This window comes from Malania oleifera, chromosome 2 (assembly GCF_029873635.1).
Source record: "Malania oleifera isolate guangnan ecotype guangnan chromosome 2, ASM2987363v1, whole genome shotgun sequence".
In the NCBI taxonomy this organism is placed as follows: domain Eukaryota; kingdom Viridiplantae; phylum Streptophyta; class Magnoliopsida; order Santalales; family Ximeniaceae; genus Malania; species Malania oleifera.
Genome location: NC_080418.1, coordinates 3,109,481 through 3,181,569, shown reverse-complemented (window position 1 = coordinate 3,181,569; position 72,089 = coordinate 3,109,481). Strand labels below are relative to the sequence as shown.

The 72,089-nt window shown below is 37.6% G+C and overlaps 2 protein-coding genes across 2 annotated transcripts; both read left to right on the top strand.

Annotated features, from left to right (window-relative positions):
- The first annotated feature begins 32,363 nt into the window (after positions 1-32,363).
- LOC131149239 (sorting nexin 2A-like) lies at positions 32,364-59,243 on the top strand. Its single transcript, XM_058099510.1, has 5 exons — positions 32,364-33,812; positions 33,918-34,127; positions 34,367-34,627; positions 39,658-39,744; positions 58,912-59,243. The coding sequence occupies exons 1-5, from the start codon at positions 32,772-32,774 to the stop codon at positions 58,990-58,992; spliced, it is 1,680 nt and encodes a 559-aa protein (XP_057955493.1). The 5' UTR covers positions 32,364-32,771; the 3' UTR covers positions 58,993-59,243.
- Positions 59,244-60,090: 847 nt separating this feature from the next.
- LOC131147803 (exocyst complex component EXO70B1-like) lies at positions 60,091-62,681 on the top strand. The gene has a single exon (XM_058097382.1). The coding sequence runs from the start codon at positions 60,489-60,491 to the stop codon at positions 62,388-62,390; it is 1,902 nt and encodes a 633-aa protein (XP_057953365.1). The 5' UTR covers positions 60,091-60,488; the 3' UTR covers positions 62,391-62,681.
- Positions 62,682-72,089: the final 9,408 nt, after the last annotated feature.

Genomic DNA, 72,089 nt, shown 5'->3' with positions numbered 1-72,089 from the left:
TTACTATACGTTGCGCCATGTACCGGTGTGAAAACCATGGGCGAGAGTGTCTGACTCTATATCCAAGGATGTGAAATATCACTACGTATCCCGACTAGTTACCGAGGGGTGTGAGCTACACGGTATTGGCAATGTAATCACTGTGAAGTTCGGGTTTCATGGAGTAGATGCGTGTTGGTAATGTAATCACTGTGAAACTTTGAATTCATAGAGTAGTTGTGTATAGGTGTGAGCTACATCGTATTGGCAATGTAATTGCTGTGAAGTTTCGGGTTTCATAGCGTATTTGCGTATTAGTGTGACAACACTGACCGTATGTTTTGGGTATAATCTGTATTGGAATGCATTTGTGAAAATACTGGAACTGTATGAAAATGTTTTCGAATTGTATCATATTGTATAGTGTTATGTTTTGCGTAAAATAACACTGGTATGCCACACACTGATATAACCTGCTTTCTTTCTTACTAAGAGGTGTCTCATCCCAAATGTACGTACAATGTTTTCAGGTCCATTAGGTAGCCGCATTTAGCATCCTAGCAATCGGAAGCGGGGGGTATCATAAGTTGCCGTTAGTACCTGATTAGGTATGAGATTTGGTAATCGGGTTGTCGTGATGGTTTTTGTAGACACCTGAAGTATGTACGGTATTTACGGGATTTTATACCTTAGTATTGTATGGGTTCGTGTATCCTAGCTTTGTACAAACTTTGGTATGGTATGTTATATAAATAGACGAAGCATTTCCCGCTGCTTAACTGATGAGTATGGATGTATATGTGCTTGTGTTTAGGGCATCCGTGTACCCCACGGGGTCGGAACCCCTTATTGCTTTGTATCATGTATGTTTGAATTGATACAAAGACAGGTTAGGTTACTATATTCACACGTGGGACCCATCTGCGGGTTCGGGGCGTGACACTACTGATACCATAGAACACCTACCCTTCTAGTAAGGGCAACATAAGCAGTCCTCTATTCGCGAGCCTAATTCGCTCGCCTAACTGGATCTCCTGAAAAATAGTAAGTCACTGGGATGAGACAACGCTCAGTAAGAGGAAATATGCTATTACTAGTGTGTAGCGGCTGAGTTACACATTCAATATGCAGATATAATACTGATACTATAAAATAAATATGCTAGTATGCTATACAAAACTCTCGCAATATAATTTAAAATACAATTGTGTATCTGAGTTTTCTATTCATACATACTTGTAATATTATAACATAACTGCTGCTGTGTGATATATTTGTACATAAGAACTTCTAAGATAATATCCTGGGATTTGTATGTCATGATTTAATCCCTCATAACAGGGTTATGCAGCCCGTAGGCGAGACTTACTTTGGTCTACCTACCAGGTATGTTAATTTGAATCTCTATCAACCGACAATCTAGCCCACTATAATCTCTCTGGGCAATCTCTAAATCTATCTCGTGGAACCGACCACCTCAACCCAGCTTGCTGGGGAGACTGCAATCTCTCCTAACGCGATTAGACGAAATCCACATACTATCTGAGTTATGTGGTTGCACTCTATCTAAAATAGCAACGGTACCGTGCTCTGCTGTCTGAATCTGTCTAAAATTTCCTTAGGGATTTGATACTGTGTAATAATTATCTTGTTGTTTTAACATGATTTCAAAATAACCATAGCACTATAAATCTAAACTGTAATATCTGAAATATCTGACTCGATTATCCATAATATCTGTCTAAATATATATATATATATATATATATATATAATATCTTTTTGAAATATCCGTAAAGTTATTTAATCATCATACTAGTCTGTAGTAAACTCATGTCACACATTTGAGTAATCAAGGTCTCATGCTTAATTTCTGTAATTCTACTGTAATACTAATGACAATAATATTATGAAAAACTGATCAATAAGCTGATATATATACATAAACATAATCTTCTGACATACATTCTGAAATCCCTAGCATAACATATTTCCCTTACCTGACTGCTAGAAGGCCCTAATATAACTGGTCCTACACCCGCAGGGTTCCCCGCTCAACACCCTGAAAACAACATCCCCTAGAACAAAACTTCAATATTTCTTTGTGTACTACATTTCTTATAACTATGGTAAAACCAAATATTGAATAAAAGGTCTTACCTTGAATTTGGGATGAAATCCAAGGCAGCCCCACCAACGATCCACTCTAGCAGACTTGAAGAGAACTTCCCCAGGAGTGTCGTGGTATCCTTGGATCGTCGAACCGACAAGAATCCGGCCTGAAAACTTAAAGAGAAGGTGGGAGAGATGAACAGGAGAGACAAAGAGAGAGAGAGAGAGAGAGACAGAGAGAGGGAATTTTTTGCGTGATTTTCAGCTGGAAAAATAAGATTTAGGCTATTTATACACTGACCTTCATCGACGAGCCACCTCACTTCGTCGATGAGGTCAAGAAGGAAATTCATCAATGAATGCTTATCCTCGTCGACGAAATTCAGAACTGGAATATATCGTTTCGGTATCTTCTCGTCAACGAGACACGTCCCCATCGACGAGCCCCTCATGTGTGCTCGTCAACGAATCCCCTGTGTTCGTCGACGAGACCTTGTTTAATTTTTCAATTTTTAATTCCTTCTCTCCTTCTCTTATTATTAAATTATGAAAATTATCCGAGTCTCTACATCCTTTGCGATGAAAAGTGGCTGCAATGGCCCCTTCGGCCTCTGGTGGTCAGCCTTAACCTGCTGGCATGTCAAACACTGAGCTACATATTCGACAATCTCCTTCTTCATACCACTCCACCAGTAAGACTCCCGTAGATCTCTGTACATTTTCGTGCTACCAGGATGAACTGTGTATTAAGATCTGTAAGCCTCCTCTAGAATGGTCCTCCTAATATCAACATCAGTAGGAACGCATAATCTAGAATGGAACTGCAAAGCTCCGTCATCTGAAATACTAAACTCCTCTCCCTAACCATCTTGTACTCTGACTATTACTTCTACTAATTTTGGGTCCTCTTCCTGAGCAACTTTTATCCTTCCCTATAATGTAGGCTGCACCACTAGGTTGGCAATAAGTGCCTGAGGATCACTCTCTATCAATTCTATACCAAGCTTCTCTAGATCCATCAGGATCGGGTGCGGAACCTCTATAACTGCCAGTGCTGGTCTCACAGATTTCCTACTCAGTGCATTAGCTACCACGTTTGCTTTCCCTGGGTGGTAACTGATAGTACAATCAAATCTTGAATGCGTGTAATACTGCAACCAATTCCAGATCGTGGGTAGGGTAGTTCTTTTCATATTCTTTCAACTGCCTGGAAGCATAAGTTACAACCCTACCATGCTGCATCAATACACAACCGAGCCCTTTCAAGGATGCATCACTGTAAATAACATAACCCTCACCCCCTAATGGAATAATCAACACTGGTGCCATGACAAGCCTTTGCTTCAGTTTCTGGAAGCTCTGCTCATAGCTATCGTCCTATTCAAACTTGACATTCTTCCTAGTCAGTCGTGTTAAAGGCCTTAATAACGCTGAGAATCCCTCAACGAAACGACAGTAATAACTAGCCAGCCCCAAGAAACTTTATGATTTCCTGGACGTTCCTCTGTCTAGCCTAATTTACCACTGCATCAATCTTGCTAGGATCCACAAAAATTCCATCCGCTAAGATAATGCGCCCCAAAAATGCAATATTCTCGAGCCAGAATTCACATTTGCTAAACTTGGCGTACAACTTCTTCTCCCTGAGCGTCTGAAGAACCTATCTCAAATATGCCCCATACTCCTCATAACTCCTCAAATAGACCAGTATATCATCAATGGAAACTACAATACACTGGTTTAAATATTGGTGGAAAATTCTATTCATCAAAACCATGAATATTGCAGGAGCATTCGTAAAACCAAAAGGCATAACAAGAAATTCATAATGCCCATACCTGGTTTGAAAGGCTATCTTCGAGACGTCTCCTACCCTTACCTTTACTTGATAATAACCTGATCTAAGATCAATTTTGGAGTAAACCCGTGTACCCTAGAGCTAGTCAAATAAATCATCTATATGGGGTAGAGGATACTTGTTCTTGATTATTACCTTATTAATTTCCCTGTAATCTACACACATCCTTATGGTTCGGTCTTTCTTCTTTATAAATAATATTGGAGCTCCCCACTGAGATACACTAGGTTGTATAAATCCCTTATCTAGCAAATCTTGTAACTGATCTTTAGGCTATCCCAATTAGGAGGTAAACAGGGTAGCTCGTCTGGAAAGAAATCTAAAACTCCTTCACCACTGGCGTATTAGCAATCTTCAATTCATTCCCTAACATCTCCTTAATAAAGGCCATGAACCCCTAACAACCGCTCAGAAGCAGTCTCCTTGCCTAGATGGCTGATATAAACTAAGGCGATGATTGCACTTGCGACCTTATGAACCTGAATTCTGGTCTTCCCGGAGGTATGAAAATCACTTCTTTCAACCGGCAATCTATACTGGAAAAGTTAGCTGCCAGCTAATCCATGTTGAATATTACATCAAACCAGTGCATGTCCAGCACTATCAAATCAGCAGATAAAACTTTCCCCTGGATATCAACTGGAGAGTCTTGGAGCACCCTACTACACCTCACTCCTGACCCGGTCATTGTACTTACTAACAATTCAGTGTCTAATAACTGTGTTTCTGCCCCACATAATTTAATACACCTCATAGACACGAATGAGTGTGTGGCCCCTGAATCAAACAATACAATAACTTTAGATGAAAGCATACTAATCATACTTGTCACCACGTCGTCGATTGTCTCAGCTTCACTCGGTGTCAAGGCATAAACTCTTGCTAGAGTCGTATTCCTTTGCTGACCTCCATGAGGCGCCTGATAACATCCCCGAGCAGGTATAGGAGTGAAGCAGCTCCAATCTAAACCTGACAATCTCTTATCATGTGCCCTGGCTCCCCACATCGATAGCAAATACCTCGCCCAACACGACACTCCCCTGGGTGCCTCTTCCCACAAGTCTGACAAGCTAGGAATGACTGCATACCCTGAAACCCACGACTCCCCGACTCCTACCTCAAATCCTTATAGTAGCCACCTCTCTTCCACGAACCCCGACTAGACCCCTACTGGGAATCAGAAGGCGTGGATCTCTTTCTCTGTTTCTGCTCTTCAGCCTCCAACCGCTCTCCAGCTTTTACCATAGCTGCCCTGTCTACCAGCTCGGCAAAATCTTGCAATTTCAGTATTGATACCATTCTTATATAATTTTCACCTCAAACCTCTTTCAAACTATCTTACTTTCTTCATCTCGTCCGAAAGAATGTATAGGGCAAAGCGAGATAATTCAATAAACCTCGCCGTGTACTGCTGCATTGTCTGTTGTCCTTGTTTCAGATTCAGGAATTCCCCTATCTTGGCTTCTCTAGACGAGGCTGAAAAGTATCGGTCGAAAATTTTTTCCTTAAACCGATCCCATGTCATCTCTATAGGTACTACCCTCTGTTCCTCTAGAAGTTTCACTGTAATAACCTGGAAAAAAAATTTAAAAAAAAAATTAATTAAAATTATTAATTAATTAAGTGGTTAAACACTATTAAATTAATGTATTAAATAAACAAATGAAAATAAATAGTATGAAAAAGAAAACAATGAAAAAAAAAAAATTAAGACTAATTATTAATTAATTAATGATTATTGAGTAAACCTTATTAAATTAAATAAACAAATAAAAATAAATAGTAAAAAAAAATTGAAATAAAGATATATATATATATATAATATTAAAATAATATATATTAAATGTAATAAGATGGATTGGATTTCAATTTGAAATCCAATTCCATCTCATCTTCTTCAGCTGTCTGCAACTTTCACTGTTCTCTCTCTGTCTCCATTTCACTCTTCCATCCTCCTCCTTTCTCTCCTCAATTTCGTCGACCTAACGATCACCGATCGGGAAACGGAAGGTGCCGTTGGGTTCCTAGCTCCACCACCGACATTTCTACTGGAGCAGATTTGTCGTGGGAACGGCTTAGGCACTAATCTTGGGAAAAGGTATATTTTCCCCAATTTCTCAATTTCTGGTAAAATCTGTTGTTGAATCGACGATCAGGCACCACCACGGGGTCCTAATCGTCGTTGTCGTCATTTTGACGTAGGTAATTTTTCAATTGGGGTTTTCTAGGCCCTACTCCAAAGCGATTTGGAAAATTTGGCAATTTGGCTAAATTTAAGGGTATATTTATTTATTTAGGAATTATAGCCCTAGGAAATATTTAAATAATATTTTATTCATGAATAATTTATTGGAGTTAGGAATTTTTGATTCAGGGTCCGGGTGAGCGCCGCAGGTATTTTTCAGAGTCCCTGTTGGTGTAGTTCAAGAAAGCAGGTAAGGGGAAAAATATATATTAAATCAGAATTTTTATGAATTTAATGGAAAAATAAATTGTGTTATATGTACGTGTATATGTTTCAGTATGGGTAAAATGCCAACTGTTTAAATTATATTTTCTCCGAGTTTAGGACTGTTTATTAGATATGTATATGCGAAAATAAACTAATGAAAGTGGAAAAATATTTTCAGGATAATTAAGTAAGAAATGAAAGGTATTTTCAGTATATAAATACTAAATGTTGGTTGGCTTATTTTACAGGCAGTGTATGAATTTTATTGCTAAATTGTGTGGCATGAGAATCTGTGCAAATTATATGTTAAATGTATGAGATGCAGGCTAAGTAAGTAAAACAATGAGAATAAAATATGATATGGACAATGTTGCATGTGTATGTTAAATGCAACCATGTAAATGTAAAGCAGCTGAAAGTGAGCCATGTTAGCAGATCTAGCACACTTTTGTGTAGACTAACTGATGACAGTTAAAAGGAGCTGTGTTAGCAAATTTAGCACGTTTCTACGTAGACTAACTGATGATGGCTAAAGACCAGCTGTAGTACGAAGTAATGAAATGAAATGTTATGCAATGAAATGACGATAAAATGACAATGAAATGAAATGACAAATGTAAATGATGTAAATGGGAAAGAGCCACTTAAAGTGAAACGAAATGCAAAGTTAAGTTATGAACAGGAATGAATGTGCATGAATGTATAATGACAGAAAAGAATGATGTATTATGATAATAGAAGTATGTATGTACGTAGAACATGTTACGATTGGGCAAGGCGTACCTTTCGCCTGAGGGCTTGCTGAGTAAGGCGAGTGCACTAGTAGCTTTAGATGCGGCAGTAGCTATATAACGCACTAGGGCAGAGGGAACCTACTTGTATGGGCGGGTAGAATTCCCAATCCTTAGGGCCTTTGTCGGTAAACTATTGTTGAATGCGTGAGTACGAGATCAATCTAACACTTGAGGGCTTATTGAGTAAGGTGAGTGCTCTGGTATGCTTAAATTATGACCTTCGGGTTGCTAAATGTATCAGAGCAGAAGGGTGCTACTTGTATGGGCGGGTAATCACCCCTATCTTCGAGTAATCTCATGGGTTAAACATTTGCATGTGTTTGTTTAGGACCAGAAAATGACTTTCAGTATTACGCTAATGATTTGCAAATATTATAAAATGATATGTATAATCTCATGATGGCCACATGCTGAGTTTAATATATTGTTTCTTCCCTTACTGAGATATGTCTCACCCGAATATGAATTCATTTTTTTTCAGGATTTCTCAGGATCGAGCTTGAGGGCTCGAGATTTTATAACATTTTTGGAAGATATAAGAAAAATGGTATATCTTTATGTTAATTTTAATATGTATATTTTATGTTTTATAATTTATGTTTTGAGTCATTTATGAAAGGATAGTTGTGAAACATACTGGTATTAGTAAATAATGGTTTGGAGACATGCATATATTTGAATACTGGTGGATGATTAATTTATTATGGTTGGTAATTAGAATTAGTAAACTCTGGTATTATGTTATATGGAGATTATGATCATGTTTTTCGCTGCGTATGTTATGGAATATGATTTATGAGGATATGATCAGGTATAACGCACCAGACCGGGGTTTAAGGGTTCGGGGCATTACATTCACTGCCATCCACCATCTCTCGGCCTCTCTTGTTAGTTTATACGTAGCAAGTAACACCCTCTGCTCTTCCGTACATTGGAGTACTGTCAGCACCTTTTCAATTTCTAGCACCCAGTTCTCGGCGACCGTAGGATTAGTTCCTCCTGAGAAAGCGAGAGGATTCATCTTGATAAACTTCTCAATCGAACTATTGTGGCCTGTAGACATACCTCCCTGCTCCCTGGAGTTCCTGGCAGTTTCAGCCATGGCTTGTTCGGCCACACTGCATAGTATTGCGTATGAGTAGCCACCAACTGCACCTAAGGGCCCAGTACCCTCATTACCACAACCATGGGCGCTACCACTTCCAGGGTCCATCCTGAAAAGACAATAAACTTAGCTTAGGACCCTATTACCATAACATACCCCTCTCAAATCATTTAACTACTATATCATATCCTTAATTAATTTATCATCCCTGATATTAATTCAAGGTTCAATCCTGCAACCTAGATACCTAACCCGACATTAGTTTACCATGGCTTTCCTGAAATCGTCACCCCAAGAAAGACACATAAACTATCACGAAAGTCATGCATCTAGACTACAAAACAAAACCTCAAATTCCTTCATCCTATACTCTAGTATTGTTTCCACTGCATTCTAAAGTCTACAGAACCTAAGCTCTGATACCAAACTATAACGACCTGCTTAATTTACTACATAACCAATCATATTAAATACTCTGATACCAATAACTAATGATATTGCGAAGTCGACCCGAGCCCGTGGGTAACAGGGACACACCTGTCATACACAGTGGACACCTAAGCAATAGTAAACATAAATTCCATACAAAATATACAATACTAGAGTTTATAAAAACCTTACTATGTCTGTAATGTACATATACAATCCCTATAACCTCAAATGACAAAACTAGAATCATACACCAAAAACCAGCTGATCCTAGCTAAAAAACTCACCCTCCTAGTGGGGTAGTAAAAACTACCTCTAATGGTGCGGAGCTTGGTTCGCCTGTCAATCTGGGTTTCCTGAAATAATTTTAAGCTGGGGTGAGATACCTTTCAGTAAGGAAATAAACTAAATATAGTTGTGTGGCAAAATGAATATTTTCGTATTATAATAAATAAATAGTATGTGATATATGCTTGGTAAAAATTGATAATATAATCACTGAGTAATAAATACATGATCATAAGGCGAGATTTGATCAGCTGATATTAATTTATTAATTTATCATCCCTGATATTAATTCAAGGTTCAATCAGCTGATGTCATGTATTACCCCCCATGACGGGTTGTGTAGACCGAAGGCGAGATTTGACATTGGTTGGCCGACCACTGCCCAAGTCAAATGTGTTTGTAAGTATGATGGGCTCCCCCCCCCCACCCTGGTCTGGACTGCCAGGGGGACATCTACAACACTACACTGAAGCCACATCGACTATCCATACTGGTAGGGGTGGTAGCACAAGTCTGAACTGAACTGAATTGAACTGAATAACTACTGTACGATGCTTTTAATACTGATCTAAACTACCATTCGGGTTCTGATAACATATAGTATGTAAAGACCTGCTTATCTTACCATATAATAAAACATATTTAATAATAAAGTCAACCCGAACCCATGGGTAACGGGGACACATTTGACATTCACAGCGGAAACCTAAGCAGCAGTAAATATAAATCACATACTCCAGACCATAAGATGCATAATACCAAAATAAACTACATTCTAAAATACTGTGTTTATATACAATCTCCAAAAATATCAAAAATATATTGTAGCGACCCTAATTTCCTTTAAAATTTTATGTAATATAATGAACGGAAAAGTCAACCCGTACCCGTGGGTAACGGGGACACCTATCATTCACAGCAGAAACCTACGCAGCAGTAAAATAAAATCTCAATCATCTATCCAAAAAGCATAATACCAGAGTTATTTACATTCCCAAAATACTGTATTTATTTACACTCTTCCAAAAAGTCAAAATAACACTAGGATCATACAACAAAAATCTCCTAATCCTAGTTCAACGCTTACCCTTCTAGTAAGGAAGCTAAACCCACTCAGCGGCGGCCTTGACCAGCCGGTCCCTCTGGGTTTTCCGAAAATCATTTAATATTCGGGGGTGATACACTTCTCAGTAAGGGAAAATAAACTAAATACAGTTGTGTGTCAACATGAACATTTACTACAATTATACATATACAGTACATTTGTCATATCATACTGAATAATTATACATTTCATATTTGCTAATAACTCATAACGTACACAAGACATCTACTATAACTGTAATACTGAAAATATACCCAGGATGAATAGCTAGCTGGTGTCATGTATTACCCCCATGACGGGTTGTGCAGCCCGAAGGCGGGACCCGACAATGGCTGGCCGACCACTGCCGAGTCAAATATGTCTGTAAGTACGATGGGCCCGCCACACCCTAGTCCGAACTGGCAAGGGGACGTCCACATCTACTGAAAGTCGCATCGACTATCCATCTCCCATCCCCTCGTGGGATAGTTAGCACGTAGATATATGATCTACATATAGCTACGATACCGAGCTCCTAAACTGAGCTAAACTAACATCCAGGTTCTGATAACTTACAGTACATGGTAATATAGTATCTTTCATAATTTCATAAGTACGGCCTCATGCCGAAATCATAAATAAATACGGCCTCGCGCCGATAATATAAATACGACCTTGTGCCGATAACATAAATATGGCCTCGTGCCGATAACATAAATACAGCCTTGTGCCGATAACATAAATACGGCCTCGCGTCAGAATCGTTTCAGGTATATACATTCTGAAAATAAATCATTTATCATCTATTCGTCAAAATCATCACAACATAACTCATCTTTTCATAATACTTGAAAACATGCTTTGCTCGTAAAATCTTTCTTATCATAATACATTTCACGTAAAATAATTGTTATGCTACACATGTGCTGTTTAAAAGTCATACTTTATATTCTAAAATCGTGATTTTCTGGCATCTCATACATACATATTCATTTTATTATCATAGCAGTATTTTCCCATTCGTACATTTTATTCGCAATAACAAGTATAACATATGTTTTTCTGAAAATAGTTTCACTCATAATTAATAATAATTTGCATGGAAAATAACTACTTTAATTTATTCCCTTGCCTAGCTACTGAGAAAGCCCCTAAAATATTTTAGCCTGACCCTCGTAGGATTTCCTGATCAATACCCTAAAACTTAAAATTCCCAGTATTAAACTTCAGTATTTTCATGCGCACATCATTTCCTATAACTGTCGCAAGACCAAATTTGGCTTAAAAAGCCTTATCTCAAATCAGAGATGATTTCCAACTTCGTTTCCCCAACTATCCGCTCTGGAAAACTCGTAGAGAACTTCAGCAGGAGCGTTGTGGTAGCCTCAAATCTTCGATCCGGTGATTGGCGGGGCCAAAATCGAAGAGAGAAGTGAGAGAGAGAGAGGAGAGAGAGAGAGAGAGAAGCGTTAAAAGTGAATAAAAATCGAATTTTGAGCTATTTATAGGGCCAGATTTTTGGACGAGACACGTCACCTCATCGACGAGTCCTTCATTAAATTCGTCGACGACACCCTGTATTCGTTGAAGAAATTTAGAATAGCCAAAAATCCTGCTCGGTATTTTCTCGTCTACGAATCCCTGGATTCGTCGACGAATTTTCTTCTGCACTCGTCGACAAAGTCTACGCTACGGCCTCCTTCTATTTTTGTTTCTATTTCTCTCCCTTTTAATTATTCAAATTCCATTTTTTATTCGGGTTGTCACATATATACATATCTAGGAACCCTTAATGTAAATCTCATGTTCCTAGATCAAAACTCACCCTCCTAGTAGGGTAATATAACACTATCCCAATGGCGGTCTCAATTTGCCGGTTTTTCTGGGTTTCTTGAAAATGATTTAATGTTAGGGGTGAGACACCTCTCAGTAAAAGAAAATAAACTAAATACAATTGTGTGGCAACATGAACATTTAATGTTATAATACATATACAATACATTTCATATACTGGAAAACATTCATCATAACATACTGAATAATCATATACTTTCATAATTTCTAATAAATCATACTGTACATGAAATGTCTGGTATAACTGATAATACTGTAATTTAATCAGGATGTATAGCTAGTTGATGTCATGTATTACCCCCTATGATAGGTTGTGCAGCCCGAAGGCGGGACCCGACAATGGCTAGCTGACCACTGTCGAGTCAAAAATGTTTGTAAGTATGATAGGCCCGCCACACCCTGGTCCGGACTGCCAAGTAGACGTTTACAACTCTACACTAAAAACCACATCGACTATTTATCTCCCACCCCCTTTACTTGTAGGAGCGGTTAGCACAAGTCTGAACATAATAATATGATCTGTATAGCAACGGTACTGTGCTCCTGTAACTGAACTGAACTATCATTCGGGTTCTGATAACATATAATACATGATAATATACTTGTCTAACATAAATATATTGATAACATTTTACTGTAATAACATACATACATATGGCCTTGCGCCAATTTCTTTCATATTTGCGGCCTTACGTCGAACATTCATAAATATGACCTTGCGCTGAAATCATACATACTACACAGCCTTGTGCTGGCTATCAATCATGGCCTTGCGCTGAACATTTCATACATATCATTCTGAATAAATAATTCATTTATCATGTATTTTGAAACCATAATGTATTACATTATTTCATAATCTCTAAAAACATACTTTATTCGTAAAATTGCCATAACATAATACTTTCCATGTAAAATAACATTCATGCCACACAATGTTGAATAAAACCATATCTTCTATTCTAAAATCATATTTTATGGCATTTCATACTAATATATACATTTCAACACAATAGCAGCATTTTTCCCAAATATGCATTTTTACCAATCTTCTCATATATATAATACATGCTTCCTGAAAATTAATTTGTTGATAAATAATAATAATTTGCATGGAAAATACCTGTTTTAGTTTATTCCCTTACCTGTTTACTGAAAAGAAACCTCCCTAAAATATGTTGGTTCTGCCCCCACAAGGTTCCTCGTTCAATACCCTGAAAATGATAACTCTCATAAGTAAACTTTAGTATTTCTTCATGTACAACATTTCCTATAACTATGGAAAAACCAAATTTTGAATAAAAAGTCTTACCTTAAACCAGGGATGAATTCCAAGGTAGCTCCACCGACGATCCACTCCGATAGGTTTGCAGAGAACTTTCCCAAGAGCATCGTGGTGGGTTCAGATTGTCAATCAAACGTAGATCCGGCCCAAAAACTTAGAGAGAAGGAAGAGAAAATGAAGGGAGGAGAGAAAGAGAGGGTTCCTTGTGTTGAATTTCAGTAAAAGAATGAAGTTTGGGTTGTTTATACACTGGCCTTCATCGACGAGTCACGTCACCTTGTCGATGAGGTCAAGAAGGCAATTCGTCGACGAACTCTCACCACTCGTCAACAAAATTCAGAGTCGCCCAAAACATCCTCTCGGCATCTTCTTATCAACGAAAACTTCTTTACAATTTCCATTTTCCTCTCTCTTTATTATTCAAATATCAATATTTTTCGGGCCATTACATAGTACATATACATATACTGGTTTAACATTAAAACTAGATTGATAGCATTTCTCTGAATTCTGACATATCATAGTAAACACGACCTTGTGCCAGATAAAGTACATAATTACGGCCTTGCAACGGCTATCAATCATGGCCTTGTGCCATACATATTATACATACTGAACTGAATAAATGTACTGTTTATCATAAGTGCTGAAATCATAATTTCCTATAATATCCATGTTTTTCCTGAAAATAATTATAAACATGCCTTTTGAGTAAATCTGACTTAGCATAATACAATATATGCAAAATAATATTCATGCCACACAAACTGAATAAAAACATGAAATCTGTTCTAGAACTACATTTTCTGACATTTTACACTAAAAACATATTCCTGTGTAACAGCAGTATGTTCCCAAATATATTTTCCCAAATATACTCATACATAATACATGCTTTATGAATATTAATCTGCTATTAAATAATGATAATTTTCATGAAAAATTACTATTTTAGTTTACTCCCTTACCTGACTACTGAAAAGCTTAAAAAATAACTAGCCCTGCACCCACAGGGTTCTCAACTCAATACCCTGAATACAATATTTCCCCTGACAGAACTTCAGTATCTCTCCAAATACTACTTTTATACAACTCTAGAAATGACAAATATTCATTAAAAAGCCTAAGATAACCAATTTACCATAAATCTAGAATGGTATCCAAGTTGGTACTACCAACGATCTACTCCATCAGAATTGAAGAGAAACTTCGCAGGAGTAGCGTGGCGGCTTCGGATCATCAAATCGACGAATAATCGGGCCAAAAACCTAGAGAGAAGGTAGAGGGAACGAATAGGAAAGAGAAAATCTAATTTTCTTGAAAAATCTGCACAGAAATCTGAGTTTGGGACTTTTATACACCTGCCATGAAAAATCACCTCGTCGACGAGGCCATGAAGGGATTTCGTCGACGAACACTTACTCCTTGTCGATGAAATTTTGGCTTGAAAGCAGCCCTCTCGGTAACTTCTCGTCGACGAAACACATGTCCACGTCGACGAGCCCAATTTCCTCCTTACAATTTTCTTTTTGATCTCTTTTCCCTTATTATTAAATTACTGTAATTATTTGGGTCTCTACAACTTCAATTGCATCATATGGTTTAAGAACCCTGAGGACCAGATGTGATAAGAGCACGATACCGTTGTCAATGATTGAGATAGTGCAACCACACTGTTCTGGATAGAAGTGTTGGTATTGAAAAGTCGATTTGACCATGGAAGGGTTGTGTACCCTATGGAGTCTAGACCAAACTGGGTAGGCAAATCGGACTTGCAGACATGAGGTTTGACTTAGCCTGGTGGTAGGGCAATCAGAGTTAGGTCCAATCTTCGGATTGCACAACCCGATTATGAGGGTTTATACATGATAATGTTGTATATCCAAAAGGGGGTTTCTTCTACGCATATATGTGAATTTATGTAAATGTGGTTAGTTATCGAACTGTTTTATATTATGAAAAAAAAAAGGTGTATTTTTAGCTGTATAAGTGTGAGTTATACTATACAAATGTCATATCTATTAGATAAAGTAAATTAAAGAATGTGTTAAAGTTCATTAAAACTCATGTTAGCCACACACTGATACTAATTTATTTCGTCTTACTGAGAAGTGTCTCTCCCCAGTAAATATATCAATTTTTTAGGACCTATAGGAAATCGAGTCTAGGAGCTCCGGAGCGGGACGTGGACGATCTAGCCGAGGGTGGGCTTAGTAGGATACTATTTTGTTATGCTTAGTGGTTTTTGAACATTCTAGGTTGTATAATGTTTTAGGAAATTTTAGTATGACTGGTTGAGAATTAGTCCTATGGTATGTATGGTTGTATAAATATGTTTTACTTCCGTTGGTTGTATGTTCATGTAAATGATAGGATGGTATGAACTTGGACCCTACTACGTTCGTGGATGTTGACATTGTAGTATCAGAGTATTTTAGGGTTATTTATAAAATATTAGCACTTTAGGCCCCACTGGGTTCGGAGTGCTACAATTGTGGTATCAGAGCCTAGGTTGCTAGGTTCTGCAAACTCTAGAGGATAATACTACCAGATTATAGGAATGAGTGGTGATAAGGGTAGGAATTGAAATGCCTCGAACCCTTAAACCCGGGTCCGGTGCGTTATACCTGATCATATCCTCATAAATCATATTCCAAAACATATGCAGTGGAAAAACATGATCATAATCTCCATATAACATAATACCAGAGTTTACTAATTCTAATTATAATTTATAATAAATCATCCAACACCTACATTTCCATAATTACATATATCTCCAAAACATTTCAATATATTCACAATTTTCTTTTCTCCACAGACTTAAAATATAAGGACGTAAAACATATATATTTGCATCCTATAATTAAAATAAAAATATACCATTTTCTTTTACTATTTCCCAATAATGTTATAGAACCTCGAGCTCTCTAAGCTCGATCTCGATGAAATCCTGAAAAAAAAAAAAGATAAATTTATATTCGGGTGAGACACATCTCAGTAAGGGAAGAAACCATATATTAAAGCAGTGTGTGGCCAACATGAGTTTATATATAACATAATATTTAACATTTGAAAATCCTTAACATAATTTTCGAAATCATTTCTTGATCCTAATCAAACACATGCAAATATTTAACCCACGAGATTAACCGAGGATAAGGGTGATTACCCGCCCATACAAGTAGCACCCCTCTACTCTGATACTTAGGCAACCCAAAGGTCACAATTTAAGCATACCAGGGCACTCACCTTACTCAGTAAGCCCTCAAGTGTTAAATTGATCTCGTACTCATACAGTTCATACAAAAGTTTACCGGCAAAGGCCCTAAGGATAGGGAAATCTACCCGCCCATACAAGTAGGTTCCCTCTGCCCTAGTACGTTATGCGGCTACTGCCACATCTGTAGCTTCTAGTGCACTCGCCTTACTCACCAAGCCCTCAGGCGAAAGGTACGCCTCGCCCAATCATAACATGTTCTACGTACATAGATACTTCTAATATCATAATACATCATTCTTTTCTATCATTATTCAAGCATACACATATGTTCATATTCATGGCTTAACATTGCATTGCATTTCACTTTAAGTGACTCTTTCCCATTTTACATTGTTCACATTTCACATTTCATTTCTATTCCATTCATTTCCCTTTTCATTTCATTTTCATTTCATACTCATTTTTATTTTAATTCATAAATACTCGCCATCTTTCCAGCTATGGTTGGTTAGCTTCGGCATCCTTTCATCCGTGGTTGGCATCTTTTCAGTCTTGATTGGTTAGCTTCGGCATCCTTTCAGCTGTGGTCGGCATCTTTTCAGCCGTGATTGGTTAGCTTCGGCATCCTTTCAGCCGTGGTCGGCATATTTTCAACCGTGGTTTGTTAGCTTCGGCATCCTTTCAGCCGTGGTCGGCATCTTTTCAGCCGTGATTGATTCCATAATTGCATTAACACTCACATGTAGCAATTTCATATATCATTTTCATGCTCATTTCATTTTCTGTATATCTTGCATCTCGTGTATATATATATATATTATAATTCCACACAAAATTCTATTTTACTCATGCCACACAATTTAACAATAAAATTCATACAATGCCTATAAAATAAGCCAACCAACATTTAATGTTTATATGCTGAAAATACCTTTCATTTCTTACTTAATTATCCTGAAAATATTTCCCACTTTCATCAGTTCATTTTCGCATATACATATCTAATAAACAACCCTAGACTCGAAAGAAATATAATTTAAATGGCTGGCATTTTACCCATACCGAAACATATACACGTACATATAACATAATTTATTTTTCCATTAAATTCATAAAAATTCTAATTTAATATATATTTTTTCCCTTACCTGGTTTCTTGAACTACGCCAACAAGGATTCCGAAAAATACTTGCGGCGCTCACCCGGACCCTGAAATTAAATTCCTAATTCCGATAAATTATTCGTGAATAAAATATTATTTAAATATTTCTTAGGGTCATAATTCCTAAATAAATAATAATACCCTTAAATTTAGCCAAATTGCCAAATTTCCTAAATCCCACTCTCGCTTTAGAGTAGGGTTTAGAAAACCCCAATTGACAAATTACATACATCAAAATGACGATGACGACGACTAGGACCCCGTGGTGGTGTCCGTTCGTCGATTTAACCACATATTAACGGCGAAATTGAGAAAATGGGGAAAAATTATCTTTCCCCAGGAGCAGTGCCTAAACCGTTCCCATGAAAAATCTGCTCAAGTAGAAATGTCGGCAGCGGAACCAGGAATCCAACGGCACCTTCCGTTTTTCGATCCGCTACCAATTCGCCAAGTAATTAAGAGAAGAAGAGAGACGGAGACGGAGCGGCCGCACGCAGGAAATAAAACATTCAGGGGAGGGGGGGCGGCCGTTGATTCTTCTTTTTCTTTCTTCTTCTTCCTTCTTCTTTCTTCTTCTTATCTCATTCTGTCAGTAACTTTATATATATATATATATATATATATATATATATATATATAATATATTACTTTAACTTATAAATATATATATATATTAACTTACTTACACACACACACACATATATATATATATATATATATATATATTCATATATCTTATTTTAATTATTTTTTTTAAAAATCCAATACAATAAAATTTAATTTAACAACTAGTTGTTTAATTATTTAATTTATCTTAATTTAATTTAATTTCTTTAATTTTATTTTTTTTCTTTTCCCCACGTCATTCCTTTTATTTATTTATCTGTTATTTTATTATTTTATTTTTCAAATTATTTTAATCCTTTTAAATTTTCGGGTCTTTACAAGAATGGGTAGCCTAGGTACAGTAAAGTGGGTTAGGTATAAGGTGGATAGTAAATCAGAGTACTTGAGAGGTTTTGTCTGGTAGCCTAGAGGTAGAATTCCCTTAACGGTCTTCTGTGGTTTTTTGGAGGCAACGGTCTCAAAAAAATCATGGCAAACCATTGACTATTTTGTTTTTGAGCGGTAAGGCAAACCTTTAGATTGAGAAGTTTGAAAGTCAAATGATTTATTTGTGCAGGAAAAGTTTCTCGGGAAAGGTCTAAGTATCTTAGTACGGGATATAGGGGAACTTTATAGTTATAGCTAATCAGCTATATAGGTAGTTTTCCACCAATAGAATTATAATAAAATTATTCTTTCCCCTATTTTCAGGATGAATCCTAGAGGTAAGAACGTTGATGCCGAAGGGAATAACAATTTGGAGGCTTCTAGTGAGGAGGATATAGACACCTCTACGGTGTTGTGAGTTCTAGCCTGACAGGTTAAGGCAGAGAAGAGGAGGGATGACAAAGGATAGGACTAGCCTGACAGGATAGGGCAGAGAAAAGGAGGGATGATAGAGGATAGGACTACCCACCTGCAAATCGAGACTGCACCATCAAGCAGTTCACCCGTATGTAGTCGCTGGCATTTGTTGGAGGAGCGGACCCAATCGCGGCTGAGGATTGGGCTCAAGAGATTGAAGAGCTTCTGGCTGTCCTGCATTGCACCTATGAGAAGAGGGTATAGTACGCCACTTTCAAATTGATTGAGGAGACTAAACGATGGGGTAGAGTAGTGAACCTAGTCAAGGAACAGAGGCCAGGACCTGTAGCTATTACCTGGAGCCGCTTTAGGGAGATCTTCTTCGACAAATATTTCCCTACTTCCACTTGGGAAGCCAAGGCGAAGGAATTTTTGAATATGATTCAGGGACACTTGAACGCACAGTACTACGCGACCAAGTTCATAAAGTTATCTCGTTTCGCCCCGCACATGATCCCGGATGAGCCTAGGAAGGCCCTAAGGTTTGAGAGAGGACTGGGATAGGGCATGTACAATCAGGTTGTGGCATTTTAGGTCTATAATTTTTTAGAGTTAGTTGATAAGGCCACAATGTTGGAGACCAGTCTACAAAGGAGTGCGGAGATAACGAGTCATAGGAAGAGGCCCTTGCCTCCTAGTTTTTAGATGAGCATCAGTCGGGGTACATGGAGGATGCCCGATGACTACAACAGGAGGTTGGACCTCGAGCTCCTCAGGGAACTCAATCACACACTCCTTGCCCCAGGTGTCATTAGACGCATTGAGGCAAGTGGTAGGGTAGATCAGTTGGTTGTTACCAATGTGGTAGACTTGGGCACATAGCACAAGACTATCGTGCACCGCTTAGTGTTGTGCCCGCACCTCGTCAATTCCTGGGACATAATCAGGCACCCTGAGGTGGTCACCAGAGGGGCACTGCCCAGACGCGAGTATATTTGTTTACGCCGAGAGATGCAGAGGACACCGGCAACGTGGTGACATGTACTATTTGATTTTTGTCGCATAAAGCTATTGTGTTGTTTGATTCAGTGGTACACATTCATTCATGGCTTGAGAATTCGTTAAATTGTGTGGGATAGAGGCTCAGCCACTAGGCGTCGATTTATCAGTGGCTACACCGATAGAGACCGTAGTAATGTGTATGAGGGTACTTAAAAATTTTTTTGTCAGTATTCAGAAGAAGACGCTGCCTACTAATCTTGTAGTTCTCGTCATGCACAAATTTGAGGTGATTCTGGGGATGGACTGGCTAGCTTCTAGTTATGCTAGTATTGATTGCTACAATAAAGAGGTAGTGTTTAGACCTCTAGGGGAGCGGGAGTATAGATTTGTCAGGTCGCGTGTGTTCACCTCGCCATCGATTCTGCTAGTCACGCAGGCTAAAAGGTTACTCTTGAGTGGGTGTCGGGGGTACCTAGCTTGGGTAAAGGAAACACCAGAGGGGGAAGTTAAATTAGAGGATATTCTGATAGTAAAAGAGTTTGCTAACGTATTTTTGGATGATTTGCTTGGATTACCTCCTGAGCATGAGGTGAAGTTCACTATTGATCTATCTCTGGGAATGGCGCCGATCTCTAAGGCTCCGTACATAATGGTTCCAGCCAAGTTGAACGAATTAAATGAGCAATTGCAAGAGTTGTTGGATAAAGGGTTCATCAGGCCCAGTGTATCTCCATGGGGAGCCCCTGTGTTGTTTGTTAAGAAGAAGGACGACTCAATGAGAATATGCATCGACTATCAGGAGATAAATAAAGTGTCGGTAAATAACAAGTACCTGCTACCGCGTATTGACGATCTGTTTGACCAGCTTCAGGGAACACAGGTCTTCTTGTTGATCGATCTCCGATCTAGGTGCCATAAGGTGAGAGTTAAGTCAGAGGATGTACCGAATGCTGCTTTCTAGACCCGGTATGACCATTATGAATTTTTGGTTATGCCGTTCGGAGTGACGAATGCACCTGCTACATTTATGGATCTAATAAATAGGGTCTTCCACTAGTTTCTAGATCAGTTTGTAGTGGTGTTCTGATGACATACTGGTCTATTAGAGGAGTCTTTAGGAGCATGAGACACATTTGAGGTTGGTACTTTAGGTACTCATAGAAAGGAAACTCTATGCTGAATTTAAGAAATGCGAATTCTGGTTGGAATAAGTTGCATTTATGGGACACGTAGTATCTAGGGGAGGTGTTTCAATGGACCCAAGCAAGATAAAGGCAGTAGTTGATTGGGTGAGACCAAAAAATGTGCATGAGGTTATAAGTTTCTTGGGTCTGACAAGATACTATAGTCGGTTCGTAGAGGGATTTTCTAGACAGTCATGTCCTCTGATACGGCTAACAAGGAAGGATGTAAAGTTTGAGTGGATTGGTGAGTGTGAGCAGAACTTTCAGGAACTGAAATAGCAACTGGTCACTGCCCCAATTTTGACCATTCCATCAGGAGATATTGGATTTGTGATCTACAATGACGCTTATCATAAAGGGCTCGGATGCGTAGTGATGCAACAAAGAAGGGTTATTGCATATGCTTATTGGCAACTTAAGGAGTACGAGAAGAATTAACCTATGCATGACTTGGAGCTGGCAATAGTGGTTTTTGTATTAAAGATCTAAAGACACTACCTATATGGTGAAAGGTGCGAGATATTCACAAATCAAAAAAGTCTTAAGTACATTTTCACGTAGAAAGAGTCAAATATGAGATAGAGGAGATGACTTGAGTTGATAAAGGACTATTGTAACAACCTGATTTTTTTTTTTCCATATTGCTAAAAACATAGAATTACTTTGATACCAATAATAACATCCATAATGTCATCTTGGACCCAAAGTGGGTACCGGGGATACTTGTCTATAAATACATATTATCTATGAAGTGGGAAAACATAATATACTTGAACCTTATATACAATACCAGAGTTCTATTATCTCCATAAATATACATGTGCATCCCCAAAAACCATAAAACGTCATAGGGATTATACAAAACACATCTCCTAGCTCAACACTTACCTTGAATCTAGGACTGTGCCAACACCTCCTTTACATTGGAGCTCACTCCGCTCGCTTGTCTGGATCTCCTGAAATGTTTGAATTCTGGGGTGAGACACCTCTCAGTAAGTGGGATAGAATATCATTAGTGTGTGGCAACATAAGTTCTAGCATGTTATAAATATATATACTGCAAGTAATTTAGCTGTAATATATATATCAACTGTAACTGATAAATCATGGAAATATGTATTTTTAAACATAAGCATACTATATCATAATAAATTTTCGTAGCATGTAAATCATCTCTTATATCTGTATATCATTGAAATTTTTCCTTAGATTGATAGTTAGTTGATATCATGTATTACCCCCACATGATTGGGTTGTGTGACCTGTAAGCGAGACTTAGCAATGGCAGGTCTACCACGCTAAGCCAAAACTGACTTGTCTGTAAGTACGATTGGCCTACTCAGCCTGGTCTAGATTGCCAAAGGGGCACACTACTCTTCTCTGGGCTTAATCGATCATCCAATCACCAATACTCTATCTAAAATGTGTGGTGGCAGTAATCTAAACTGATAGCTACAGTACTGTGCTCTGAAACTAAACTAAGTCATTAGGGTTCTGTTATCATATAGTACATTTCATAAATAATTGTAACATAACTCGTTTCATGTTTTAGTGTAAAATCTGTCATATTAAAATTTCTGAATAAACTGTTATATATATCTGATCATGGCACTGGGGTGGTTGAACTGTCACGGCATTGGGCCGGCTGAATTGTCATGGTACTGGGCCGGCTGAAATATCATGGCACTAGGCCGGGTAAAATATCACGACACTAGGCCTGCTGATCTGTAATAATATACTGTATAATATCGTATTTTTTGTGATGTTTGTGTCATTCTAAAAATCATTATCAAACTGCATTTGTTCTGTGTAATCATAAAATATTCTGGTCTATTTATACGTACTATAAAATAATCACACTCATGCTACACAAGTGAGTCTTGCCCTATAATATACTAACTGTAATGACCCGAAGAATAATGGTATTTAAATAATAAAGAGGGAGGGAAATATAAACGAAAACAGAAGGAGGCAGTAGACTTTGTCGATGACATTGCACTTTGGGAGTAATAACTAAGGAATTTAATCAAGGACTCGTCGACGAATACAGGGGATTCGTCGATGAGGATAACACAAAGTCTCGTCGACGAGGGTATGTATCGTCGACGAGAAAATACCAAGAGAATTTTTGGGCGACTCTGAATTTTGTCGACGAAGGGGAGAGTTCGTCGACGAATATCTTGTTGACCTCATCGACGAGGTGACGTGGCTCGTCGACGAAGCCCAGTGTATAAATAAGGCCAACTTTCATTTTTGGCCGAAATCTTGCACAAACATTTCTCTCTCTTTCTCCTCTACGCCCCTCCTACCTTCTCTCTACGATTTCAGGCCGGATTCTCGCCGATTCGACAATCTGAAGCCACCACGATGCTCCTGGCGAAGTTCTCTCCAAGTTTACTGGGGTAGATCGTTGGTGGGGCTGAGTTGGAAACCATCCCAAATTCAGGGTAAGGCTTTCTACTCAGTATTTGACTATTTGACAGTTGTAGAAAGTGTAGTATGCGTAGAAATACTGAACTTTAGCTTTGAGAAATGTCATTTTCAGGGTGTTTTGAGGAATCAGGTAAGGGAATAAACTAAGCTAATATTTTATGAAAAATATTTATATTATTACAGCATTTGACTTCAAGAAAATAAATATATTTATATATGTTTTATATTTGGGAAATACTGCTAAAAATGATGGTACGTTGAATATATGAAAAACCTGTTTTGTGTGGCATGAGTTGAAATTAATATGAAATACTGTTTTCTAGGAATATGATAAAGATATGAATTTTTATAATGTGAAAACCGGCGTACGGGCCGAGATTTTTGTATATTTGTCGGCGTATGGGCCATGCTATGGATATGATTTGCCGGCGTACAAGCCGTGCTATGGATATGATTTGCCGGCGTATGGGCCGTGCTATGTATATGATTTGCCGGCGTACGAGCCGAGCTATGGATATGATTTGCCAGCGTATAGGCTGAGCTATGTATATGATTTTTCGATGTACGGGCCAAACTATGGATGTGATTTGTCAACGTACGAGCTGAGCTATGGATATGATTTGCCGGTGTACGAGCTAAGCTATGGAAAATGTGAAATACCGGCGTATGGGCTGATGATTTTCATGATATCCGTATATATGCAAAATGATATGAATGATTTGATAATTAATATGAAATAACCATGTATCACAGTTTCAATATATCCTATATGTTATTAGAACCTGGTTGGCTTGGTTTAGGGTAGCACTTGCACAATACCGATACTATGTGTTCATGATTTATCATGATATTTATGTTAACGCCACTGTACGGAGTGGTGTGAGATTGGATGGTCGATGTGGTTTTTAAGAAGTGTGAGCGCCCCTGGTGTACAGACTAGGTCTGGCAGACCCATCGGACTTACAGACTGTACTTTTGACTTTGCAGTGGTCGGCCAACCATTGTCAGCTCCCGCCTTCGGGCCACACAACCCAATCATGTGGGGGTAATACATGACAACAACCAGCTAACCTACCAGGATTGTTTTTATATTATTATTATATGAGATGAGTTATGCTATGAGAATACAGTATGTTCTGTCATGTTTTGATTATACATGTTTTCCCAAAAATGTTATATATACAGTTTTACTGGTTATGTTTATGAATATATGTATACCGTAGAAATGCTCATGTTGTCACACACTAGTGTTAGTTTATTTCCCTTACTAAGAGGTGTCTCACCCCGAATTTCATAAACATTTCAGGAGCCTTTGATAGGAGAGCGGGTAAAGCTCCGTTGATTTAGTACTATTGATCTGCCCTCTCTGAAGGGTAAGTTTTGGTAGGGACGATTGGATTTTTGTGGAAATGTTCATAGGTTTTTCTTTTGGGATGTATATGCTTAAATACAGTGGATGTAGTAACTCTAGTTTTATGATGGATAATTTTGTATTTATGATAGTATGATTGTATGTTTCCTGCTGCTTAGGCTTCCGTTATGTGTTCTGATGTATCCCTGGTACCCACGGGTCCAGGTGAATTATGATCTGCTAAGTTTTGTGAAAATGGTTTTATTATTATGGAAAAAAAAGGTGAAAATTAAGCAGGTCGTCACACTAATTGCTTGGGGAAAACATATTTTTTTCTAGAGTTTACTCAGTCCAAACATCATATTTCCAAAAAATATATACATTAATTCATAAGTTCCATACCCATATACCTAAATATCTAGAAAATCATATAAATATTTTATATAATCAAATACTGTATTTTAAACGGATAGATTTTCTAAAAATACCTGACATAATCTATGCCTTTACTCGATTCCATAACAAAAGCCTGCAAGGATCTTAAAATCGTGCCTGCGGCATTCACACAAAGCCCTGTATCTATAAATCCTAATTTAATCAACTCAACCCTAGAATAACTCTCATTTAACATTCCTATGCCCACATACTTCAAAAAATTACCTAAACTTTAAAAACAACTTTTTTACCCTAGTTTTGGAGTGGCGTCTAGAATGCATGATTTACGAAATCACTCTGATTAAATTGGAGAGAATCGTCGCCAGGATCCCGAAATGACGTTTATCAGCTGACTCGGGCTTGTTTCGAAAGAGAAATCAAAGAGAGAAAAAGGGTGGAGGTCGTAGCCCTAAGAGAGGAGAGAGAGAGGGTTTAATTTTCTAACATTAAAATAATCTTCATCCTTTATATAGGCTGTTGGCGCAGGGGAAACCGTCGATGGTTTGGCCTTTTTAATCAAACCATTTTTACTATTTTACCTTTTACTGATCCTTGGTAACTAAAATTGTTGACGGTTCTTTGAGCTCCACCAAAAACCGTTGACGATTTGGCCTTACACCAAACTAATTTCTCCTTTTTCGTACTTATTATTAATATTATTATTAACATTTTATAGGTCTCTACAACTATGACTGCTCCATTAATTACCACACAGGGAAAAGCTAACATGGTAGCAGATACTTTAAGTCGGAAGTTGGTGAATGCGTCAGCATCGGCAGTAGTAACTCAACAACAGATCAAGATGGATCTGGAAAGGCTTGGTGTGGAATTTGTGGAAAGTAACCATCAAGGGTTTATTACTAGTCTAGTTGTTCAACCGACCTTGTAGGACAGAATTAAAGCCACTCAGATGAAAGATGTGGATTGGTAAAAATTATGGAGAAAGTGCATTGTGGGTTAGGAATAGGTTTTAATATTTCAGACAACGGAGTGTTGAGGTTTTACACCCAGCTGTGTATACGTAAGGATGTAAAAATTAAAAGGATAATTCTGGAAGAGGCTCATCACTCTCTCTATACTGTACATCTAGGGAGCACAAAGAAGTACAAGGATTTGCGAGAATCGTTCTGGTGGAACAATATAAAGAGAGAGATTGCCTGGTTCGTGAAACAGTGTTTGACATGTCAGCAAGTGAAAACAGAGCATCAGAGGCCAGCAGGACCACCGCAACCACTTTGTATTCCTGAGTGGAAGTGGGAGCATATCTTTATGGACTTCAAAAGGGGATTGCCTTCGACGTTGCATGGACAAAATGCTATATGGGTAATAGTGAATCGTTTGACTAAGACCGCACACTTTGTTCCTATGAAAGTCATATACTCCATTAATAGGCTGGCAGAGCTATATATGCAAAAGATAGTCCGACTTCATGGCGTCCTAGTATCCATTGTATTCGATCGAGATCCACGGTTCACCTCCTAGTTTTGGAGGAGTTTGCAGAAGGCCTTGGGATCTCAACTGAATTTCAGTATTGGATTTCACCCATAGACTGATGGACAATTAGAGAGAACGATTCAGATATTAGAAGATATGTTGCGGGCTTGCGTGCTGGATTTCAGCTGTAGTTGGATTTAGTTTTTGCCACTTGTGGAGTTCGCCTATAATAATAGTTATCAAGCTAGTATTAGAATAACACTATATGAAGTGTTGTATGGTCGAAGGTGCCGATCTCCACTGTATTGGTACAAGGTTGGTGAGTGGCAGATTTTTGGACTGGAGCTTATTCAGCGGACTTTCGAGAAGATCAAATTAATCAGGTATAGAATTAAGATAACTTAGAGTCGACAAAAAAGTTATACTGATACTCGTCGACGAGACTTAGAGTTTGGGATAGGAGATAGGATATTTTTTAGGATTGTTTCGATGAAGGAAGTTATGAGGTTTGGAAATAAGGGTAAGTTAAACCCTAAGTACATCGGGCCATTCGAGACACTGAAGAAGGTTGGTCCGGTTGCTTACAGGATAACATTGCCCCTAGCTTTATCTATGATCCACGACGTTTTTCACGTATCGATGTTGAGAAAGTACGTCCTAGGCCCTTCGCACGTGTTAAGCTATGAATTCCTAGAAATCAGAGACACCTTGTCCTATGAGGAGATATCGATTCATATTTTAGATCGTAAGGAACAAGAACTCCGTACTAAAAAGATTCCGTTAGTAAATGTGCTTTGGCGTAACCACACAATGGAAGAAACTTCATAGGAGTTGGAAGAGGAAATACGTCGGAAGTACTCGCATCTATTCAGTGAGACCTAACCCTAGGTAGGTAGGTACGATGGTTCAGGTAATAATTTGATTATATATATACTGTGTTTTGTGCAGGTTGTCCAGTTAAGCAGGAGTGTTTGTAATCCATAAATTTTGGGTTTAGTGTTTGAGTGGTATTGGGAGAATTTAGTTGATCTACTTGTAATCTCCCAAAGACCATTATTGTAACCACGGTATTCCTCCTCCATAAGTGACGGTAATTAATAAATTTGGAATGGGGCTGCCATGTGGGTGGCTACCGACTCTTCCTAGAGTCAGATAATCGAATTGGTAATTCCAATAGTGATGATAAGTATGAGTTAACAAATTTCGAGGATGAAATTTTTATAAGGGGGAAAGGATGTAGGAACCTGAACCAAGAAAAAGAAAATAAAAATAAATAAAAGAGAAGAAAAACAAGGAAAGAATGGAGATGGTTTGGTTCGGCATCAAACCGTCAACGGTTTGAAGCCATCTTAGAAAATCGTAGATGGTTACAATAACTGAGAGTATTTTAAGTGCCAAACCATTGATGGTTTTGTCAAATTCAGGAAAATCGTCGATGGTTTCCTGTGGGCCAGCTTGCCTATAAATAGAACTTAGGTAATTTTTCATTCAAAATTTTAAAACTTCTCTCTCTCTCTCTCTCTCTCTGCTAGGGGTTCAATTTCCTCTCTCTCCTATGCGTCTCTCTCGCTCCTAAAGTCTCTCGAGGCTCCGTCTAGCCCTCCGATTATCTCCCTTGTCTTTCTTGACTTGCCAACGACCTTCTCCTCGCTGTATTCAAGAATCGAGGAATTGTTCCAGGGAGCGAGATAAGGAGTTTTTCAGGAACAGGTAAGGGGAATAGATTATGTCAACTTTTTCTTAAATTTAAACCGATTAAACTCGACTCGTGTATGTTATATATGATTTTATGAATGATTCAGGTATATGAAACTGATAATTTTACTTATTATACGTATTTGGGGAAAAACCAAAGTGAGTAGGGTTGATCATCTTCCTTTTCCTTATTAAATGGGTATTTTGATCTGAGTAAAAATTATGAAGATGACCAAACCTAGTTTTTAGCAAAAATATATATTTCCCAAGCAGTGTAGTATATCATGATTTATCAATTAAAAGTCGTGTGGCATAAGAATTATTTATATGTTATTACACCATTGAATCTTAGTTTTTTTTATAGTATTATACGATGGAAATGTGATTTATACTGATTGATGGAAATACTGGAAATGTGGTGGAAATGGTGAAAATTTGAAATGACGGTTGAATGCCGAGATTGATATGACGATTGTATACAGGGTTTTGATAAGACGATTGTATATCGGGTTTGATAAGACGGCTGTATGCCAGGTTTGATATAACAACTGTATGCTGGGTTTTGATGTGACGGCTGTATGCTGGGTTTTGATACGACAAGTTTTATACTAAATTACGAAATGAGTTTTTTATTACTTAAATTGCATTATATGATTTAAGAACCATGAGGACTAGATGTGATGAGAGCACGATACCATTGCTACTGATTGAGATAGTGCAACCACACTATTCTAGAATAGAAAGAAAGACTTAAGACGAGATAGATCTCTTGAACTGAATAGACTTATATTAATGTTTCTTAATTTTCCCTCCCCGAACACAAGGGTCGGAGCTCCCTTGTATAGCAAGTGACTGCTAATGGGTAAGCACAACTTGTTTTCTTAAAAGCAGATGTCTGACATAAAGCAAAAGCTAAAAGGATAAAGGAAGCGACAACACATGCTTTGCTGACTCACTTACTTTAAAAAAGAAAAGAGGGGACAACACATGCTTGTTGACTCACCTTCAAATAAAATAAACTACTGACATTTTAATAAAGTAACTTTTGACTAAACAACAAAAGATATGACCCGTCGGATTGCCCTTTCGACGAGGCCTGAGATATGATATGGTTTTGGAAAAATGTCTGATATAACCCTTATGAGTAGTCCGCTCAGTCTAGCGTGAGATATGATGACACCTGGACTATCATCTGAGCCGTTCATCTTGTTCTCCTTCAGAGATCTTTCAAAGTACTAATGATTTCTTCATTGTACTGCTTTCTTGCTAACTCTACAAGTATAATCTGAAGATCGCTCTTCATGGCCTGGGTTGAAGGAAGATGATGCTGCCAGTTTTTAATTTGATTAATTATTTTCTTTGCTCCAATAACAAATTCTGCTAAATTTGCTTCTTCAAATTTCTAAACTTTCCTTCAATAGCAATCAAAATTTCATGATCTGTGAAGAATATACAATCTAAAGTCATCCTAGCTTCTAGAAGATAAATTCCCCATAAATTCTGAACCAATTCATAGAATTTCCAGTGTTTTTGGAAATCCTCCCAGTCTGGTTTTTCTTCATGAAAATTTGAGACTGCTTCGTCCTTCCAATCTTCTAGAAAAAAAATTCCAAAACAAAACTTTTCTTAATTTCATTTTGATTGGTTCAATGTAGCCAATCTACCATAACCGTCCTGGATTAGTGAAGTTTAGCACATGTTTTACCATTGCTGGTAGGAAATCAAAAGCTTGTCTTGTTTTGTTGAATAAAAAAAACTGGACTTCTCCTGTCCTTAAGACCTTTTGCACTGCTATTAGCAGTTCAGGGTTTATATTTATGGGAATGTATAATTTTGGAATACACAAACCACTTCTCATCCAAAACTGCTTCAATTCTGGATACTTTGAAATACTTACTATCACGTTGGTAGTAAAATTGTATTTCTTCAACTGAATCTCCATTTCAACATTGAGTTTAATCTGTTGATGAATGAGCTCAGATGTACTTCCCCTGTTAACAATCCTGAAGCTTTTCTGAAATAATTGATTCAAATTCTTCCAATATTTCTACCACTTCTCTAAGATTAACTGAAAAAGATGTATTTGTTGTAATTACTGGACTGTTAATTATCCCTTCTAGCAAATTTCTCTTTTCTTTTGAGATTTTTGAAGTCCTTCCTAGAAAATCTTCGATAACAAAATCAACTTCGATTGTTTCTTTATCCTTCTTTAATTCTGAAACATTTTTGTTGATTGCAACTGAGTCATTTCTCTACCTGCCTTCTCCTTTTATCTTCCTGGTTCTAGGGTTCTGGATGCACTGGGTGCTGTAATGTCCATATTGGTTGCAGACGAAACACTGAATATGACTCTCTGGGTCTGTCATCCCTCATAGACGAGCTTCCCTTCTTCATCTGGTTCTATTCCAGAACTGGAACTAGTCGTTCTCTCTTATGAGAAACGCTTCTTCTTTCTTTGCTACTTCCTTCTCGCTTTCTAGAGTTGAAAGTTATTTGTATTTGTTTGTCAACAAATCTAGTAACTGAGCAATCTGCCACCTTATGCCTTTCCTGACAAATCAGACATTTGGAATGACTGCTACTGCTAGTGCTACTGCTACTGCTTGCCATTAGATCTGCAAGAATTCAAATATCTGGTTAGAGTATCAGTAATAATATTATCTCTTCCTTTAATATGTTTTATATTAAAGGAGTAATAGTGTAACTCATTTCTCTATCTAACCAATCTTGTTTGAATGTATCATTTTAATTTAATTCTCATGAAGTGCTTTACATAAGAACTATCTGTTTTAACAATAAATGGTTTACCCAAGAAAAGTTCATTAGCCCTAATTCTTTTAAGGACTCTTAACAACTCATTTTCATGAACTGGGTAATTAAGTTCTGCTTCATTAAAACATCCACTCTAATATCTGCTAAAGTGTTATGTTTTATCAATCTTTATGATCTTTAAAACACAACCCCATGCAACATCTGAAGCATCGGTTTCCAAAATTATATTTAATTTTGTACCGTCTGGATATTCTAATTTTGACAAATTTTGAACTTCTTTCTTTAAGGCCTTTACTACTTCAGTATCATTTGAAGTCCAATTCAAATAATTTTTAACTAAAACATATTTTTGAATTGATGTTGCATTTTCTGCCAATTTTTTTATAAATTTTCTAATATAATTAAATATTCTTAGAAAGTATTGACATTGCCTTCTATCTTTGAGTTCATTAGGAAATTTGCATAGTCTTTTTGCTATATGCGATTGAAGTTTCTCTTCACTTCCTTGAATTTTTAGACCTAAAAATTTAATTCAAGGTTGCATCCGAATGATTTTTCTTTCTGAAAGAACCATTCATTCATTTCTGAACACTTGTGCCACCTACCTCAAATGTTCTAAATGATCCATAGTATTTTTACTAAATATTCAATATAAATTGCAACCAATCCAATCATTCATTCAAACGTTTTATCCTTCATTCTCTGGAAGATTTCTGGGACATTTTTCAATCCAAATGACATAACTTGCCATGCGAAAATGTCAATTAGCATTGTGAAGGTTGTAAGAGTTATTACTCTTTCTTTGACCTTTATTTGTCAATATCCTGACTTTGAGATTGAATTTAGAATAAATTGAAGGCTTCTCTTTTTTTATTTCTTTATTCAAATCTCTATGATCAATTCTGTCACTAAATATGAGTCACAATTTAAGTTAAGTTAGGTGCAAAATTGAATGTTAATAAATTGGGATTTATGAAATTTACCGTAAATTATAAGTATCTTTTTGGTCACCGGTTGACCAAAAAGACAATCGCGGCGGTCGAGTGTTACGTTTCAACACCGGGAGCCCTCTATCCTTCAATCCAAATTTCCCGACTGCGACTTGCAAATTCCACATGCTCGTCCACTATTTTCTCGTTCCACCATTGTCAAGACGCAAGCTTTACTCTTCGTCTTTTTCTTTTTCTTCTGGACATTGTCGTGCTTTCTGTCCTCTTCGGACGCATGAACCAGTGGTCTTCTCCGCAGCACCTCTGCACGGAATATCTGTTCTCCAATCGGTAGTTCAATACCATAGGATCACGCGACACTGATGTCCTCCATTTTAATCGTTATACTTGCAGTTTGTTAATCCAGGAGGTCTCAAAAGACAGGTATAGATTTTGATTTTTAATTGCGTTGTTGAGTTCGTCTACGATTCGAATAAGACGATGAGCTCCGAGATCAAGGGCTCATCGAGAGAGGAAATGGAGCCTCTCGTTCTCGACGAAGAGCCGTTGAACGGGAAATCTTATGTTAGCTATAGAAGCGCCATGTCGTCGCTTTCCGACACGCACCACCCTTTGTCGCCGCCGATGGTCGCGACTCCAGCTGATTCCGATCCGTTGCTATCGCCGCCGCCTCCGTCACCGCCTTTTCGGGAGCTCGAAAAACCTAATGCACCTGATAATTCCTACATAGAACCTTCGTCTTATGTGGACGTAGTTTTTAGCTCATTTCAGGGCGATAATGGCAACGGCGTCGAAAGCCCTTCGCGAGAATCGGAAAATTCGATTGTTTTGTCGAGATTGCCGTCGTCGAGTTCCGAATATTTGAATATTGCCGTATCGAATCCTCAGAAAGAGCAGGAAACTTCAAATTCGATTGTGCCTGGGGGAAATACCTACGTAACATACCTGATTACGACGAGGACGAATATGCCGGAGTTTGGGGGATCGGAGTTTAGTGTTCGCAGAAGGTTTAAAGATGTAGTGACATTGTCTGACAGGTTATCGGAATCGTTCAGAGGGTTTTTGATTCCACCAAGGCCAGATAAGAATGTGGTGGAGAGCCAAGTGATGCATAAGCAAGAATTTGTGGAGCAGAGGAGAGTGGCATTAGAGAAGTACCTGAGGAGATTGGCTGCGCATCCCGTGATTAAGAAGAGTGATGAATTGAGGGTGTTTTTACAGGTGCAAGGGAAGCTTCCATTGCTAAATAGCACGGATGTGGCATCAAGGATGCTTGATGGTGCTGCAAAGCTTCCAAAGCAGTTGTTTGGGGATTCTGGGAGTGCAGTTGCTCTGCATGAGGTGTTGCAGCCAGCAAAAGGAGGGAGGGATTTGTTGAGGATCTTCAAGGAATTGAAGCAGTCGGTGGCAAATGACTGGGGAGGTTTGAGGCCGCAGGTGATTGAGGAAGATAAGGAATTCCTAGAAAAGAAAGAGAAGGTTCACAATCTCGAGCAGCAACTTAGCAATGCATCTCAGCAGGTGGTTTATATGTCTTGTTCGTCGTCGCTGCTCACTTTTTATTTATTTCATTAAGTTATGATGATATCATAATTGGGTATTTTTCTCATGTTTTTACCTGTTCAGGCTGAATCACTTGTCAAAGCTCAGCAAGATATTGGAGAAACAATGGGAGAATTGGGATTGGCATTTATTAAACTGACAAAATTTGAAAACGAGACAGCCATGCTTAACTCTCAACGTATAAGAGCAGCTGAGATGAAGGGCGTGGCAACAGCTGCTGTCAAAGCAAGCAGATTATATCGGGAATTAAATTCACAAACAGTTAGACATTTGGTAAATCCTAAAGCTTTCCTTTTTTATTTTTTATTTTTTATTTTTTATTTTATTTTATTTTTTTTCGGCCATGAATAATATGTTTGGAATTTTAAAATTTGCCCATGATTGTATGATCAACTTTCATTTGCCAACTTTCCGAACTTAGATTATGGCATCCTTCGTGGAAGAATTTATGCTGTGAAAAGAAGCTTTAGCATTGGTCATAATCATGCTGTTTTATTATATAAATACTGCAGGATACGCTTCATGAATATCTTGGGTTGATGTTAGCTGTCCACAGTGCATTCTCGGATCGCTCAAGTGCTTTATTGACAGTTCAGACTGTTATGTCAGAACTGTCTTCATTACATGCAAGGGTGGAAAAACTTGAAGCTGCATCATCCAATATATTTGGTGGTGACAGGACAAGGATTCGCAAGATGGAAGAGTTGAAAGAATCCGTAAGAGTTACTGAGGATGCTAAATGTTGTGCAGTTAGAGAATATGAGCAAATCAAGGTATTACATTCATCTCCTTATGGATCATCGGTCCAATCCAATGAATGAAAATGACTACTTTTGGATACCTTATGGTCGTTAATTGTTTTTTGGCTGCTCATTTATAGACTTGTACTCAAGGCTTTTGCAAAAACTAGGGGTTGCATTTCCATGCACACTTGCTACACTCAACATCATTTGTTAATGATAACCAATAAATAAGGGAAAATAAAATGCGCGTGCACATGCGAGTGAGAGAGAGGGGAACTTAGCAAGAGGTAGAGGGAAGAAAAGGCTTTCACTTCTCTTACAATATATCAGGCTTATATTTGACTTGTGAGATATTACAATAATGTCCTCAAGTAATTATTTATTAATAGCATCTTTCTGAAGCAGGAACATATATGGTGTGCCTAGCTTGTTAAAAATATCACTCACTCTAGAGCCACCCAAACGTTAATTGTTCCTATGATTTTTGACATGTGATATGCAATTCATATTTTGTGTTAAATTTTCCTTTTAAATGACAATCAACCTCAATGCTTTATCCTCTCATGAAACAATGGTTATAGTAGAGAGCTTTATTTCACACATCAAACTCATAGACTGAGGAAGTTCAAACCGAAGTTCTTTTATTATATGCTTCGACCTTTCCAATTCACTAATAGTATTTGCCATGGCTCTCTACTTTGATGCTGGGCCTTGCTACAACATTTTGCTTCTTGCTTTTGTCTTCAACTAATATACAATGTCCGATATTGGACTTCCTTCTGTAGATCCATCCTAATTGACATTCAATTTAAGCATGAGTTGCATGACCATATTCTTATACACGTTTGGTTCGCAAAATGCCTATTTCTAGGAATAGATTAGTTATATTAGGTTAAATTATGTTGTTACTATAAAGCAAATAGCAAAGTGAAACTTTTTATGAATCCATAGTATGGAATAGACAAGGAATAACTATTCCCAAATTTCACCATGGGAATGTCTATTCTTTTCTCATTATATATTGAATGAAACAATAAGAAATATATCAAGGAATGTCTATGACCTCTAATCCCATATTTCTCATTGTATTCCATCTTATCCCAAGGAGTAGCTATTTTGTGAACCAAACATGACCTTTGCATGTCTTTGAGATACCTCAAAATGCGCACAGTGGCTTCTCAATGACTACTGCAAAGGCAATATTGGGCCCAGTGACAGATTGATGTGGTGGCAGTGGCAAGGATGAGGCAGTGCTGCCAGGAAAGAAATTGGAAGAGAAATAGAGAGAGAAGGGTGATGAATGGGACAGAGTAAAGGTATTATGCAGGGAAGGATAGGGAGAGGAGGGGTAAGAAGAAGAAGAAGCAAGGAAGAGATGCAATTGGGGAAAACTCATGTTCACTTCTCTATTCAAATTCATCAAAAACTAACTTCCAAATGGCTCGCATACCCTATTTATAAGAAAGCCTGCATTATAAAAAGTTACTTATAAAACCCTGAAGATGCATGGAATTACAAATGAACCCCTAAAGAGATATAATTATGACAAAACCCCCAATACACTTAAGATTACCATAAATAAACTAAACATATTTCGGTTTAGGACCCAACAATCCCTATTGACCATTCATTGAAATTGGTGCCCGAATTGGCCCGAAGTGATCCATCCAGTTACTTGATTCCCATCCCACATCACAGATATTCACTAAGGTCAACTTTCCAACCAATTGTCTATAGTATACTGTTCTAGATTAGTTAACTCCTCCTGATCCACTGCAAGTTTGGTACCAGCATCTCATATCTATAGGAGTGTTGGTAGGTCTAGATAGTAGATCCTAATATCCTCATGTCATGTGGCAAATCAAGAACACAATTCTGGTGGGACAATAAACTGCCTGTCGTGACCCAGCGACCTCAATGGCCAGAAATTACCTTATGGGCCCAAATCTTTGGTTCAGCTGCCTTTTAAAGAAATTTTATTGGATTCCTCGGCTATCGTCTCCTGTAATCTTTATGTCATTAGAATGGACAGTCATCAATAATGGCCTGAGAATGTTCTGATAGAATACTGAATGATCCAATCCACATTGCTGTAAGTCGAATGACATTGTCATGCTGCTAAACTGGCCAAATTGTGCCCTTTGAGTTTGCTTGAGACAGTACAAGGATTTCTTCAATGACAAACCCGAAGGTCCTAAGCAACAAACTTGGTGGTTGCTCTTTGCATACATCTTCTTGGAGCCATGCAATAAAGCATCCCTCACATCTAATTACTAGAGTGGTCAACATAATGCAACCGTGAGTGACACAAACAATTTGTTACGGCTTGATTAATTTGGTGCTCAACCTAAGCAGGCTGGTAATCTAACATGCTATTAGAGTCATGGCTGCAAAGAGGTCCTAGGGTTCTATTTTCTTGCTTGTGTTTATTGTCAATATGTTAAAATGATCTTATCTTTATAATGGGCATCATTTATCTTTTGTTTACCTCTACATAGGCAATTGGGGTGCACGTGTGGGGGAGTGTTATGTCTTGATATACGCTATCTACCTTTTATTTTATTTTTAACCAAGACACCGTCATTTTTTGTAATTTTATATTACCTAAATTCTTGATCTTAATTTCTCTAGCTCTAGCAAGTTTAAATATGTTTCTTTCCCCTTCTTTTGTATATAATCTAGTATATAAATTATTATGTGCTATGTTAGCTTCACTAATATCCTTTTTTTGCATCTTATCTTGCCTCTTTATGTTTTCCATGTTTTTATATTTTTCCTATGTTTTAAACCATTTTTTTTTTTTTTTTTTGTTTTCACGCCTTTTTGTGCATTTGATCCCATCAGCAATGCTCTTTAGTAGCTGAGAATCTTCTTCTAGATTTTTTATAAAGCTAGTTATCCTACTCTAAAAAAGTTTGTGACTGTGCTATCTCCTATTGTCTAATCATCATCTTTGGTCATTATATCGTTAAATTTTTACTATATTTTCTCCTTTTATATTCCACCACCTAGTTCTCTTACATTGATTTATGTTATCCTTTCTCTTCCATTTTTAATACATATATCTAAGACTAAACTCTATGATTTTCACCTTGGGATAACTTTATGGTCCTTGCATGATAAATGATCAATTTGTGTATTTTGACCTTTATGTTTTTTACACTTGAAGGTTATTAGGTGTTATTCTCTCTTCTTAAGCACATGTCATTGTAATAAGAATGATATGGTGAAATCTAAGATCATATCACCGGACTCATTTTTATACCCATATCCATGCCCTGCATGTATCCTATCATAAACTTTATTGTCCTTTCCAATGTGTCCATTCAAATTAGCTCTTATGAATACTTCCTCAGTCCTTGATATTCTTCATATGATATTATCCATTTTTTTTATCCAAAATTGTCTTTTAAAGTTTTCTGTGAATTCCATTTAAGGAGTATAAACACTAATAACATTTATTATCTCATCCTAGGACTATCGTGATTTTTATGATTAAATCTTTTATCTTTTAACATCTACAACACTATCTTTTAGGTTTTTGTTTACAATGTTTGCTATCTCATTTTTTATGTTTTTCTTTTCGAGTGTATTGAAGTTTTAATCTTGAGCTTTCAATTTCTGTAGCTTTCTCACCTACCCACTTAGTTTCTAGAAGGTAGATTATGTTAATTTTTCTTCTTATTATGTGACAACCATCTTGAAGCTTTTACGAACAAGTGTCCCTATATTCCAAGTTGCTAATATAACTTTAGTCTCTTGAGCTAACTTCTCTACCCACCCATGTTGAAAATCATGTGGCAGGCCGGCAGCCCTCCCATATTTGACACCGTACTCAAACTGCTAATACGGCGTGTCATTCAAAGGCAATAACCCAGCCACCTCTCACCCATTTTTTGCTACACCAGGTACAGGTGCAATGCATCCCTCATAGGAGATGTCCAACTTGCTAATATAACCCTTAGTCTCTTGAGCTAACTTCTGTACTCAACCATGTTGAAAATGATGCGGCAAAAATCATGCGGCAGCCTTCCCATATTTGACACCGTACTCAAAGTGCTAATACGGCATGTCATTTAAAGGCAACAACCCAGCCACCTCTCACCCATTTTTTGCTACACCAGGTACAGGTGCAATGCGTCCCTCATAGGGGACGTCCAAGTTGCTAATATAACCCTTAGTCTCTTGAGCTAACTTCTCTACTCACCCATGTTGACACCATACTCAAGTTCTGATGCGGTGTGCCGCTTCAAGGCAACAACCCAGCCACCTCACCTATTTTTTGCTACACCAGGTACAGGTGCAATGCGTCCCTTATAGGGGACATCACTGTGAGTAATCGATAAGAATTCATATCGTTTATGCTGGCTGTTAGCTGCCTAATGTTTATGCTGGCTGTCAATTTCTAGGACATCAAATGCAGCTTGCAATTTATGGCAAGCAAACAAAGTATTTGTCCTGAAGGGCCTGACTATGGTGCAGCTGATGTCATTGCTTGGTCTTTGGCTGATACTGGATTTTGGTTGTATTTGTGTTGGTGCTGTTTGGTTCGGGAATTCTTTAAAATTATCATTGTTATATGGTTTCCCATTGGCTGCGACAGCCAGGTGGATATCTGAATCTCCTTATGTGGTATCATAAATCTATTACATGTTGTTATTGCCACATATCTCACAAATTCCAATAATAAAAATGAGTGGCCAAGTATGAGAATATGTCACAAAAAAATGATACTGTTACTTGTTCTTCACTTTTTTGTTTATATTACATACGACTACTAATGTTTTTCTCATATTGTCTTTTTCATGTTTAGAATTGTTTAGAAATGTATTCTTTCTGGTTTAACTGTTACGTCCTCTTGCGGACGTTCTTTTATATGTTCATGAAACTGTTATGCCCTCTTGCGAACATCCTTTCATATGTTTATGGATTCTCTATTTCATTTCTTTAATTTTTTTAATAATTCGACATTAGAAAAATTTTCCACTCAGGATTCCTGGTGGCTTTCAAGCATACTTATTTGCCAGTATCTGAATATGTTTATGATGGCATAAATGCAGGAAAATAACAGGAGTGAACTTGAAAGATTCGATAGGGAAAGGCGTGATGATTTCTTGAACATGTTGAAGGGGTTTGTGAGTAATCAGGTAGACTTGAATTTTAATTTTTGTATATCTTCTCTTACAGGATTATCAAAGCTGTCTAGAAGTGAGCATTACATAACTAGTGCTGGCTCACTTGTAAAGGTCTTGAGAGGGGTGTTTTGGATGCAGCTCTTACCTTCTCCCTTTACACCATACAATGACATAGTTGTGTGTGCATTGATTGTGTGTGTATTGATCAGTAAAAAGATAGAAGATGTTATTAAAGGGGCACCAAGGGTGTGCCAACTGTGAACCCATGAACAAATTACCTACAGTTAAAAAAATCAACAAGGTTATTGATAGTTTCATCTTGGTCATTGTTCCAATGAGTCAAAGTCTTTGAGCCAGCAGAAAGAGTTTTCCTCTCACTCGAAGGCTCCACTATTTCTTTCCCTCCAATCCACACAATACAAAAAATAGCGTGGGGAGTAAGCTGTGTTGCCCTTTTCTGTTCGGTGCAGATTTTTTTGATGCCCGGCCAACCCCATAGTTCTTGGGCCATTTGATCAGCATTGATCCAGGGTTAACTCATCACTCAGAGTGCAATATCCTAAAGCTCTTTGGTCATAGAGCAGTGAAGGAGGATGTTAAGATTTGATTAAAATGAATGACCTAACTTGAAGATAGTTCTCTCCCTCTATTTATAATACAAATTAAATACATTCTAATGACAATAATACCATTACTAACTCCCACTAATTAACATACTAACACACTCAATAATAATACTAAAAGACAATATAACCTCTAACACTCCCCCTTAAGTTGGAGCATAAATGTCATAAGCTCCTAGCTTGTTATAAATGAATTTAAGATGAACACCCCCCAATGCTTTTGTAAACAAATCAGCAAGTTGCATGTTTGACTTCACAGAAGTGGTTGTAGTGAGCTTCTACACAAGTTTCTCCCGAACAAAGTGGCAATCAACTTCAATGTGCTTCATCCGATCATGAAAGACCGGGTTGGAGGCAATATGAAGAGCAAATTGATTATCACCCATCAATTTCATAGGCTGAGAATGCGAAAAATCCAATTCTTCCAACATGTTCTTCAACCAGGCAAGTTCGTAGGTAGTGTGAGCCATAGCTCTATATTCTGATTCAGTACTTTACCTTGCCATAACGGTCTTGTTTCTTACCTTTCCAAGAAACCAAATTACCACCAACCAAGATACAGTACCTGGTGGTAGATCTCCGATCGAAAGGCGATCTAGCCCAATCTGCATCTGTATATCCATGGATATAAGTGTGACCCTGATTACAATATAAAAGACCTCTCCTAGGTGCACCTTTGAGATATTTTAAGATGTGAATTACTGCGTCCCAATGACTTGTCCTCAGAGATTCTAGAAATTGATTCACAACACTTGTTGCAAAAGATATATCTGGCCGAGTAACTGTGAGATAATTCAACTTTCCAACAAGTCTTTGGTATTGTCCAGGATTAGGTAGCAAATCACCTATATTTGGCATTAACTTGCTGTTAGGATCCATGAGTGTATCAATCGGTTTAGATCCCAACAAGCCAGTTTCATTGAACAAATCAAGAACACACTTCCTCTGTGACATAACAGTTCCTATATGAGATCTAGATACTTCTATACCCAAGAAGTATTTCAATGGTCTCAAATCTTTGGTTTGAAACTTAGTCTGTAGAAAAAATTTGATACTCTGAATACCTTTATCATCATCACTTGTAATTACAATATCATCCACATAAATAACAAGAAGGATCTTACTCGATGAAGTATGACGATAAAACATGGATTGATCCACAACATACTGTCGAAGACCAAACTCAAGTACTACAACACTGAAACAACCAAACCATGCTTTGGGAGACTGTTTTAAACCATGTAAAGCCTTCTTTGAGACAACACACTAAGCTTGATTCTCCTTGAGCAACAAACCCAGGTGGTTGTTCTATATAAACCTCCTCCTCAAGGTCACCATGCAAGAAGACATTTTTCACATCTAGCTGATGCAAAAGCCAATGACAAGTAGTAGCCAAGGAGATGAACAGATTTATTGATGTAAGTTTGGCAGTCGGTGAGTATCATAATAATTCATACCATACACCTGAGTGTATCCCTTAGCAACTAGATGGGCCTTTAGACGAGCCATAGAACCATTAGGGTTGACTTTCACAGTGTAAACCCAACAATAACCAACCATAGACTTGTCAGGAGGAAGAGGTATCTAGTCCCAAGTACCATTGTTATGTAAAGCATTTATCTCTTCAACCCTAGCATCCCTCCACCCTGAATGGGCTAAGGCTTCCGAAATAGATTTAGGATGGGAAGCTAGCGTGGTTGAGCTTATGAAGTTTGATAATGGAGTCTTGTTTTGGGATGTAAGTTTCTTTAGGGGTATGCATCTTTGGGAATTAGAGGCCTTGACTGGTTTTATGGATTCCATATATGGTGCATCGGTGAAGGAGTCCGGTGAGGATAAGATGTGCTGGAAATCTGGTAGAGAGAAGGGCTTCTTGGTAAAGGATATTATGGTATTTTAATGGGCTCCAAAGATTGTGGCTTTCCTTGGAAAAGTATTTGGAAACAGAAAATTCCATCTAGAGTAGCTTTTTTCGTTTGGACTGCTGCTTTAGGGAAATGCTTAATGATCGACAATTTATGAAAAAGAAAGGTTTGGATATTGGATTGGTGCTACATTTGCAAGCGTAATAATGAGATGGTTGATCATCTTTTTATTCATTGTACGGTGCAATGGACTTGTGGGTTATGGTGTTTGGTTTGTTTGGAGTGGGCTGGGTTATGCCGCAATCTGTAGTGGGACGTCTAGCATGTTGGCAAGGCAGATTTGGTCGTTATCGAAATGGGTTTATTTGGTTGATGGTTCCTCATTGTTTATTGTGGTGTCTTTGGAGGGAGAGAAATAGTAGGTGTTTTGAAGATAAGGGAAGATCCATTTCGGACCTGAAGCTATTTTTCTTTACAACTTGGATGGATTAGTTGGCTGCTTTGTGAAACCAATCATTTTCTTCTATTTTTAATTTACTAGATTCTTGTAATTTTTGTTTTTGATTTGTTTACCCCATGTACACTCCTTGTGTACTTGGTGTTCATTTTTGATATCAATAAACTTATTACTTATCAAAAAAGAAAAGAAAAAGATGACAGAGCAGCGACAAAAAATTATAGGAGTGTGATAAGGAGTCATAGGAAACATAGTTGGAAATGGGGTGTTGGGTGCATCTACGTGCACTTTTCTGAATAGCTATAGGAGGATCAACATCATAGGAAGTATGATCATCAGACGAGGTAACTAAAGGCGTGGTAGTAGAAGCTAGAGGGGACTCTCTTCCTTGGAGCTGCCATTGTGAATGCACTTGCAAATTAAAATGATCAAGGAAATGAGGACTCAAACTACATAAAAACTTAGATGGTTGGTTGGGCAAGGACAGTAATGTAGAATCTGGAAGATTAGGCAAAGGAAGAGACTCATTGAGCTTAGAAGCGCTCAGTGACTCGGTGTAGTATGGTGTAGACTCAAAGAAGGTAACATCGGCAGAAACAAAGAAGCAATGCATTACAAGACTATAACAATGATATCCCTTTTGAGTATATGAGTAGCCCAGAAAGACATATTTTATAATTCTAACTTATCCATCCCAGGGGTTAGTTGATGAACAAAGGACACACCTAAATATACGAGGAAGAGAAAATAAAGGTGAATTAGGAAAGCGAATGGAGTAGGCAATTTTACCACTAAGAACAAAGGATGGTATTCTGTTGATCAAATAACAAGCTGTAAGTTCAACATCACTCCAAAGTACTTTAGGTACATGCATTTGCTAAAATAAAGTTGGAGTGATTTCAAGAAGATTTCTATTTTTCTACTTCACAACCTTATTTTGTTGAGGAGTGTGGACATAGCATGATTGATGAACAATACCACACTGAGTCATATAAGTAGCGAATTGTGCATTGAAAAACTCTTTAGCGTTATTACTTCGAAGCATTCGAACTGGCAAACCAAATTTAGTCTTTATTTCAGAACAAAAGGCACAAAATACATGAAATAACTCGGAATGATATTTTATTAAATATAAATAAATCATTCTTGAATAATCATCCACAAAGGTTACAAAGTATCGGAAACCCAACTTGGACACGACCTTACTAGGACCCCAGACATTTGAATGAACTCACTTAAAAGGACTTGCAGCCTATTTATTGACCCAAGAAGCGAATGAAACATGATGGTGCTTTCCCAATTGACATGACTCACAATCGAGACTAGACACAGAACTCAAACTAGGAACAAGACATTTTAACTTTTCCAATGAAGGATGTCCCAGGCGACAATGAATTTGGAAAGGTGTGGTAGCAGTAGCGTAGACGGTAGAAGGAGATAGCAACTCAAAGTGATAGAGTCCACCAACTTCATGCCCTCCGCCAATCGTCTTCCTCATCTTCAAATCCTGAATAACCATAGAATCAGGGAAGAATGTCATTGAACAAATCTTGGATTTAGTAATTTTGCTAACAGACATAAGATTGAAAGGAAATTTGGGAATATATAAAACCGAAGGAAGAGAAATAGAAGAAGTGGGATTCATAGTCCCAATTCCCTTGATTGCAGTAGTGGACCTATCAGCAAGAGTAGTATAAGGTAACTTTACGGGATATTGAAAGTGGAAAAAAAGCTAGCTATACTTGCGATATAATTAGTGGCAATGGAGTCTATTACCCAAGGACTAGGACGAGAAGTACTGGATGATAGTGATTACCTGTTTGGGAAAGGGATGCAATGGGAAGAGAAGCTTGTTGTGACGCTTGGTACTACTGGAACTTGGAAAACTCTTCCTCTGACGTGGAGACAGTATGTTGCCCCCAACTTGATCCCAAAGGTGAGGAGTCGGTGGTGGTTGCGTTGGTTTCCCCCAAAGGTGTGAAGTCAATGGTGGTTGCATTGACAACACGTGAAGGTCTGCCATGCATATCCTAACACTGCTCAATAATATGATTATTCCGTCCACAATGAGTGCCCTTGCAAGTAGTACCCCTGCCTCGTTTGTCTCTACCACTACGACTACTTGAACCACCATGATAACTTTTGCGGTTGCTTGGTTGAGAACTAATCACTCTGTGCAGCAAAGGCTGTCCTCTCTGAGTCAGGTGCAAGAGCAGGAGAATGTGTGCTAAAGGAAGTATGAAGGACATGAGAATAAACATCAGCAAATGATGGCAGCTCTGCATTGCTGAGTATCTGGGACTGAACTGCCTCAAACTTAGGTCTCAAGCTTGCTAGAACACGAAGAATTGTCATCTGCTCCCTCTGCTTCTGCATCTCATGAACGTTGGCAGTTATAGGTTGCATGGCGTTAAGCTCCTCATGAATACGCTTCATCTCTCCAAAATAATCTGCAATATTCCTATCTCCCATTGAAGTTTGACATAATCCCAAATGTCCTTGCACGTATCTAGATGCATGCCCATTCGTGCAATCTGTGGCTCCATCAAATTCCATAAAAGGAAAATGATCAAGGTATCTTCCTGAACCCACACGTCTTTTCTCTTCTCATTAGAAGTATCAGATTGGAGCAAGTGGTCAGATTTTCCTAATCCTGCTAAATAAAGCTGAACAACTTTAGACCATTGAACATTGTTCTTTCCATCCGACTTTTGAGTTGTTATTTGTGGCAGCGATGTAGGAAACAAATTTTTGGGATTCATAGATTCCATCCCAACACTCACAAATCAGCAATCACACCAAAAACAAGAATAGTCAAAACTAATTGGGACAATCACAAACTATGTGAAGCACCGACACAATGACAGACGAGGTGCACAACTCACCAACGGATGTAGTGCTGCCACAGCACTCACTAATCAGCAATCACACCAAAAACAAGAGGAACCATCAATAATCGGAACAATCACAAACCATGTGAAGCACTTATGCAACCACGGACGAAATGAACAACTCACTGACGGATATAGCACTGCCACTGCGTCACAACTGAACATATGAACGCTGCCACACCTCCCAAAAAATCACAAGGAAGCTTTCACAAACCGTGAACAGAAATTCACAGAATACTGCAAGTGCATGGTTGAAAAGGGTTGAATTTTTGAGCAAAAAACTGGCGTAACAACTTGATAACATAGTCTAAAGACAGAATCAGAGCGTGGCGGAAGAAAAAAAAGGAAAAAAGAAAAAGAAAAAAGTGGCCGAAACTTCACTCATGTGCTGGCACGTGGGGTTGGCCCTGCCGGCATTTGGCTGGCGTGTGGGGGCACGTGGAGTGCCCTCCAGAGATGGAATTTTGTGGACTAGGTTGTCAGGGGGGGGGGGGGGGTTTGATTATAGGTGTATGGTTGGTGTTGATTTAGGTGTAATCCCAAGAGGGGGGGTGAATTTGGTATTTTTAAATTCTTTTAGATTAATTACCACTTAAACCCTATTTATATTTTTAACAAATTAGGTGCAAGTGTTTGAGGCTGATTTAAATTTATTTTATCAATGAATTCTTTTTACCCAATTAAGTGTGTGTGGAGTTATTCAACATACACATGCAAGCTAGATATTAAAATGCGATGTGGAAAATAAAAAGATAAAGGAAGAGAGAAGACAAACGCGATTTTACGAGGTTCAGCCAACCCAGCCGACGTCCTCGCCTTGAGCAACCCACTCAAGGATTCCACTAAAATCCTTTCTCCTTAAATTGGGACGGAGGTTCCTTTACGTCCGCTGCTTACAAGAGGTACAACTTCCTCCTACTCTGCTGTTTACAAGAGATACAATTCTCTCCTCAAACCCGGTTCACAACCCAAACTGTGATTACAATAAAATATCAAATCTGCAAAACACTCAATGTTGCTTCTAACAAAGCTAGTGAGAACAATTGAAATTCCTAACACATAATCATGTGATGAAACTTGAAGTTCAATATGTATATAACGATACAATCGTTAATGAATGAATATGTTTCATCAAATTTCTCTTTTATCAAATCTTCCAAAATATTTGTATGAGTAATAGCTTTGAAGACAAGATGCACAAATATCAAATATGATCTTGTTAAAAAAATTTGTCTTGAATATTATAACAATCTAACTTAATAAGCTTTCTCCCAAATTTTTCAACCACAATATGATCTTTGTAATATGCAAATTAATATATATATATATATATATATATATATATATATAATGTGATTACCAAAGATCAAAACCTAATATAAGATTTTTCAGAAAATATCCCTCAATAATATATATAGTTATGAACTTCTAAGGATATTTAATCAAGTGGTTTTGTAGTATCAAAAATATCAAATCTTTAACTAAATACACACTTGAATCAAAAAACTATTTAACCAATGGCATAATTTTTCACAAGTAATGATCTTGTCAAAACACTCTCTATATGTATATGAAAAACTCAAGATCGATCTCTCTCTAATAATATTCAATAATAAATGATGAGATGAGAAACTCTTGAAAATAATAATGGATTTACCAAACCTTAATACCAAATATAAATCAAGATGTGTATATGAAATCCCTTTGTTTTTCTGAGTTCATTTGCCCAAGCTTGATGAGTATGAGCTGGAGTGCAGGTAATCGTATAGCAATATGTTCAAGTTTCTCAATTCTCTTTCAAAAAGATGTTCTCTTCTCTTCTTCTTTCAAAAGTCTTAGGCACTAGGGTTTAGGTGTTGAATATATAGGTACATTATCCTTAGAATCAATCTTAATCGTTGGATCAAAAAATAGCTCGCGTGTTCTTTCATTAAAAATTAGATTTTAAATTAGATTTTTAAACTTTCCCGTAGGTTCAGACGATTGAGGTTAGAGCTTCAAAAAAATTAACCTGGACACAGGGTCAGACGACTGAAGTTGGGGTTCAGTCTTTTGAAGTGTCGGGTTCAGATGACTGAAGTCTGAGTTCAGTCTTCTGAGGTGCTTCTGTCAGGTTCTGTGTTTCACCATTAATTCTTTAGACGACTGGACTTAATCTTCGGTCTTCTGAAGAAATTCTTCAGACGACTGAGTTTAATTTCGATCTTCTAAAGTTGCAACTTCAGGCGACTGAACGTTGAGTTCGGTCTACTGAAGTGAACCTTTCCTGAATTTTTTCTTTTCAATCTCAAAAATCTGTTTTGCTTTCTTTCTTTGCCTTTTTATAAAAATATTTTCCGGGGTTTTGAAAATATATCTAAGTCCATAGATATCCCCTGATGATGTTTGTGAAATGCATGAGTCCTACGGTCATTCTAGGGTATATGTTGAGCCTTAAATTAAATCATATGAATTGTGAGTGCATTCAGTTCTAAATATCCATTCCCATGACGATCTTGAACTTGTTGCTTGCATCTTCATTCTTATACTCTTTTAGTTCTATGGATTATGCCAAGATATGTATGCTTTAATCTTCATGGCTTCCATGACTTGTCATCCTTCTGTGCATGCTATATATTGTTTTTGTTCACAATCTCAATACACAGATCAAATACCGGTTGATTTGTCATTATCAAAACGGGATTGGACTTATAGAGTCAACAATTGGTTTTGTGATTTAGTATGGGATGAAGGTGGATCTGGAAGAACAGCTGCGGGTATGGTGTTTTCCAGCGATGGTTGAGGGAATAGGGTTTAGATAGGATCTTGCTCTGATACCGTGTTAAGATTTGATTAAAATGAATGACCTAACTTGAAGATAGGTGTCTCCCTCTATTAATAATACAAATTAAAAAAACATTCTAATGACAATAATACCCTTACTAACTCTCACTAATTAACATACTAACACACTCAATAATAATACTAAAACACATATATAATCTCTAACAGTGGAGATGCCAGACTATTTCTCCTCCTTTTTCCTTTTTTTTCTCCCCCAATTGTCAATTATGAGAATTCTGTCTCAAGCAGAGAGCTAGAGAAGGCAAATTGCTTTCTAAGGAAGATTGATCTGGCAGTCTCAAGTGTTATGCTTTATGATTTCTTTATAAAAGGTTTTCACAATGAAACTGCCTCTACTGTTTAATTTCCATTTAGTCAAGTCTTTATTAATTTCAATCATTGTTTATACTATCTGCCACACTAGCATTCCTTTCCCTAGCAAGCCAAAATAGCTAGGGAATTGAACCTTGAGAGGTTGATCCCCACACCAACCAAATGTTGCCCGAAAAGAGTAGAATTTCCATTTCAACAAGAAGAGCCATATTGATAGATTGATAGAAATCATCCTATCTGCTCCTAATTCATCCCCTCTTTGCAACATTAATGACAATAAATCTCTCCAGCTAGGAAGTTTTATTAGAGCAGACCTAGTTGAATCAAGACTCTGCCTAAGAGAGGTTTTTTAATGTTTGGCTTTGTGTAAAGGTTTTCAATAAAAATTGATAATTGCATTCTTCATCTCGACCTTCTTTTAAAGATCTGCCATCTATTTCCACTAGTCGAAGGCGTTGCATCTCCTATGCATGTATGTGCTGTTGTAGTGTTGTGGAAGAACTTTAGGTTATGTTTGATTTGCAGAATGGCTATTCCTACAAGTAGTGGTCATAATATATGGATTTGATACCATACAAAAGAAAATGTATGTCATCATTAAGCAAATGACAATGCAGAAGTTCGTTCCTTCTTCTTCTTCCCTTCTCTTCTACTTACTTCTGCCCCTATTTCTCTGTAGCAAACCCTCTCAACTGTTCTTCTCCTATACTGGGACATTACAAGATCAATTGCCGCAATCATCCTATAATTTGACCAACCAGAGCCCAACATTCGGACCATCATAGTGTCCTGCCACTGCCCTCAAAGCGCTGAAGCTGTCCAACACCTGCAACTTCGCCTGAAATTGTGGCCTCTGCACCCAGTCTTGAGCACTGCTTCTCCGAAATTGTTTGGTGACTACCATGACAAGCAGAAGCCCCTGAAAGGACTCTCCCTGCATTTTTTTTTCGCTGTCCAATGACTGGAGAGCCTTAGCATACTGGCTTAAATTCTAACTGCTGCCAGGGGATGCACTTTTGATTGAATTCCAGCCCCTGAAATCTTAGTACAATAGTTTGATTCTGGACGCCATATTTTTTCGCATATACTGGGACATTATGGATCAGAATTTCTATATGCATTGATTGCTGCAATTCATCCTATAATTTCTCCAACCTGAGCCCAACATTCAGACCATCATGGTGTCTTGCTACTGCCATTGACGCCATGAAGCTGTCCAATACTTGCAACTTTGCCTGAAATTGCGACTGGTGCACCTTAGCTTTGAACACTACTTTTCCAAAATTGTTTTGCGACTACCATGACAAGCAGAAGCCCCTGAATGGCTGCACATGCCGGCTTAAATTCTAACTGTTGGGCTTTTGTGGAGCCTAGTTATGTTTTGATTTGGATGACGACCCGACCTCTATTTAATTAGAGATTTCTATCCTAAGGCTTAGTCCATGAGCACTGCGGCTTGGGCCGTGAAGCCGTACTTGTGGGGGGTTGCCCCCGGGGAAAATTTTTTGGAGCCCATTCGGAACGGAACCCTAGGCGCAACATATAAAAGGGTGCTTTCGGGTGATTAGGGTTTCGGTGGTTGTATCCGCGAGAGAGAACGAGAGCGAGAGAATTGTATCGCCACACTCTCTGTGATTTCTTCCTGATAATATTGAAATCCCTGCAACTCCGTGGACGTAGGCAAAATTGCCGAACCACGTAAATATTGTCTTGTGCGTGTGATTGAATTTTTCTTTGGAGTTATTCTTTCTCTATTTGTTTCTCACAGGTTTCGGAATTTGATCATATATTCCTAACACTAACTGCCACCAGGCAACGCACGTGTGACTGAATTTCAGCACCTGAAATCTTGATCCCTAGCACAATATATCGATTTCAGACCCAATATTTTGCATTAATGCGTGACATTTTAGTTAAAATTGCTAGAAATTGGACTGCGTTTGTACCATCAGCATTTTGAAGAGTCAATTATCGCTGCTAGCATCAATCATTGGACTTTATTGCTGCACTTTGTGGGCTTTCTATGTGAATTTGATCAATTTCTGCAGGCACTCAAGATCAAAGGTGAATTTTGAAGATTGTTCATGGGAAATAGGATTCAAATTTGAAAAAAATTGCAAGAATGTACTGAAGTTAGTTGCAAATTGTTTTTAAAATTTTCGGTGAGATACAACTGCAGTGTATATATTATATAAATTTTAATTCAACAACATGGTGATCAGTGACTAATGCTGAATTGTCTTCAAAGTTAGAATTGTTGTCGGTGGGGTACCAAGTATGGAGAATGCTTCGATGAAACATTAATAGTACTTTGAATAGGCTAATGACAGAACTTACAGCCTTTGGTAAGAGGTCAATTCATTTTCCTGCCAAGCAAGATTATGATATAACTACTGTACCGCACACTCTTCAATTGCGTGAAGACTGAAATGATCATTTTCATAGGGGAATTAAACCTGAAGTTTCAGATTTTAATGGAGATGGTGGATTTGATGATTGGGAGTGTTCTTTGGAAAACTGTTTTTGATGGTATCGCATGATTATTTGCATGAATGGGGCCCAAAACTCAAAAGTTGTATTTGACTGAATTGAAATTGAAGGGTACTTCCCCAATTGATGGATTAAACAATAGGAGATCTTGAAGAGGGGATTTGGTGAGATCAGAGCATGGGGTAGATGAAGTGAGCTATGCTTGAACTATTTGTACCTCCCAACTACCAGTAATTTTGTCATTTGCCCTTTTTTTCTTTTTTTGATTTCAAGCTGGAGGACAAGAAGCTGGCAGATTATACTAGTAGGTTCTATCATTTGGCTACTTGTGCTGACATAGAATGTAAAGAGGATGCGCTGATTGCTTTACAAGAAAGCATTGAAGTAAGCTATGGCCTCTGAGCTTGCTACATGTCATCTCGTTACACTTGGGGATGTTGAGCAGGTTGCTCCTTGATGTAGGACAGATGTCATATCTATATATATATATATATATATATACATATATAGATAGATGGATATAATTGAGATAATTAGGAGAAGAAGAAGAAGAAGAAGAAGAAGAAGAAGAGAAGCAGCAGCTGCAGAGGGCAGGCAGAACAGAAAGAGAAGAACAGATAAGGGGAAGAACAGAACAGAACAGAGGTGAGAGACAGAGTTGGAAGAAAGAAGAGAAGGAAGAAGGAGAAGAGAGGAGGAGGAGGAAGAAGAACAGCAGAACCTGCGGGGGAGAGAGAGAGAGAGAGAGGGAGGGAGGGAGGGAGGGAAACTGCAATCTGATTCAAAACAATAACTGTACAATAACTTACATGTCCAACACTTATACCCACTACTAACTAGAATACATATTTACATAAAATCCCCAATAAAACAAGAAATTACAAAATAACCCTAGAGTACTTAATTACACAAAATAAACCAAAATTGACTAAACTTCTAAAATAACAAGACTTTCCCAAACTAACATGTAAAAACCTAGACACAATGTGACATCCAAAATCCTCCATTGTTGGTTCTCCATCAAACTACCCTTGTCAGAGAAAACTCGACCTTGAGTTTTGTAATGGCGTAGACGCTTTAGCTCCATGTGTGGAAACAAATTCAAACATGTTGGCAAATCAAGAAGAAACACGATCTGCATTGTATCGTTAATCACTGTTGGAGATAATGTAGTAGATTGTCCAACCACAAGTAGGATAGAAGGCTGCAATGCCCTCTGATAAAATAACAAGTCCTCCAAACAAGAAATCAATTTAATATCCAAATCTATTGGCAGCTCAAGAAAATATGCATTCGATCCATACTCTAAGATGATGGCCAATGTTTCACTAGATTTGGTTAAGGAAAATGTATAGGGAGAAGATGAAAGGGATGGAGTTGCAAGTTTACTGGATTGGGGAGAAATAATCTCAAGAGGATTTTCAACAATAGGTTCCATGATTGAAGAATTTTCAACAAACTCTACAACAGACAATTATTCCTCGCTCTTTGGGTTAGAAATGGAAATTGAGGTGGCAGAGCAAGGTCATTGACAGGCATATCTGTCCTAGTAGTTGGCAACTCATCTTGTTGTCATTGCAAGTTTCAACAACTAAGTGTGATGACAAATCAAGATCCATCTCTGGCCTAGAGGCCCCAATAGTGCTTAGGGTCACAAAGACAAGTCTATGACCTTGTTTTGAGAAGATTCATGACTCACATCGACAGAAGAATGTGCACTAGTTATATGCATGTCATTTATGTAGTCATGATATTCTATTGTGCAACAACTTGGATGGGCACTTTTGATATCCTCAACAAGTTGAGTTTTCTCTTGAGCATCTTCCATGGGCCTAGGATGACCTTCTGACCATTGAGAAGATTCATGAGTCACGTCCACTGAGAATCGAAAAAATTGTGCACTAGTAATATGCAAATCATTTATTAATCATGATACTCAATTACACAAGGATTTGCATTGGCACTTTCGATATTTGATTGTTTATCCTCAACACTTTTGAGTTTTCTCTTGAACATCTTGTGAGGATCTAGGAATACTACATAACCATGGAGAAATTGATCTAGAATGATGAAATTATTCAAGATAGGAAGTGGTGTTATAGGTTGGTGGCTGGAGAAATGTCTTAGATTCCAAATGTGGTGAGGCTTAGAGAGAGTAGTTGGATATTTTTGAATTTGCATGATCATAAACCTTTTGATTTCATCCCTGAAGCCTTTCTTAAACAAAGTTACCAATCTAGGCTCCTTACTAAGAGCACACCGATAAATCAGGTCTCTAAATTTAAGGTAATAGTCGGTGACACTAGAAGAAAGTAGACTACATAGTTGGTCTAGTAATTGTTGAGAATTGCCAACTGCATAGGAGGAACTACATATATGGAATTTACTCATTTAATTTTTTTTTTCAACCATGGACCGGTGCAAACTCGAACAAGTACCAAATAGATAAGCAACATTAAATCAATTTCTATGGAGTCCAAGAAGTGTAAGTCCATATAATGTTACCAAAATCTCCTTGCTCTGACTTTGTAGCTTCAAGATTTCAAATATTTCACTTCAACTTCTCATAGATGCTTCAAGAACTATGATAGCACACTGATTTTACCCTCCAAAAATATGTACTAAGAAATCCAAGATTAATTTCTTCAAATCAACATCAAAATCTCAGAGGAAAACCAATTTGTCGCACCAAAATCTCAAAATACAGCAACTAGGCCTCAATTTGGATATTGGCAGACCTTTAAAACTCTGAAATTTGCTCAGAAGCCCAAGAGTAGGCTGTGTTCCACCTTAGGAATGCAAACCAAGCTTGATACTTCAATATTCACTCAGAAAGCTTCAACATATCAAGTAAAATCCAAATTCTCGAAGCTGGAAGCAATTTTTTGCGAATCTGAGAACAACAGGGAAAGTCCGGCAACTTCCACATGCGTGTGGCTGGCGTGTGTGGCGTGTGGCTGGCACGTGAGCCACCTTCAGGGCTCCTGCGATGATGAGCTTCTGGGTGGAACCAGATCAGAGGGTGGGTATTCCAGTGAGGGTGGCTGTGCAGGAAGAAAATTGCAGGAAATGGGGGATCTAGGGGGATGAGTCGGCTAGAAAGTTTTTAGGTGGTGCGTGGGGCCACTCCCTTGTTGGATGGAGATGATATTGTAGGGGAAGGGATTTTGGGGGTGTCTGATTTTGGTGGTAAGGGATGTGTTGTGGTTTGGTTGGTGGAAATTAGGGTTTTGAAATCCAGTGGCATGACTGTAATTTCCTGAAAAAGTTGCAGGCTTTTCTAGGATTTTTCTGCGACCTCTGACTTGCTACTGCAGCAATGGAGCCTGTTAAATAATGCAGTTGTGTGGTGGATTTTGTTTGAGTTTTTGGATGAACCCTAATGGCGATTGTTGTAGGAGTTTCAAATCTGATGGAAGATGAGCATCAGGGAAGTCTGGAACTGAATTGAATTAGGCTCTGATACCAAATTGATATAGGAAAGATGTTAGAATATGTATATATATATATATAGATAGATAGATAGATAGAAGAGAATTAGAAGAAGAAGAAGAGATGCAGCAGTTGCAGAGGGGAGGCAGAACAGAGAGAGAAGAACAGATAAGGGAAAGAACAGAACAGAACAGAGGTGAGAGGCAGAATCAGAAGAGAGGAGAAGGAAGAAGGAGAAGAGAGGAGGAGGAGGAAGAAGACGAGGAAGAAGTAGAAGAAGAACGGCAGAACCTGCGGGAGGGAGAGAGAGACACAGAGAGGGAAACTGCAATCTGATTCAAAACAATAACTGTACAATAACTTACATGTCCAGCACTTACACCCACTACTAACTAGAACACATACTTACATAAAAGCCCCATTAAAACAAGAAATTGCAAAATAACCCTAAAGTACTTAATTACACAAAATAAACCTAAATTGAACTAACATATAAAACCCTAGATACAATATGAACATCTAAAATCCTCCCTTAGTGGTGGATATGCAAACTAATCCTCCTTGGGCTACATCAACCCTTCAATTTGAGAAGACTATTGATGGAGCTGTGCGAGATAATCATTTGAGCAGAGTTCACATTTCTAAGCTTTGGATATTTGTAACAACATCTAAGGCCATGTAGCAATTAAGTGTTTCAAGTGTCAGGGTTTTAGGCATTGAGCTATGCGATGTCCTAACTTGGTAATGACAATTGTGAAAAAAGAAGATGATGATGCCACTGAGATAATTGGAACTGAGATCTCAAAGGACATGAATGAAGATGGCAGCGTGGTGAATTCTTTGCTATCTGAACTTATCATCCCTTCCCACATGGTTGAAGAGAATGAAAAGTTGGAGATGAATTGGTGTTTTTAGACTTCGGATGATTTGTCAGAAGTACCTTTATACTTTGGTTCTTAATCCTAGTAGCTGTGCAAATATAGTTTCTGAAGAAGCTGTAAGGAAGTCGAATTTGAAGATTGAACCACATCCTGATCTGTGCCAGATTGCTTGGGTGAATAACACTAACTTGAAGGTCTGTGATCATACCAAATTGAAGCTGGCTGGTAATCCATTCTGTACAGCAGATGGACGAGTTATTTTTCACTTTCCTAATTTTATTGTATTTTCTTTTGTTTATTTGGAGTATTTTTATTGGGGTCATATCTTCAAGATTCTAGGATATTATAATTTAGGAAGCAAGATTTCAGGGAATTACTATTTAAGAAATTAATATTTTAGTTTATTTAGGTTTCCTAGTAATTTTAGTTTATTTAGAGAACTAATATTTTAGTTTACTTAGATTTCTTAAATTACTTTCCTTTCTTCCAAGCATTGTGAGCCTATAAATTGGCCATTGTGTATTAGTTTTAGAAGGATCGGAATTGAGAATTAATGTTGTTGAACGTTGGTCCAACATCAAGGGTTATCATAGTGGACTCTAATCCAACACGGCTGATGTTATTTGACAGGGTTCACAGTTTCAACTCAAATCCCCAAGGATGTCAGTTTTTGAAAGGGTGGTTCACATATTTTTACTGAAAACTCATAGGGTTTGTCATTTCAACTTAAATAGCCTTGCATCAGCCACCATCTCCACCCTCACTGTCATTTAACAGTGACATGTACTGTCCCCCACCACTTCCAGCCACCCACAGGAACACGACTTTTAAAAAAAATCATGCAGCCCCAGATCCCCTCCAGCCCTAAGTGATCCAACCTGGACTTCAAAGTTTTGACACAGTCGAAGCCTTTGTCATTGCCTTACAGAAGCTCATTGCTATCTGCTTTCATGGTGAGCCTTGCTGTTGTTTGTAAGGACTCCGCAAATCAAAGGCCTTTGTTGTCTTTGCTGGCAACTTGCAATAGCTTGTTCTTGTTGACTGACAGCAGCTCATTCCTGTTGACTCACTTCATGGACTCATTGAAGCCTGCTTTGATCACCATAACCACTTGCAACTTCACATTCGAATATTTTTCTGCTGCCACTGGGCATCGGGATGGAGCTGCCATTTTTGAAGGAGAATATAGAGCTCCCTCGAAGAATCTAGTCATTGTTGTAGGGAATAAATCCTTCTTTATGGTTGTTGATGCTAATCATCAATGCAACCTTGTTGCTTGGGGTTTTGTCACCAGTATCAAACTATCAGGTTTGTGAAGTAACAAAGGAAACATTACTCATTTGGTTTTGATCTAAGGAGGAGAATTTTAGGAAACAGGACCAAACCACTTATTTTAAGTTGGATAACTTCCCTGTTTTAGTTAAATATAAAAAAACTGGGCTGATTGGCCAGAGCGCCAAAAAAAACGAAAAAAAGTTGATGCTTAAATCGGCCTTGGAAAAGTTTTATTCTAGGATGAGCCAGCTTGATCCTATGCTTCGTTTTCTTATATAGATCATTGGTCCTAATTATTGTGAGTTTTCTTTTCCAGCCATTATAAATCCAGCAAGGTAGTTGAGGAAGTGACTCTCCAAATTGTAGAACCACTGTATTAGGGGCCTGAGCCCTGACCAATTGAGGTAGTTGAGGAAGCTGCTATTGAGATTAAAGAACCATTGCATGGGCAGCTTGAGCCTCAAGCAGTCAACCAGTCGAATTCTCATCCCAAGTAAACTTGCCTGTAACACCTCCATGAGCCTCCTTAAAGGTTACTTGCAGTCTTCATTCTTCATCCTTCATATTTTTAATATTTGAGGACGAATTCTTTCTAACTTGGGGAGAATCATGCACCACTCAAGCCATAATTGTTTTTTCTTTCCTAGTTTTCTTGTATTTTCGTTTGTTTTATTTTGGGTATTTTATTAGGGTCATATCTTCAAGATTCGAGGATGTTATAATTTAAGAAGCAAGATTTTCGAGCATTGTTATTTATGAAACATTTATTTTAGTTTATTTAGGTTTCCTAGCAATTTTAGTTTGTTTCGGAATTTATTTAGAAAACCAGTAGTTTATTTAGGTTTCTTAAACCAGTTTCCTTATCTTCAATGATTGTAAGCCTGTAATAGTCCTGCATGAGGAGTTCTTTCAGAAGAAGGCTATTGATGTAGGATGGGAAGCAAGTTATTGGATGGATTACCCAATTTGGAGGTCAAATTTAAATAGCATGGTCAAAGGATTGTTGGGTCCTAAATGCTGATGTTTGTAGTTTAGTTGATAGGGTTGTGTTCATGTGGGGTTTATTTGTAATTTCTTATATCTTTAAGGGTTTACTTTTACTTTACTTGTAATTTATCCTTGCTTTTAGAAGAGTGCGAAAGCCATGTAGGAGTCGATTTTCTTGTAATTTAGTTTGCTTTTGAAAAAGGTTTGTGTTGTTTTTCCCTACCCTTGTAGCTCTGCCTCCATCCTCCCGTCTTCCTTCTTCTTTCGTTCTCCTCATTATTCCCCCATACCTATTTCTCTCTTATAGTTTTGCATCACATTCCCATCATGAAACTAGCAATAATCATTCCTTCTATTCCATGTTAATGTACTAATAATTTTTTCTGGAATTATTAGACAATTATTTTACAAGCTATCAAATCTCCAAACCATGGCCATTACATTCTTAGGAATAGATATTTTGTAAACCAAGCGTAATGGTAGTAGTTCTATTCCTCTTCTTCTTTGAGATCAAGAATCGAGCTCTCATTCAGGAGTATTTTTTCTGAGTCTCTCATCCCCCAAAACTTCCAGGTTCCTGGGCAGTGCATGTGGATCATTTCTAGTTCTTTTGAGTTCGCCTGAGTTAGGTAAGTGGGAAGTCTATCGATACTACTGGAGAGAAATCTGTTCGAAATCGCCAAACTGAAGATTTTATATTTTCTTCCCCGCATGTTTTAAACAGATGTTCCTCCAGGAACTGATTTCATGAAAAACTTACAATTAGTGAATTGTGTGAACCCCTCCACGTGTTTGTTAAGCCTAACTCAGCAGGGGATGGGTATTCCCATTGTTCATTGCATGAAAGAAACCATTAGTTGCGCATTTGTTACATAGGAATGGAATGGATTCATTCGGTCAAAATTATCACTTGATTTCTTTGTTCTCTGTATTTAAATTTTCATTCCATTCCATTCCATTCCGTAAAACCAAATGCAACGTAGAATCAAATGCTCATAATTGCTTTTTAGATGCAAATACTATTGATTAATACCATAATGTCTTTATATATATATATATATATATATATATATTTGTGAGTTTAATTTAGACATTTGCTGTTTTTGGCTGTGAATTCGACAGGTGGGGTATGCTGAGAAAATTGGAAACGTATGGGCGAAGATTGCAGAGGAAACCAGTGGTTATGCCAAAGAGAGCATGTGATCTGTGGATTTCCCTTTCATTTTTCTTTATTTTTTTTATTCATGTGCACTATTTGGACCAACCAACACATTCACAAAATCATAATAAGAGAGAGAGAGAGAGAGAGAGAGAGAGAGAGAGAGAGAGAGAGAGATTTTTTGTAAAAAATTTTTGTTGTAAATTGATAGTTATTTGGTAAATGGCTTCGAATCCTTGAATTTTGAGATGGTAGTAGCAATGGATATTTTAATAAACAAGTTTTTGATGTGTAATTCCCAATAGCTCTTTTCCCCAAAAGGGAGAAATGTTGTCTGATGTTATTATGAACTTTTGTTAGGGCAGAGGACGACTGCTCTGAGGTCATGAAGCCGTGTTTGTTTGTTTGTTTGTTTGTTCGTTTTTTTGTTTTTTAAATGTTTAGGGTTCACGTAATCCAGTTTGAAGCAATATTAGTCACAAAGGGTTTAACCTTAAGCAAGGTTAGGAGGCATTGCTTAAATTTACAAAATATTTTTTGACTACCAATACCAATAAAAACAGTCAAATAAATAATTAATTAAAATTAAATTATATAACCTAAGACTAATTTAAGAAATAACAATTTAAGTTAGCTCCTCTTGCACTCCTAAATAAATGCATTTGAAAGTAATACATTTGTAGTATTCTTCAATGCAATATTGAGAAAAGGAAAGACAAATGAGAAAGATTTTATTTTTTTATGTTTAATTATCAAGAAAGAAAATAAAAAATATATTAAATCAATAAACAAAATTTTAATTTTACATATTCTTAATATCTGATTCTTCTTAATATTTAAAATAATTTTTTATTTTAAATAATGTTTGATATAAACAAAAATTATAGTACTTATATTTCTTTCCTCTTCGGTCACAATGAAACTCTTAAAGCTGTATTTGATATTAAAAACTTTAAATTTTGACTTTAAAAAGCTTTATTATGTACAAACTTAAATGTAAAACTCTTGAACTCCAAATTTCACAAAAAGAGGTAAAATTTCTTTAATTTAATAGAAAATATAATGGTGAGAGACAAAAGAAGAATTATACAGTCTGCAGAACTAATGCAGAGGGGGAATTCATTTAAATAAGATAGCGGGAAAATTACGGAGAGAGAAAATTACAGAGAGAAAAAGAGATGGAAGAGAGAGAGAATGCAGCTTTTTTCTACGCTGCTGTCTCTCTCTCAGTCAGTCTCTTGCGCCTTCTTACTTCTCAGCTCTTCTTCTTCTCTTCCTCCGCGTTCTCTTTTTCCTCTTTATTCACAAAGAAAAGAATCCCGCGTTTCTCGAGAAACTTTTTTCTTGTAGCATTCTCTCTCTTCTCTCTCCCACACATTTCTCAATTTCCGCAATTCCTCATCTATCTTCATCTTTATCTTCACTTGTCTGACCTCTGAACTGTAAGGCCAAAACAGATGCTGTCGTGCTCCTCAATTAACTCTCTGCAGACGGGCCCTTCAATGGCTTAACACCAATTCTTGTCTACACCTTCCCTCTAATGGCGGAAAAAGGGGAAGAGAAATTATTAGCTGTGGCTCGCCACATAGCTAAGACCCTGGGCCACAACGACTCCATGGCCGACGACATCCTCCAGATCTTCTCCACCTTCGACGGCAGATTCTCCCGTGACAAGCTCGCCACCATCCACGACGACCCCAGGTCTCTCGCCACCCTCGAACACGCTCTCAACGCCCTCGACCGCCGGATCTCCCAGTACGTCGCCGCTGACCATCCCATCTGGTCCGACTCCGCCGACTCCTCCGCCTTCCTCGACGCGATCGACGAACTCCACACCATCCTCCGCGAGTGGAGCTCTGCGGCCGGTGGCGAGAAATGGGCGAGCGCGTGTATGGTCCGCGCCGAAGATTTGCTGCATCGGGCCATGTTTAGGCTCGAGTATGAGTTTGGGTTGCTGATGGACCGCGGCAGCGAGTCGTTCGAGCTGAGTCGGGGGTACGGGAACGCTGACTCGGCCGACTTCGATTCGGAGGAAGGAGAGGTAGGGGGAGGTGTGATTGGGGACGGCGAGGGCCACGAGATCGCTGTTGCGCACCCCGTCACCGATTATGATCTCGTGATCGATGCGCTTCCGTCTGGTGCGATCAACGATCTGAACGAGATTGCGAGGCGGATGGTGGTGTTGGGGTTTAGCAAAGAATGTTCGCACGTTTACAGCAGTCGCAGGAGGGAGTTTCTGGAGGAGAGCCTCTCCAGGTTAGGAGTACGGCAGCTGAGCATTGAAGAAGTTCATAAAACGGCCTGGTCCGAACTCGAAGACGAGATCGAGCGGTGGATCAAGACCGCGAACGTTGCTTTACGGATTCTATTTCCGAGCGAGCGAAGGCTTTGCAATCGAGTCTTCTTCGGCTTCTCCTCAGCTGCCGATCTCTCCTTCATGGAGGTCTGTCGCGGATCTACGACTCAGCTCTTGAATTTTGCGGACGCCGTCGCGATTGGCTCGCGGTCGCCGGAGCGGTTGTTCAGAATCCTCGACGTGTTTGAAACGCTGAGAGATTTGGTGCCAGAATTCGAAGCCGTGTTCGCCGATCAGTACTGTTTGGTTCTTAGAAACGAAGCGATTACAATCTGGAAAAGGTTGGGGGAAGCAATCAGAGGGATTTTCATGGAACTGGAGAATTTGATCAGTCGAGATCCTGCCAAGACACCGATCCCTGGCGGCGATCTTCATCCGATCACTCGCTATGTCATGAATTACCTCCGTGCTGCATGCCGGTCTCGGCAAACCCTCGAACATATCTTTGATGAAAACATCGAATTTCCTAGCAATTACAGGAAGCCTGATGATAGATCGACTTCATCACCATTATCAGTCCAGATGGTTTGGATAATGGAGTTACTGGAGAGCAACTTGGAGGCAAAGTCGAAGATTTATGAAAACTCTGCCTTGTCCTCTCTTTTCTTGATGAACAATGAGAGGTACATTGTTCAGAAAGTGAAAGACAGCGAATTGGGGACCCTCTTGGGTGAGGATTGGATCCGGAAACATGCTGGAAAGGTCCGATTGTATCTTTCAATTTACCAGAATAGCTCATGGAACAAGGTCTCGGGAGTTTTGAAAATAGACACCGGCTCGCAGGCATCCACCATCGGATCCCTAAGATCTATGATGGAGAAGCTCGTGTTTTTCAATACATCCTTTGAGGATATTTGCAAGTTTCAATCTCAATGTGTCATTTTTGATGAGCAGCTTAGGGAGGACTTGAGGAATACAGTCTCGGAGAATTTGTTGAAAGCATATCAAACCTTTCTTGGGAAGCTTTTAAGCGTTTCTGAACCCGGAAAGAGTGTTGAAAAGCCTGTTAGGCATTACAGTGTTGAGCATGTTCATGCTCGGATCAGCGAGGCGTTCCAGGGATCAGCAGCAGGTGGCAGGAAGTGAAGAAACAGTGCCACTCATTGTTCATGCTGTATCATGAATGTATGTATGTTCTTTTTTTCTTCAATTGTTCTTTATGTAAGTTTTAACCTCAGTGATTCGTGTGCTTTTCATAGCTATTTTAATCTTTGTTTAGCAATTAGCATAGCTTTTTCTGTTTGTTAAATTAGGGATATATATTATATAGGCTTACCAAAGATCAATCAGCCTCAAATGCCTGGCTCCACTGTTAAAATTGTAACACTCTTGTTGAATTGATCCCAGTTTTTCATCAATCATATGGAAGCCATTTTTTAATAGTTCCTGAATAATTTTTTTATTTATATACATATATTTATATGAAGGCTCTGATGCACTCATAAATGCGTCCGCTTTTGCGCGTGCACACACACACACACAGTATATACATATATATTTCGTGTATATATTGAACTCTTGAATTGTTTACCTGTTTCGCTTTTTTTTTTCCATTGAAACCGAGTTGGGGTTTGGGTTCCAAGTTCTGAATCTTCGATGCTGAATTTCTGAATCTGATGTATGCATGCTGGTGTGTGTTTGAGCCATTTGGGCATTGCTGTTGAGAACTATGATTGTCTGTGAAGAGTGATGATCATTTGGCTGTGTTTGTTTCTAGAGTTGCTGGTGTCCAAAGTCCTCTGGAAATTAGTTTTCGTTTTGCATCATTTTAAGTATTTAGCTAAAGCGAATAGCCCACTTTAATTGCTAGTAGCCTGTAAAGGCATGAAATTGGAGCATTTGACATTCTTTCCTCTCATTTTGTTTTCTAATCCTTCCTTATTTCTTTTATGCTCATCTCCCTGTGGAAGATGATCCTTGTTCCATTAGAATAAATTTGAAACATGATTAACCAAGAGATGCTTCCACTAATGTGGAACCTTAGACTTCCTGCTTGTGATACGAGCAAAGATTTTGAATCTAGCTATTGAGTCAAACCCCATTTAGAGAGAGAGAGAGACCCAGAGGGATTGGAGCAACAAAGGGAAATGGGGATGGATAAGAACTCAATGCAGGCTTGAAATTTGGTCAAATATATATCATTTTTGTTTTTGGATGAAGCTGATGTCATTTTTGTGGTGAAGAGACTCTCTGCAAACAAGGTCAGCTTGCTTTGAGAGTCTGGCTTCCTTTCGTCCATGGTGAGTCTGTCAAAGGTGTTTCAGGTATTTCAGCTTGCCTCCATTGTAGCTTAACAAATGATTCTGAATCAAGCTTTAAGATTAATTTCTACCCCAACTGGAAGATGAATAAATTGGAGGTTTTCATCTAAGCGCCCAATCATCTGATTAAATCCCAGGATTAATGCCTGGTGCGAGCATCGGGCAAGAACTAGGAGAAGACTGAAGACAACACCCTTCTCCATGTATTTGAATAAGTAGCAGAGGCTCCCTCACTTGGGTGTATGCGATCCGAGAATATGAACTGGGAAGCATTCTTGCATGATGGGGTTAATGGACTGCACATTGCTCCAATTCCCCGAGCCCAGCTGCACAGCACCCTCTGTAAGTTTCTGTTGAACCTGTTCATGAAAACACACTAAGTTCAGCATCTGGGCTTGTTCTGCATTGAAACACTTGATTACCATAATTTTATGGATGGCTGATCATGTCGAGTAGCGTGAATTTGAATCAGAATAGACTTTACTTTCGTTTCGTTCACCTTAATGAAGTTTGTAACCTTTCTTGAATAAAATCCTAATGTCCTGCGACATTGAACTGGTTTCTCCTAATGGTCGTGTCATAGAAATTCAAGAAGTCATTAGTTCCTGCTCTGATAATGATGAAGGCACCATTGATGATCTCGTCAGATTCTTCTTTCCCAGCAATAATCTCCAGCCTCTGTGTAAAATTTAAAGTTCTTGAGCTGCTTTGACCTCTGGCGTTGTCTTCGTTTTTGTAATAGCATTGAATAGATTTGTTAACTAGATATTGCATTTATCTATTTAGATTTTTCACCGCTCATCTTTTTTGAAGTCATTTAACTTCTACGACTATAATTTTGTATATGAGTTTTAGATTTTCAATCTTTTCCTCATTTGTTACTTCTAGGCTTAACATATTTCTATCATATTAAATTATGATAAAAATTATATTATTAATTAAATTTAAAATTTTAATTAATTTAATATTAGTTTAAATTAAGAAATTGTTCTTGTTAATCCATAATTGAATTATAATAACTAAGATATATTTTTAAATATATTTTAAACAAAAAATATTAATATTTTAATAATTAAAAACTTAAATAATAATTATGTTAATTTTATAACTAAAATATAAATATTTTCTATAAAATAATATAATATTTATTAATTAACAATAATCTTAATATTAATGTATGTTTATAACATATGATTTAACATTAATTTATGTTAAAAATAGTAGTAATAACTAAATTAAGATTTTTAGTTTTTTTAATATTTATTAAAATTTATAGATGGTTTTTTTTATTAATTCCATAGTTTAATTATAATTTTATAAATAATTAATAGATTATAATGCATAATAAAATAATATATAACTAATTTTTAATTAATAATTATACTAACTATTATTTTTAATTAACTCTTGCAATAAAAAATTGAACGACTTTCACGATCTCTAATCACGACTACCTCAAAAGAGATAAATAAGCAAGACTTGGAGGACCCGGGGTGTACTCCGGGGGATCTTTCTGATGCTTAAGTCAAGGATTGACTTGAGAAGTTTTTTATGTAACAGTAAAGTAGAGTTTAGAATGAGATACCTTAGTCTATTCTTTATAGCGATGAAGTTTGATCTAAGGGTGATATGTCATTTATTGGCGAATCACGCTCTAGTTTGGTCATCATGACACTGACGTCAATTGCTCTGGCTGAGCAGTTGACTTGGGTGATAATTGCCCTCATCAATGTTGGACTCTAGTCTCCTTTGAACTATAGTAGGTGATATATTTGGGGTATATTATTAAAATTTAAATAATTTTATTAAGTAAAAATAATATAGTATTATTTTTTGATTAACAGTAATCTTGTTTTTAGTTTATATTTACAACATATCATTTTAATAATAATTTTAAAAATAGATGGTTCATCATAGTAAAATAATATATGATTATCTTCTAATCTATTTTTTAAATTATAAAATAGCTATTAAATTTTCTTTTATTTTTAAAATTGTCCCGCTTGCTTATGAGCAATAACACTCATAAATGCCTAAAAAAATGATCTTATATTACTTTTCAAAATTCACTTAAATAGTTTCTTAAAAAATAGTTCTAGAAAAATACCTTTTACAATAATTATTTTTATAGTATAAGGCAAACATCATTTTTTATTTTTATTTTTATGAAATTGTTTATTTTAAGTAATAAGTGATATAAGCATTTTTATTTTAAGTGCTTCCAAACGGGGCTAATTAGGACTACAAACGAATCAAACCATTCATGAGTAGCTTGGTTTAGTAAGAGTTTATTCGGATTTGTTTATTTTATAAATGAGCGATTTTTAAGCTCAATTTTCAGTCTTGTTTAATAAATGAACTGAGTCCAAGAATTCAACTTGTTTAAGCAAATAAGTAGTTTGATTAAAAGTTATTTGAATTAGGATTGTTCGTACTTATTTAACATGCATAAAGCTTAAAGAGTCAAATTGGGACAAATAGTTGAGTTTTTTCCCGTTTTATCTTTATTTTAAAATAATATATTAAATAATACGCTGTTTGGGAAAATATTTCTTATAATAATTCTGACGTAATCTCGCTGCTTGGTTCAAGGAGATTTAAATAAATCTTACTGGACCAAGCAGTGAGATTTAAAGGGATAGGGCAGTTGAGAGGTCGACACGTGGCAAGCAAATCTCGTTGAACCTAAAAATAAGAGTAGGGCATTTGCTTGCAAATCGAAATGCAGGGGGTGGCAGGGCAACTACTTTCTCCCCTCTTGTTCCAATCACTGACATCACCCACCTGGGCACACGCCACGTGTCTTCCATTTATTCATCCTCCCCTGCCACCTCTGACTTCTGCCACTTCCCTGCTCTGCCCCTTCCAGGGCCTCCACCTCTACTCTGGGTTTTCCTTATGACCCAATTTTTGTACCATACTATCCTTGTTTTCTACCCCTGTTTCCCCTGCCCCTTAATAATTTTATTAACATAAAAAATAATAATTTTATTTTTTATTTAAACACTAAAATTTAATATTAATTACAAGTAAAAAAAGTACAAATTTTTTATTTTTTAAAATATTTTTTAAGTCACGTGGATAAAAAAAAAATAAAAAAAAATAGAGGAAGAGGAGGAGGTGAATGGGGAAATGGTTTTATTATCAAACTGGTTTTAAGATTGAGACAAAGCAAAGTTAGGGTTTTTGACTTTGTTAAAAAAAGTAAGCATTTTTGGTATAACCCCAAAAAGTCCTATATTACAGAATTTGAATAAATAGGAAAATTTTAATTCACATATAATTTTTTAAAAATAACTAATTTTATATAAAATATCAATAATTAAATTTGTTAATGATTAATTCACATATTATAATTTAAAAAGATTCCATGCATGCAAACGGGTGGGCTGAGAAGAAATGGTTGCATGCATGGAAATATGTGAATTAAATTATAATAATTAATAAAATTAATTATTATTATTATATAAAATTAGTTATTTTTTTATTCAAAATTTGTAATGCATAATTTGTTTTAAAATTTTGTTATTAGTAGTTTTAAATTTATTTATATATAAAAAAAACATAGGTTAAATTTTATAAGTTAAAATTTTCCTATTTATTCAAAATCTGTAATACAGAACTTTTTTAGGGTTATATAGGAAATGCTTACTTTTTTTAATAAAGTCAAAAACCCTAACTTTGCTTTGTCTCAATCATAAAACCAAATTGATAATAAAACCATTTTCTCATTCACCTCCTCCTCTTCCTCTTCATCTTCCTCTTCCTTTTTCTTTTTTTTTTTGGTGTTTATCCACATGACTCAAAAAATATTTTTAAAAATAAAAAATTTGTAATTTTTTCACTTTTAATTAATATTAAATTTTAGTGTTTAAATAAAAAATAAAATTATTATTTTTTATGTTCATAAAATTATTAAGGGGCGGGGGAAACATGGTAGAAAATAAGGGTAGTATGGTACAAAAATGGGTCATAAGGAAAACCCAGAGTAGAGGTGGAGGGGGCAGAGCAGGGAAGTAGCAAAAGTCAAAGGTGGCAGGGGAGGATGAAGAGATGGAAGATGCGTGGCGTGTGCCCAGGTGGGTGATGTCAGTGATTGGAACAGGAGGGGAGAGAGTAGTTGCCTTGCCGCCCCTTGCATTTCAATTTGCACGCAAACGCCCTGCTATTATTTTCAGGCAAATCTCGTTGGATGGTCCAGCTAGATTTGCTTGCCATGTGTTGACCTTTCAACTGCCTTGGCCCTTTAAATCTTACTAGACTAAGCAGCGAGATTACGTCAGAGTCATTTTAGAAAATATTTTCCTAAATAGGGTATTATTTAATATATTATTTTAAAATAAAAATAAAACGGGAAAAAAACTCACAAATAGTTTATATGGGAATAGAAGTTTTTTTTTTTTTTTTACTATGGTGGATCCATATTATTCTCTTCTTCTAAACCAATGTGGGACAAGAAACAAATGCCCTCTCCTTCACCTCGCACTCACAAGAAACCCTAACGACTCCTCTGTACCCTTACCCGACCATTGCCTCTAGGCCGTAAGTCATCCGATCATTGTTGCACTTGTGAACCATTGGCCTCTCGGCCTCCTTGCTCCGCCCTGTTCGCATACGGCCACCAGTGTTGGGAATAAAGAACAAATTCCCGAAACCTATGAGAAACAAAATAGAGAAAAAAATAACGCCAAAGAAAAATCAATCACACGCACAAGACAATATTTAAGTGATTCGGCAATTTTGCCTACATCCACGGCGTTGCAGGGATTTCAATATTATTAGGAAGAAAACATAGAGAGTACGGCGATACAATGCTTTCCCTCTCGCTCTCTCGCAAGTACAACCACACAAACCCTAATCACTCGAAAGCAATCCTTTTTATATGTTGCGCCTAGGGTTCCATTCCGAATGGGCTCCAAAAATTTTCCCGGGGGGAACCCCCATGAGTACACCTTGTACCACTTAGTCCATGAACGTTGCAACTTGGGCCTTATGACCCAAACCTTCGCTCCATGGACTAAGCCTTAGGATAGAAATCTATAATTAAATAGGGGTTGGGTCAGCATCCAAATTAAAACACTACTAGGCTCCACAAAAAGCCCAACAACCAGCTCTACTGACGCCAATCTTTGCACAGTCGTTGGATTTCAATTTTAATCGAGATAAAATATTCAATGATATGCACAAAAGATTTAGAGAGAGAGAGCTTGGGCTTGAGCACATTGCATGAATCCATTGCAGGAGTGTTTTACATAACCCCGATTTTCATATCATTTTTTTCCTCTTCAATAATTAATAAATATTAATCAAACATCGACCATGTCAAAAACTTTGATACCATTTAAAAATAACTCGACCCGAAGTGGGGTACCAAGAAATCAGTTCACCATATACATACATTCTTAATAGCGGAAGTCACTATTTACAAACCACCCAGAATACAAATACCTAGAGTTCTATACAATCATACACATCCCCAAAAGCCCACAATATACACTAGGAATCATATATCCCTAAACAAAACACTCACCCTGTCTATCAGGGTACCAGCTCCCCTCTATCACGGAGTTCTATCACTTGGTTTGTCACGGTTTCCTGAAATATTAGATATTTGGGTAAGACACATCTTAGTAAGACGGAATAAATTATTTATAGTGTGTGGCAGTATGAGTTTCGTTATATCATAATATATCATTTCGATGATAATACCATATGAGAAAATATACAAATTCGTATTCATAATCATATAGATATAAAATACAATCTTTTATAAGTTTTATTCCATTTCTCAAATTCATGCACATGCAACCCATATTTATCAGCGAAAGTTCCTGAGGATAGGGGAGATTACACGCCTATACATGTAACTTCCCTCTACTCTAATATTGTTTGTAACTTTGTCCGAATAGTTTGGGTGTGGCTACAACTGATACTTATCAAGGCACTCACCTTACCGAGTAAGCCCTTAGGCGGAGTGTTTTACTTTACCCAAATTATTTATGTAATTAAATTCACACTCTTTCATTTCTTATTTCCATTTCACAATCTAACTCATGAGTGTCCACTGTAACCCATCCATGTGCCGTCTGTAACTCATGGCTGCCTCGAGGATATTCACCACGCCATGCTTCCTCCCATGGTCACAGTTGTGCGGCTCGAAAGCTGGATCTGAACTGCGGTTGGTCTATTTGGTTAGATCAAAATAAGAAATCCATCAATTCGTCTATAGTACGATTGACGTGCCTATCCCTGGTCCGGACCTAAGGGCAAAACTACCCTTCTCACTGGCTTAATCTACTGTCACGCCACACTCTCCACGAGACCGTGTGGTTGCACTTATCATCCTACTAGCAACGGTACTGTGCTTTCAAAAATACTCCACTCCATCAGGGTTCTCATTTCCACATTTCCATTTTCACAATTTAGTATTCATATTCCATTATTCACATTGCAATATTCACATTTCTGTCACGCCCCGAACCCACAGATGGGTCACAGGTGTGAAAATAGTAACCTAACCTGTCTCTGTATCAATTAAACATACATGATACAATACTCAAAGAGGGTCCGACCCCAACCCTGTGGGGTATACGGAAGCCCTAAAAACATACATATACACATCCATACTCATTAAGTACGTAGCAGAAAATGTTCATTCTATCCATATAACATACCATACTAGAGTCTATACAACACTAGGATATACGTTCCCATAATTACAAGACATACTCCGGGTGTCTACAAAAACCATCACGACAATCCAGTTACAAAACTCATACCTATCCAGGTACTACTGTAGCTAAACGACACCCCCGCTTCCAGATGCTAGAACGTCAGTTTCGACTACCTGAAGGAATTGAAAACATTTGTATATACATTTGGGGTGAGACACCTCTCAGTAAGGAAGAAAGCAGGTTATATCAGTGTGTGGCATACCAGTATTATTTTATGTAAAACATAACACCATACAATACGATACAGTTTCGAAACATTTTAATACAGTTATAGTATTTTTACAAATCCATTCCAGTACATACGATACCCAAACATACAGTTAGTGTCGTCACACTCAAGCAATTGAAACCCTGTGATAACCGAAGCCTCACAGCGGTACGTCACCAATACGGTGTAGCTTACACCCATCGGTGACTAGCCGGAACACACTGATGATATTTCACACCCTCGGATATAGAGCCGGACACTCTCGCCCACGGTAATGAACCGGTACATGGCGTAGCGTATGGTAATTAGCCGTCACATAATTGTTTTAGCGTACGGTAATTAGCCACCATTAGCTGATTTCACAAAATCTGGAATAATTTTGGAACTCATGTTCCTATACTCATCAGCGTACAGTAATTAGCCGCCACTAGCTATTTTACAAAATACTTGAAACAATTACATACAACCATACATTCCACACTTATTTGGTATACTATAAATCACATCATTTTCCAATTCAAGCATACAATTTTGTACAAATATGAATACGGTCACCTTAATAATATAGTTTAAATACAACATACCATTTTCCAAACAAAGTAGAGATGATACCCAATATTCTTGATTTTTTTGAAAACTATAACCTGAAAATCTCGCATTTTACCTGATAGATTTCCCTAAATAAGTAGTCAAAACATACATACAATCGTAACCTACAAGTTTATCGATCTCGATTTAAAAAATAAACTGATATAAACAGAATCCCCTTACCTTAACCCAAAATCGAACCACGAACTCTACAGCTCCCAAAACTATGAACCGAGATACCAAAACCTAAACAACGTAGAACAATACTTCCTTATAACTCGTACTACTACACGTATTTCGAAACAAAAATGAAAATCGAGTCTTACCTCGATTTTTGATCAAAACCCGAAACTGCTTGAAATGAGATTTCGATCCGTTATTCGCGAAGAGAATCCTGCCCTGATCTAAGTGGTACATCGAATTTACGAATCAGGCGACGAACAACGAAGAAATCTAGAGAGAGAGAGATCCTCAAGTTCTAGAGAGAGAGGGAGAGGATATTTTGAGATTACTTAACTTGGAAGTAATGGAAACTGATATTTATAAACCTTGACTTAGCCGTCCTCGTCGACGAAATGGCGTCCTCGTCAACGAGTCACTGAAGACACCTCGTCGACGAGCCTCTGAATTTCGTCGACGAGCAGCACCTAGACTTCGTTGATGAACTCTAATTTCATCGACGAACTCTGCTTCATTACCAAGTTACCCTTTTTTATATAATTAATCCATATATCACGGTTTGGGTTCGTACAACCTTCTCTCCTTACAAAAATTTCGTCCTCGAAATTTGAAATCTCTCATTACAAACTCATTTACACTATTGAATACATACACACTCTTAAGATGAACCGGCAGCCATTTATACGCAGTCCCGTCACAATACATACATACATACATACATTCCCTCACTTATGTTAGAGGAATACCGTGGTTACATACATACACAACCTCGGGAGCTCATAATAAAATAGGACTTTCCCAGAGACTAACCACA

Coding starts and splice junctions, on each gene's coding strand:
- LOC131149239 (XM_058099510.1), top strand. CDS start 32,772: ATGAGCTCCGAGATCAAGGGCTCATCGAGAGAGGAAATGGAGCCTCTC. Junction 34,628..39,657: donor GAGAATATGAGCAAATCAAG/GTATTACATTCA, acceptor GCATAAATGCAG/GAAAATAACAGGAGTGAACT. Junction 39,745..58,911: donor AGGGGTTTGTGAGTAATCAG/GTAGACTTGAAT, acceptor TGAATTCGACAG/GTGGGGTATGCTGAGAAAAT.
- LOC131147803 (XM_058097382.1), top strand. CDS start 60,489: ATGGCGGAAAAAGGGGAAGAGAAATTATTAGCTGTGGCTCGCCACATA.